The 72,089-nt window shown below is 50.8% G+C and overlaps 1 protein-coding gene across 1 annotated transcript; it reads right to left on the minus strand.

The window, feature by feature from the left end:
* Positions 1-7,265: 7,265 nt before the first annotated feature.
* On the minus strand, positions 7,266-53,798 carry LOC119964253 (E3 ubiquitin/ISG15 ligase TRIM25-like). The gene is made up of 8 exons (XM_038793531.1): positions 53,505-53,798; positions 45,343-45,459; positions 42,797-43,303; positions 31,650-31,745; positions 12,549-12,779; positions 12,172-12,194; positions 10,428-10,561; positions 7,266-7,900 (listed from the first exon to the last, which is right to left on the minus strand). Exons 1-8 carry the CDS (start codon positions 53,796-53,798, stop codon positions 7,386-7,388), a joined length of 1,917 nt encoding a protein of 638 aa, XP_038649459.1. The 3' UTR covers positions 7,266-7,385.
* Between the last annotated feature and the right edge of the window lie 18,291 nt (positions 53,799-72,089).

Below are 72,089 nucleotides of genomic sequence, written 5' to 3' on the forward strand. Positions count from 1 at the left end.
TTGAAAGATATTTATTGGCTTTCAGAGAAATTGTGAAACTAAAAATAGTCACAATTCACAACTAAACATATTACCAATAACCAATTGTATTAATGTACAATTAACTATTAATAATCACCTCAATGGAAGGGATGAAGGCCAAATGGGAGGAGGAGCTGGGGCCTATATTGGAGAAGGTGTGGAGTGAGGCTCTTTGCAGGGTGAATGCCACATCATCATGTGCAAGGCCAAGTCTGATACGCCTCACTAAAGCCAGAATGAGTCACTTCTTTGCGGGAGATGAGGAGAGCTGCGAGCATTGTTTGAGGGGGCCCGCTAATCATACATACATGTTCTCTTCCTGTCCCAAGCTTGTGGGCTTTTGAGTCTCTTTTTTAGCACCAGGTCGGTGATCTTGAACCCTGGGGCTGGAGCCCGGTCCTTTAGCTACTATATTTCGGGTCTCGGATGTGCCAGAGCTGAGGACAGGTGTGAGGTCAGATGTCCTTGCCTTTGCCTTGTTGGTTCCTCGGAGGGGAGTCCTGACGAGTGGGAGGTTGGCGACGCCACCTAATGCCTCGGCATGAAAAGGGTCTTCATGGGGCTTTTGCACCTCGAGAAGGTCAAATATACCACAAAGGGATCAATTAAAGGGTTCTAATGAAGATGGCAACCATTTATATTGTATTTCAAGGAATTGTTCACTGTTAGCTACTGGAGGGGAGTGGCGAGAGGGAGCAAATGGGGGCGACTTGTTTTGAGAGGGGGAGAAGCATAGATTAGATTATTGTTTTTTTTTAGTTTACCGTTTGTATTTTTGCATAGAATTGCAAAAATTTCACATATATAATTTAACAGCTATTAATAATCACAAATGACTACTTATATGATTAACACAATTTCTGTTTATTATTAATTACATATGTTCAATAATTATTACAGATAATTATCCATATTTTTGAGACACTCAGGGCGCAATTCTCCGCCCCCCACGACGGGTCGGAGAATAGCGGGAGGGCCTTCCCGACATTTTTCCCGCCCTCCCGCTATTCTCCCCCCCCCTCCCCGCCCAACTCCCGACACGAATCGCTGCCGCCGTTTTTTTACGGTCGGCAGCGATTCACAGCTGATAGATGGGCCGAAGTCCCAGCCCTTTACGCTGTTTTTACGAACGGCAAACACACCTGGTCTGGCCGTTCGTAAAAACGGCGGGAACAACTCGCTTTTTATAACCATGGCACCGATTGGCACGGCAGTACCACGGCCGTGCCAAGGGTGCCATGGGCCCGCGATCGGTGGGCACCGATCGCGGGCAGCGGGCCCGATGCCCGCGCACTATTTCTCCTTCCGCCGGCCCGCAGTATCCATTCGCAGGGCGGCAGAGGGGCATCCCGGCCCGCGCATGCGCGGGTTTCGCACAAATACGCGATGACGTCATCCGCGCATTGGAGTCTTCCAATCCGCGCATGCGCGGCTGACGTCATATGACGCGTCAGCCGGCGCTAACTCCGGCAAGCGGGCTTAACGAAATTCGTTAAGCCCGTGATGCCGGAGCTTGCGGCGTCGGGCTGCTAGCCCCGACCGGGGACCAGAATCGGTTCCCGGTCGGGAAGGGGCGCGCTGGCGTCAAACCCGCCCGGGTTTGACGCCAGCCTTACGATTTCTCCCGTTTTGGGAGAATCGCGCCCTCAGTACTAGACTAGAGAATTCACTGAATCACAGGTTGAGTCTGAAGGGATCAATTGGCCAAACCATGTTGAATTCTGAAGTCTCTATTCTAATAGCCTCTTTTTACACCTGTCTTTCACTTTGTAAGGATTCACGTGTTTCAATGGATTACCTGATCCAATTCGCCGCAATAACTCCGATTTAAACGGGAATAACTCCCCGTATCCAAGTCGCATATTGGGACTTGATGGCCACAGAAGGTATGTTCATCAAATGGCAAAATATGTTGATTATCATCAGCCTGTAAATCCATCCAAAATGCCTGAATGTAGTCCAAGTATAATCATGGACCAATCAAATGGAAGTACATGCGGCGGAATACTCCGTTTCAGAAACTAAGTGTTGACACCGGGACTGAATCGATGGTCTTCTTATGAAGGCAAAAGTGGTGTCACTCCTGGAGCAATTCATCAACCGTTAATGAGCTGGCGCAGACAGCAGGTGGAACATGATCGATTCCAATGGAAAACGGTGTCTGATTCGCTGGAGTCGGGATTGACACTCGAGAGGTTGACAAGCTGCACCCACATATAAGCACTCCACTCCACACACACACTCATCCCAGCCGACAATATGACAGCAAAGAGAACGGCAGTCCGGGGTGGGGAGATTTCTAACCACTGCTATGCACCGGGCCTGGGCGCAGTTGGGAGATACCGTGGGCAACACAGCCAAGATTGGTCAGCAGTGCCGCAAAAAACTGCACAACCTCCTCAGGGCAGCCAGCGTGGGTAGGCAGCACTGTATCCCTGGCACTAACCCCCGCAACCCACCCATCACCTCCCCCCATCTGCAGGGCGACCGATCATCCAACTTGCACCACATGCCAGCACCCATACCGGCCGCCAAGGCTGGGTATCCTGGCCATGAAAGTCTCCAGCTACCCACCACCTGTGCTGCATACGTCCGATTGTCTAACGTGGTGCGTTTTCTGTCTCCTGCCCCCTGGACAAGTCGGCGCACAACCGCGCTGGACCTCATTGGTGGGCCCGGGGAGAGGTCGGCATTGGGTGAGACCTGCTGAGTTGCGGATCCCCAAGACACGGGTGCCAGCACCCCCACAACCATCCCTCCTGCACAGCACCCCTCCCATCAACTCGCAGTTAAATCATATGTCTTGTGCCTTGCAGGATCACCTGCCGATGATGCGGGCCCTTCTGGTGTCCCCCCGATTCCAACCCCAATCACAAGAGAGCAGAGGAGGAGGAGAAAACGGACAGCAATGGAGCCTTTGACCCGCCGCCTGCAACACCCCGGAACATCAGTCCAGGGACGACAATGACTTCACAACAATGTCCACCATCCCAGCCACAAACCTCGGTTAGGCTTATTGTGAAGAGGCTCCTGGGGCACTATCTGGTGCACACCACACGTGCTGTGGTATAGCAAGTGGAGGTAGGAGCACCCGAGGGGGTGGATGGTCAGAGGGTGACCCGACTCCAGGGACTAGCTGCCGAACAGACGGGTTTCGGGCTTCTGGAAAGGGCGGTCCCATCTATAGTGGAGATGCAGTCGCAGAGCCAGGGACTGCATGAGGGAAACCATCCGGTGTTGCAAGTTTTTTTTCAAGTGCATTTAGAGGAATCAAACTGCCTGCAGGAGCAGGAGGTGGTGCCGATCATGTGTGCGACCCATATGGAGACCTTGTAGGCAAAGGTTTCAGCCATGGGTCAGCCTCTGTGCGGGTGGTGACCGAGGTCCAGGACAGGGATGCGTATCACAGGCAGCTATATAGCAGGGCCACCTGAACATTGCAGCGGCACTCCAGAGCGTGGCCCACCCACAGCAGACCATGGCTGAGGAAGTCAGCGGCATTACCTAGGTGCTGGCTGATGTGGCACAGACACATAGGGAAGTGGCACAGTCACTGGCTGACGTGGCACAGACTCAGAATGTGGTAACACAGTTGCAGCATGATGTGGCAGTCCCAGAGGGATGTGGTCCACTCCCCATGCTCCATGGCCGTGCATAACGAGGCCCTGGTCGGGATGGGCATTGTGCATACTGCCCGAGCATCGGGAGCAGACGCATGATGTGCATGAAGGTCAGCTGCACGTTCATCGAGTGGAACCCTTTCGGCTTATGAAGACCGGCCTGTCATGGGCTGGTGCTCATAGGGCGATATGCATCCCATCAGTCACGCCTTGGACACGGGTGTCTCGACAATGACGGCGAACCCCACTGCGTGGGCATTCTGGTGGGTTCGGTCCACACTGAATTTGAAGTATTGTGCCAAACAGGTATATATGTCTTCTGTGTTGCGTGGATTCACACTTGTACTGAGAACTGTGAGATCCCAGACAAGTCCCACTCGGCTCCTGGAAGGACCCTGTGGTTTTAAGGTTCAGGGCAACCATTGCCATGATGGCCAATGGGAACCCTCCCCCATACCTGCGTGGTGCCAGGTGCATCATGATCTGGCAGATATGTTGCACTGACCCGTTGCTCAGCCGGAGTGGTTGACGGCATGCCCAGTCTGACAGGCCCTTGAATGACAGGTGCTGCCGGTACACATGAGGTCTCATGCAGCACCTCCTTCCCACCTCCTCCTCCTCGGCTTTTTGGGCAGCCACATCTCCATCCTCATTGGCAGCTTCCTGTTCCTTTGGGCCAGGCTCTGCTGCTGCAGCGTTCTCCTCCAGCAGCTCCAGTTCGTACTTGGAAATGCATAACATAATAGGACTGACTCAGCACGGCTTTGTCAAAGGGAGATCACGTCTGACAAATCTAGTAGAATTCCTTGAGAAGGTAACAAGGCAGTCCAATGAAGGAGAACCAGTGTATGTTATCTATTTAGATTTTCAGAAGGCCTTTGACAAGGTGCTGTATAGGAGGCTATTAAATAAATTTTGAGCCCATGGTGTTATGGGTAAGATACTGGCATGGATAGCGGATTGCCTGACTGACAGAAGGCAGACAGTGGGGATAAAGGGGTCTTTTTCAGGGTGGCAGCTGGTGACTAGTGATGTCATTCAGTGGTCGGTGTTGGAATCACAACTTTTCACAATATGCATAAACGATCTGGAAGAAGGAACTGAGGGCACTGTTGCTAAATTTGCATATGATACAAAGATATGCAGAGGGACAGGTAGTATTGAGGAATCAGGGTGGGCTGCAGAAGGACATGGTCAGGCTAGGAGAGTGGGCAAAGAAGTGGCAGATGTAATGCAATGTGGACAAGTGTGAGGTTGTGCACTTTGGTAGGAAGAATGGAGGCACAGGCTGTTTTCTAAATGAGCAAAGGCTTAGGAAATCAGAAACACAAAGGTACTTTGGAGCCTTAGTTCAAGACTCTCTTCAGGGGTTAACGTGCATGTTTAATCGGCAGTTAGGAAGGCAATGTTAGCATTCATGGCGAGAGGACTAGGATACAAGAGCAGGGATGTACTTCTGAAGCTTTATGAGGCTCTGGTCAGAACCAATTTGGAGTATTGTGAGCAGTTTGGGCCCTGTGCCTAAGGAAGAATTTGCTAGCCTTGGAAAGGGTCCAGAGGAGGTTCACAAGAGAATAATCTCTGGAATGAAGAGCTTGGCATATGAGGCACGGTTGAGGACTCTGGGTCTGTATTCGTTGGGAGTTTAGAAGGATGGCTGGGGGGGTGGGGGGGGGATCTTATTGAAACCTACAGGATACTGAGAGGCCTGGATAGAGTGGACATTTGAGAGGATGTTCCCACTAATAGGAAAAACTACAACCCGAGGGCACAGCCTCAGACTGAAGGAAAGATCCATTAAAACAGAGATGAGGAGGAATTTCTTCAGCCAGAGGGTGGTGAATCTGTGGAACTCTGCCACAGAAGGCTGTGGAGGCCCAATCACTGAATGTCTTTAAGACAGAGATCAATAGGTTCTTGATTAATAAAGGGATCGGGGTTATGGAGAGAAGACAGGAGAACGGGGATGAGAAACTTATCAGCCTTGATTGATGGCAGACACGATGGGCCGTATGGCCTAATTCTACTCCAATGTCTTGTGGTCTTACGCCACAGCCTCAGTGCATCCCCCAGGGCTGCAGCCACTAGGATGAAGGCCACTATTCCTGGTTGAATTCCAAACTCCATTGTCTGCAGGAGGTGAAAGACAGACATGTTAGCATGGTGAATGCCCCCGTGACCAACCAGGTCCACAGGGCTACACAGTGGCCTCGGTATGCACTGCAGACCCTGCCCCAGCATGTTCCCCATCCTCCCCCATCCCCAGCTGTTCCCCCTGGCACTCTGCCCACCACACCCCTGGCCCTGTCAGTACCTGGCAATGTGGGGGCCTCTGGCCCTCATCCCTGCTGCCAGGGGTACCGGTGGTTGATGCTACTTATGCCAGTGGTACAGTCCGTAGCACCCGTCCGGCGCCTTCCTGCAAGGGCTACTATGGGCATTTCCCTTGGGTGACCGCGTGCTGCCCTGCCGGTAGGTGGCGGACAGTTGGGACGGGGCTGGGGTGAAGGCACCTATATGGTCTGTGACACTCTGCGCAACTAGAGGGCACAGAGGGTGGTCAGTGGAGTGCGCAGCAAGATGGCTGCCTTGCAAGTCACAGCAATGGTGATCCATGCCCAGAAAGCCCGGTCCCGTGGGGCATCGCCTCAACCCCATAGCTGATCCCCTGGTTCCCCCCCCCCCCACCGCTTTTCTCCACCACCCGCCTGGTGGAGGGACCCCACTGCCAGCCCTGCCAGTGGCTTGTCTGGCAGCCCACAGCTGTGCCTCTGCGTGTCCTACCTCCTCTCCCTTCCTCATCGGCTACAGGGCCTGTTTCCCAATTTTTAAAACCACAAATGACACTTGCCGTCGGTAATCCCCCCCCCCCCCCCCGGCGGAGGCAGAACATCACAGAAGCCCCAGAGAATACTGGGTCAGGCCCACGAATGATCAAATAGCGTTTACTGTACGTGTAGAGTAGAACACATTGACTCTGCTGTCAAGGCACCAGGGCATGGCATTCTGGTGTGTGCCCGGCATCCGCCACGATTTTGGATTTATGACCGACTCTCCGCCCAATTGCGTTTTGGAAGTCAGCCGACAGGGAATCCCACTCATGGTCTCCAACACATAGGACCCATAGTGGGCAGCACGGTAGCAAAGTGGGAAGCACAATTGCTTCACAGCTCCAGCATCCCAGGTTCAATTCCCGGCTGGGTCACTGTTTATTCAGAGTCTGCACGTTCTCCCCGTGTCTGCGTGGGTTTCCTCCCACAGCCCAAAGATGTGCGGATTAGGTGGGTTGGCCGTGCTAAATTGCCCTTCCGTGTCCAAAAAAAAGGTTCAGTGGGGGTTACTGGGTTACAGGAATAGAGTAGATAGGTGGGCTTAAGTAGGGTGCTCATTGTAAGGGCCGGTGCAGACTCGATGGGCCAAATGGCCTCATTATGCATTGTAATTTCTATGAGGAGGAGGAATTCCCAGTAACTTGACTAAATTTCAATATCCATGCAGGTATCTTTTCCAAAAGTTGTCAGAGACAGTTTTGTGACTTCTCAGTGAAAACACTGTTGACTGGAATTGCTGTTACTAACTGAACATTGCTAACTGAAACTCAATTAAAAGAATAAAATTAATATGAACAATTGAACCATAATTAATGCAAGCATGCTTCAGAGAACACAAGCCACTCCGGAAGTGATGTTTCTGAAGCCCATACACCCAAAACAGGAGGTAATGTCAGGAGCATGAATATTAGGATTAATTCACTAGTTTTAGGGATTTGTTCCGACAATAAAATGCAGGAAACACGGGTTCAGTGAAAGTGGTTTGAAATGTGTGTAAATGTATCAGTGAGTCAGTGACCTGGTAAAATAACAAAGTCCCGGCCTCATAGTCCAACTGGACTCGGATTCTGGGGTTAAGGATTGATGGGAGGGAAGCAAACCTGGAATTGTGCCCGGCGCTGAGACTATCAACGTAAAAATCTAAACACCAGGACTTACTGCTGTTTCCAAATTCAGATTTCTCCCCCTCCCTCTCCACACTCTCATACACAATCCCTATTGCCCAGTTATTTCCATCAGTCTCCACATCCCAGGAATGGGATCCTGAGGAGAAGCTTTGGGAGCAGAGAACTTGGAAATTGTTCTTAAACCTCTCTGGGTGAGGTGGGTACGGCTGTTCTTGTTCAGTCCATGTTACTGATCTCAGATCATCAGACAAAACCAAGTTGCAGTTTGCTGTTTTTGGATCCAGGCTCAATGAGCTTCTCCCTAGAGAGGAGAGAAGAGATTGGTCAGGCAGGGTTATTCCACTCAGATCAATGATTGACAGCTGCAGGGTGGGAGAGTCAGTATTTCCCAGACACTGTTAGCCCCATATTACCTGTTAGACTGTAATCTTCCCAGGTTAAATAAATGACCTTCAATCAGAATTCCTGTTAAAAGCAGTACCTGGCTCCCAGTGCTGCACACTCAATGAAAGCACTACAGTGTGTCATGGGACTGTACCTTTAAGAAATTAGTGTTTATCAAATAGCTGCAGTGATGTCATTGTGTAGGTGGAGCTGGGTTGTGTTTCTGGTTTTTACTTTCGTTTTGAGCTGGAAGCTGTTTTTGTGGCTCTTTGAGTTTTTGGTTTCATTTTCAGTTGGAAGCTGGATTCAGACAAGAGAAGTCTTGTGTGTGTGTGTGTGTGTGTGTGTCTCTCTCTGCATGCTGAAGAGTGTCTCCAGATCTCTTGATAACTTCAAAGTAATATCTGTTTTCTGTAAGGAATTCAAACCTACTGTTTTGTGGGTAAAGGGTTTTTTGTCTGGTCTATGGATGTTGTTACGTGAGTGAAAAAGTAAAGGAAAGTTATTAAGGGTTGTACAAATATAGAGTACTAAAGACTGTGTGGGGAATTTATATTTGTGTTGGTAGTTGCTAAGATGTTTACTGCGTGTTCATAAAATTTTAACTGGATTCATACAATAAACATTATTTCATTAAAAATACTTTAGTACTCTGTTGCATAACACCTGGAAAGTAGGTCCTTGTGCTCCTCATAACCAAATCTATAAACAGTTGAAGGTCAGGTGAACTCCATGATATACTTTGGTGTTCTTTAAACCCTGGCCCATAACAAGTGAGACACACAGTAACAGTCAGTTTGATCATACAAACCCCTGGCACCAGGAACACGTTCTCCCAGACACAATGGAAGGGATTCACCGACACACAACACATCCCACAGCCTCACACTTACAGCCCCACAATCTCAGCACTGGCTGTAAAGGAAATACATAGCTCACAGGAGTGTGGCCTGGGCTCTACCCCCTATTACTGTCCCATCCTGAATACAGGAGTGTGTCCTGGACTCTCCCTCCTGTTACTGTCCATCAACAGCATGCGGTCAATCTCCTGCGCCACTACCCTCGCCACCCTATTTCGCTCCCAGAACAAGGATAGAGTCCCCCTCGTTCTCACATTACACCCCACAAAGCATAATCCTCCGTCATTTTCGTCAACTCCAGCATGATGCCACCACCAAATACATCTTCCGTTCACTCCCTCTGTCAACATTCTGCAGAGACCGTTCCCTCCAGGATAATCTAGTACACTCCTCCACCATACCCAGCACCTCTCCCATCACCCATGGCACCTTCCCATGCAATCACAGATTTGGTCTATTGCATTCGCTGTTCTCAATGTGGTTTCCTCTATATCGGAGAGATCAAACTTAAGACTACGTGATCGCTTTGCTGAACACCTTCAGTCTGTGTGCATTCAGGACCCTGACCTTCCCGTTGCTTGCCATTTTAACACAAGACCCTGCTCCCATGCGCACATGTCAGTCCTTGGCCTGCTGCAATGTTCCAGTGAAGCTCAATGCAAACTGGAGGAACAGCATCTCATCTTCAGGTTAGGCACAACCTTCCGCTCAACATCGAATTCAACAACTTCAGATGATTAGCTCTACCCCACCTGGACCCCTTTGTTTTAATTCCATTTCATTTTAATTGTCTTTTACTTTTTCTTTCTTTCTTGTCTTTCTTTATATATATTTTCCCCCTATTTGATTCCCCCCATTCCTTACCTTTTCTCCCCTACCTCTGAGCCAGAAGCTCAGGGTTCAAGTGCCACTCCAGGATTTGATGGTCAAGGAAGATGCCTTCATAACACAGCTAAACAAGCTGAATATCAACCTGTCAATGCTTCCAATATAGGCCAGTGTCAGGGGGTCAGCACTGGCTCAGTTGGTTGGATGACCAGTGTGGATCAGGTTGGTGCCAAAGCAAAAGGTTTGCACCCTATTTTGGTTGGGGTGGATTGTAGGCCTGCCTCCTCACCTTTCCTGTAGGGGGTTTGTGGCACTGTGGGTCAGACTGGCCTTCAGGTAAAGAATTCAGTAAGATTTATTCCTACACCACATTTGACTACATGTCAAAAATAGAACTTCAGTGCACTTTGGGATGTCCTGAGGATGAGAAGGGTGCTATAAAAATGCAAGGCTTCCTTTATTTAATTTTACTCTTTAAACATACTGACAGGCCTGTGAGGGGCAGTGTCGCTATAAGAGACATGCTGATTGTCAGTGTGTAAACTGACCTTACTTGACCCATGCTGGGTGAAGCTCTAGTCCATTAGTGAGGAATGTTAACAAAGTGTCATTGGGCACTGAGGATGAATCTCAGGCTCCTGATCCATGGACACAGGGAGCTAATGTTAAAGTTCAGGGATATTTCCAGCTGTCTGGACACAACTAACCCAACCTGTTTTCATTCCCTGATATTGGAGAAAAGCGGTATGTTCTTACTGATGATTCCCGTTATGTCTGAGTATAATTTTTTCCATCCATTCAGCCTCTTCTGGATAAGTTGAGATATATTGTACAGGTTCAGGGTGAGCGCTGGAACATCTGGATCTGTTCCTCTCTGAGTCTCAGTCACTCTATAATGAAAGAGGAGAGAATGTTTTTATCAGTGGGGAGATTTCAGATCATAAAACCAAAGGGATCAGTGTAACAACCTGCACCCCTTCGAATGTTCATACTGACCCCCCGCAGTAACCCATCCTGAAAATGACAGTATCCCAGGATTTACAGTCTCCCTGTATTCCCACTGATGTCCACACATGGAATGGGATCCTGGTTTGCTGCCACTTCAGTTCAGTTTGTGACTTTCAAATCCGTCTGTGTTCAGTCCAGTTTCTCTGTACTAGAGTCTCATCTTTCCATTATTTATAATGACTATTATCCCGATGTATTCTCGTCTGTGTTCCACCCTCTCTGCAAAAACACATTCACATCGATCATGTGAACGGAGGAGAGAAGGAACGTCCTGCCAGGAACCTGTGATCAGTGAGGTTCCCTCACAAACGTCTCCATTGTAGCCCCTGATGGGAGGGAGAGGATTGTGGGTTAAAACATTGGGATTGAGCAGCGCAACCTCAACCTGATCCCATTCCAATCCATTTAAATATTAACAAACACACATCAGGCCTTTGATGAGGCTCCTGTGAAAGGCTGTTGGCGATGTAATTAAGATTTGAAAGATACAGCATGATGATATAATCGGGAGTGACTGAAATGTTAAGAGAAGGCTACACTGTTGGCTGCCCGGCAACAGGTCATATGATGAAGGAGACAAGTGGCCTAAGTTTTAGCTAAAAATCTGCTCCTTTTAGCGCATCATGTTGCTTACGAGGAACGAGAGGCCCACCAGACCTCACAAGGAAGAAGCACTTGGACTCTCTCATACCTAATTATTTCAACCTTTCCTTCCAACTCGCAATCCAACTTGGGCCTCAGATTTCCTGCTGATCTGATTGATGGGGTCACTCCTTTAGGTACCCAACTGCATTCTTGTGCCTCTTAGTTTGCACACGTCAGGCCGTCAGTTACTAACGGTCAGGTGGAAAGCTGTAGAAGATTATTTAAGTGAAGTTTTTCCATTAAGATCAACAGGCATCTACGTCCATGGCATGTCCATGATCGCCCCACAGCCTCAGAGAGTGGCCTCTGAGAGGGATGGAATCAGTGACTTGGGAATGGAGTTTGTGGTAGGGATGGAAAATAATGCCATTGATCCTCTCAGCGTTTAATTGGAGGAAACTTTAGCTGAGCCAATGCTGGATGTCAAACAAGGAGAGTAACAAATCAGGGGCAGTGGAAGGATGGAGAGAAATAGCGATGAGGTAGAGCTGGGTGTTGTCAATGTATAATCTAGACTCCCATTTCCCACAGAGTCTGAGCTAATAATCTCAGAAACATCATTCAATGTTATCACCATTTGAAAGCACCTTAATGAAAATGAAATGAAAATCGCTTAATGTCACAAGTAGGCTTCAAATGAAGTTACTGTGAAAAGCCCCATTCAGGCGCCTGCTCGGGGAGGCTGGTACGGGAATTGAACCGCACTGCTGGCCTGCCTTGGTCTGCTTTCAAAGCCAGCGATTTAGCCCAGTGTGCTAAACCAGCCCCTAACTAGGAAGGTTTCCAAGTTGTGATTCTACTTTAACTCTTCTTTATCAGCAGCAGGTTCTGAATGATAGGAACTTACCTGGAAAGCAGCTGTTTTGAGTTCTGTGAATAAAGAGAGGAGATTAAATCAGTCAACGAACAAACCAACTCCCAGTGGAACCAAACAGTGAATTTGGGATTAAGAGGAAAGAGTTCAGTATGGAACAGTAGGTGGAGCCAGTCACAGGAATGGGGAATAATCCCACATTTCATTGCACTCCATCCTGGGGAAGAACCAACACTCCAAGGGCAGGACTGAGGGGGCAGCACCAACACTCCGAGGGGAGGGCTGAGGGGGCAGCACCGACACTCCGAGGGGAGGGCTGAGGGGGCTGCGTCAATTTTGGGCCCCAACAATCCAGCCTCACAGAAACACCCCATTCCCCAGCCATGACCCTGTTTATATTGAAGATGTACCTGAATAAAGGAGAGATGGTCCCTCTGTACCAGACTTTGGGTTTCTTCATTTATTAATGTAATCTGTTTCATCCTCTTGTTTAATGCTTCAGAACAGCTTCTAATCTGTGAGAGAGCTCGGAGCCCCTCCTCATCAATCAGTTTCAGTATGGATTCTTCATCTTCTTCCATCTTTCTTCTCCATTCAGAGAAGCTGTTCGAGAACTTTCTTTTCAGCTCATTGACTTGTTTCTGAAACCCAAACCAACTCTCATTACAAACAGCCTTACCACACAGCTGTTATCCTGAGCACACAGAACATTCCAGAGACAGGACAGTTTGTTTAGATCATTACTCCAACAGCAGTGTTCCAGCCACGTGAGGGGGTAAAAATCATTATACCACTTCATAAACAAGGCAATGATGCAGCGGTATTGTCATAGGATTAGTAATCCTGAGACCCAGGGTAATTCTCTGGAGACTTGGGTTCAATTTTTTTTTAAATTCTATTTACGGGATGTGGGCTTTGCTAGTTGATCTTCAGACGATGGCGGTGAGCGGTCTTCTTGCACCACTGCAGCCCTTGAGGTGTAGGTATACCCATTGTGTTATTAGGGAGGGAGTTCCAGGATTTTGACTCAGGGATAGTGAAGGAACGGCGATATATTTCCAAGTCAGAATGGTGAGTGACTTGGAGAACCTCCAGGTGGTGGTGTTCCCATGCATCTGCTACTCTTGTCCTTCTAGATGGCAGTGGTCGATGGTTTGGAAGGTGCTGCCGAAGGAACCTTGGTGAGTTCCTTTAGTGCATCTTGTAGATGCCACACACTGCTGCCACTGTTCGTTGGTGTTGGAAGGATTGAATTTTTCTGTAAGTGGTAGCAATCAAGTGGGCTGCTTTGCCCTGGATGGTGTCAAGCTTCTGAGTTTTGTTGCGCTCATTCAGGCAAGGGGAGAGTATTCCGTCACCCTCCAGACTTGTGGACAGGCTTTGGGGAGTCAGGAGGTGAGTTACCCACTGTAGGATTCTGAGCGTCTGATCTACTCTGGTAGTCACAGTATTTATATGGCAAGTCCAGTTATGTTTCTGGTGAATGATAACCCCAGGATATTGATAGTGAAGGAGTCAGCAATGTTAATGGAAATTAATGTCAAGGGGCATTAGACAGACTCTCTCTTGTTGGAGATAGCCATTGCCTGGCACTTGTCTGGTGTGAATGTTACTTGTCATTTGTCAGCCAAGCCTGGATATTGTGTAGGTCTTGCTGCATTTGGGCATGAATAGCTTCAGTGTCTGAGGATTTTGCGAATGTCACAGGATTTACAGTGCAGAAGGAGGCCATTCAGCCCATCGAATCTGTGGCCCTTGGAAAGAGCACCCCACCTAAGCCCACACTATCCCCACACTTTCGCCCTATCCCCGTCACCCCACCTTACCGTCCCTTTTTTGGACACAAAGGTAATCTCTACCTTAAAAATACTCACTGACTGACTTTCCACAGCCCTCGGGGGTAGAGAATTTCAAAGTTTCACCACCCTCTGTATAAAGAAATTCTCCTCATCTCACTGACTTCTTCTTTAATTTGAAAACGTGTTACCTGGTTCTAGACTCTCCACCAAGGAAAGCATCTTACCTGCATCTATCCTGTCTATTCCTTTAAGTATTTTGTAAATTTCAATTAGATAATCTGTTTCTTTGAAACTCCAGAGAATAGAGGCCCAGTCTCTCTTCATAAGACAGCCCCACCATCCCAGAAACAAGTCTGACAAATCTTCTGTGCATTCTCTCTGTGGCAACAATGTCCTTTCTGAGGTAAGGGGGGGAGAATTACACACAGTTTAACTTACATGTGCAGTTTAACCAAGCTCCTTACAGAATTGAAACAAGACTTCACTAATCCTGCACTTAAATCCTCTTGCAATAAATGCTAACATTCTATTGGCCTTCCTAATCGCTTGCTGCACCTGCATGTGAGCCTTCGCTGACTTATGGACAAGGACACCCTTTGTACATCTGCACTTTAATTTCTTACCATTTAGAAAATACTCTGCATATCTGTCCTTCTATCAAAATAGATTACCTCACATTTTTCACATTATATTCCATATGCCCCACTCTTGCCAGATCATGACGCACCTGGCACTGTGGGGAATGGGGACGGACACCCACTCCTGGTGGCCGTCAAGGTGACGGTCGACCTGACCTTCTACGCCATGGGTTCCTTCCAGGCATCGAGTGGGGACCTGTCCGGAATCTCACAGAGCCCGGTGCACAGGTGCATCCGCACCATCACAAAGGACCTTTATGCCAAGTTGGCACAAAACATCCATTTCAATGTGGACCGAGCCCACCAGGATGCCTGGGCAACGGGTTTGCCGCTATAGCTGAGATGTCCCAGGTCCAGGGGCTGATTGACAAGATGCATGCGCCGTACGGACATCTGCAGATGACAAGCCGATCTTCACAAACCAAAAGGGGTTCCACTCGTTGAACGTGCAGCTGGTGGGAGACCAGCAGATGTGAATCAAGCACATCTTGATCAAGCAGTGTGCACAATGACTTCATCCTGGCACACTCGAAGGTTCCTGGCCTCTTCGAGGTGCACCCCTAGTTGGGAGGCTGGCTCCTCGGAGACAGGGGTTATTCGCTGCGGTCGTGGCTGACACCTATCCGGAGGCCACAGATCGACAGGGAGGCCTACTACAACGTCGTCCATGCAGCAATCAGGGCGTGATCGAACAGTGCTTCAGCCTCCTCAAGATGCGGTTCGGGTTCCTGGACCACTGTACAGGAGCCCTCCAGTATATCCCTGGGAGGATCGCCCATAAGCTGATGGCCTGCTACGTCCGCCATAACATTGCATAACAAAAGACGCAATGTGCTGGAGGAGGAGGATTAATGAGGAGGATGAACAAGGAGGATGCAGGGGAGGGCAAGGATGGCCAGGATATGGAGCCCAGGCAGGCACGGGGAAGCTGCACATGTGCGCTAGGGCCAATGCGCATGGGACACTCTGATCGCCTTCAGGTTCATCCAGCGGCCCAGACACTACGTCCCACCCAACCGCCACTAGACCCAATCCCCAACCTCTTCTGTGCCGTGATACATACTGTGGTGATAACCACTGTAGATATGCATACTTGCAGTAGGGGGATGTATGGTTGTACCTGTAATACAGGTTCCTCCGGTAAGCCCCTGCCGGATAGCTCCGCCCACAGGGAGCTTGTGTATAAATATGCGTGTGAGTCACTCAGACCCTAGTCTTCAGTTGCAGCTGGACGAATAGCATCACACAGCAATAAAGCCACGATTGAACTTGTCTCTCGTCTTTGGCTATAATTGTTAGCACCACAATTTATTGCTGTGTGATTTTCCATACACCATGGACATCAGAATCAAGCCTGACCGTCTGCAGCTGGATCTGCAGTCGCCTCACGCCAGGAAAGACTTTGTTCACTGGCTTGCCTTTGTTCGAGGCCTACATCTCTTCAGCGGACCCTCCCCCGACAGAGGCTCAGAAAAAGAAACTCCTGTACTCGAGACTTAGTTCCAGTGCTTTCCGCTAATTCGAGATGCGACTGACTACACCAGAGCTATGGAACTGCTCAAGGAGAACTATGCACAGTCGACGAACACCCTGTTTGTGAGGGATCAACTCTCTACTCACGTCCAGCAGCCAGGTGAGTCGATTGAGGACTTCTGGAGGGCCCTTATACCTCTGGTACGAGACTGCGATTCCCGGGCCCTCACCGCCACGGAACACTGACTTACTCATGCGCGATGCCTTTGTCACAGGCATTATATCGGACCCCATCTGGCAACGACTGCTGGAAGGGGCCGCCCTCGACCTCGCGGCCACAAAGACTCTGGCGCTTTCTATGATGGCCGCCTCCCGTAGTGCGCGAACTTACTCCGCTAGCCACTCGGCCCACCCATCCTACCCCCCGTGGACCCCGCAAACGGCCCCCCAGGCCCACCCGTCCTACCCCTCGTGGACCCCACTTTGCAGCGGTGTGTCAGTCCCGGACGGTTGCCGCTATCGCGCCCCCGTTCCCCTCGTCTCAGCCAATCGCACAATGGGCCCTGCCGTCCGCCTCCTCCGACCCCACGTGCAATCAGTGGGCGCCGCCATCTTTCGCCGCACCCGCCACGTGCACTCCATGGGCGCCGCCACCTTCATTCCCCACCGCCATGTGCGCTCCATGGGCGCCGCCATTTTGTCCGCCACCATCTTCTCCCACACAGGTACTCCAGACGCCGCCATTTTGTCCTCCCCGGCACGGGGCCACGGGACACGGGTCGCTACCGCTCCTCATCGGACTCATCTGACTCGACTGCCGATCGCCCGCTACTCGCCTCCGTTACACTCGACCAGTCGCGTCCTCGCAACCTGGCACCCTCTTCCATATCAGTGCTGGTCAACGGCCACGTGACCTCCTGCCTCATCGACTCCGGGAGCACTGAGAGCTTCGTCCACCCGGACACGATAAGGCGCTATTCCCTTGCGATCCATCCCGCCAACCGGCAGATCTCTCTCGCCTCTGTCCCGATCCAGGGTTTCTGCCTGGTTAAACTTACTGTACAGGGCGTGGAATTCGACCGTTTCCGTCTGTACATTCTCCCCAACCTCTGCGTGTCACTCTTACTAGGCCTGGATTTCCAGTGCAATCTCCAGAGCTTCACCCTCAAATTCGACCCTACCTCCCCTCACCGTTTGCGGCCTCGCGACCCTCAAGGTCGAGCCTCCCTCACTCTTTGCCAATCTGACCGCAATTGCAAACCCGTCGCCACCAGGAGCAGACGGTACAGCACCCAGGACAAGGCCTTCATCAGGTCCGAAGTCCAGCGGCTGCTTCGGGAGGGTATCATCGAGGCCAGCAACAGCCCTTGGAGAGCCCAGGTGGTAGTGGTTAAGACCGGGGAGAAGCACAGGATGGTCGTGGACTACAGCCAGACCATCAACCAGTACACACAGCTCGACGCGTACCCCCTCCCCCGCATTTCTGATATGGTCAATCAGATTGCACAGTACCGAGTCTTCTCTACTATTGACCTGAAATCCGCCTACCACCAGCTCCCCATCCGTGAATCGGACCGTCCCTACACTGCCTTCGAGGCAGACGGTCGTCTGTACCAATTTCTTAGGCTTCCCTTCGGCGTCACCAATGGAGTCTCGGTATTTCAACGAGAAATGGACCAAATGGTTGACCGGTACGGACTGCGGGCCACCTTCCCGTACCTCGACAATGTCACCATTTGCGGCCATGACCAGCAGGACCATGACGCCAACCTTTCTAAATTCCTCCACACCGCATCTCTCCTTAATCTCACGTACAACAAGGAGAAGTGCGTGTTCCGCACAGACCGCTTAGCCATCCTCGGCTACGTAGTCCAAAACGGACTTCTGGGGCCCGACCCCGACCGCATGCGCTTCCACTCCCCCACTGCCCCAAGGCCCTCAAACGCTGCCTGGGGTTGTTTTCTTATTACGCCCAGTGGACCCCACAATACGCGGACAAGGCCCGCCCACTTATCCAGTCCACACATTTTCCCCTCTCGGCCGAGGCACAACAGGCCTTCGCCCGCATTCAATCTGACATAGCCAAGGCCGGGCTGCGCGCAGTAGGCGAGACACTGCCTTTCCAAGTAGAAAGCGACGCTTCAGATGTCGCACTTGCCGCCACACTGAATCAGGCAGGCAGACCCGTGGCATTCTTTTCACGCACCCTCCACGCCTCCGAAATTCAACATTCCTCTGTTGAAAAGGAGGTCCAGGCAATCGTTGAAGTGGTACGGCACTGAAGGCATTACCTGGCCGGCAGGAGATTCACTCTCCTCACTGACCAACGGTCGGTAGCCTTCATGTTCAACAACACGCAGCGGGGCAAGATCAAGAATGACAAAACCTTGCGGTGGAGAATCGAGCTCTCCACCTTTAACTACGAGATCTTGTATCGCCCCGGCAAGCTCAACAAGCCCCCAGACGCCCTCTCCCGAGGTACATGTGCCAGCGCACAAGTGAACCAGCTCCGTGCCTTGCACGAGAGCCTTTGTCATCCGGGGGTCAATCTCTTGTACCATCTAATCAAAGCCCGCAATCTGCCCTACTCCGTCGAGGAAGTACGGGCAGTCACCAGAGACTGCAAGGTCTGTGCCGAGTGCAAGCCGCACTTCTACCGGCCAGGTCGCGCGCGCCTGGTGAAAGCGTCCCGCCCCTTTGAACGCCTCAGCGTGGACTTCAAAGGGCCCCTCCCCTCCACCGACCGCAACACCTACATCCTTAGTGTGGTCGATAAATTTCCTAGGTTCCCTTTCGCCATCTCATGCCCGGATATGACGTCTGCCAACGTCATCAAGGCCCTGGATTCCATTTTCGCCCTGTCCGGTTTCCCCGACTACATCCACAGTGACAGGGGATCCTCGTTCATTAGTGATGAGGTGCGTCATTTCCTGCTCAGCAGGGGTATCGCCTCCAGCAGGACGACCAGCTACAACCCCCGGGGAAACGGGCAGGTAGAGAGGGAGAACGGGACGGTATGGAGGGCCGTCCAGCTGGCCCTACGGTCCAGGAACCTCCCAGCCGCTCGCTGGCACCAGGTCGTCCCTGACGCGCTCCATTCCATTCAGTCACTACTGTGCACCGCAACTAACAGTACACCCCATGAACGTGTTTTTGCCTTCCCTAGGAAGTCTACATCCGGGGTGTCGCTCCCGACGTGGCTCACGACTCCGGGCCTGTCCTTCTCCGTAGGCATGTCCGGCACCACAAGGCGGAACCCTGGTGGGCAAAGTACGCCTTCTCCACGCCAACCCTCAGTTTGCCTACGTGGAGTTCCCCAACGGCCGCCAGGACACAGTCTCGCTCCGGGACCTGGCTCCCTCAGGTGCCAATCCCATCCCCACGCCCCTTTTTCCCCACGCGCCACCCTCCTTTTCCCCAGCGCCCCCCCCCCTATTCGTCCCCACCAGGTCCATCCCGCGTCCCCCTGCCCACACTGCGAGATTTCGGCTCGCTCTCTGAGTCATCCCGCCAGCAGCCAGCACCAACACTGCCAGCACCTGCACCGACGTCGCCACCACAGCTACGCCGATCACAGCTGAACATTCGACTGCCGGTTGGCTCAACCTGTAACCTGCTGACCGGATGGACTCTTGTTTTCTTTGTTTGGACCCTTTTGTAAATATGTCATCCTTTGTATCATAGTTACACGTCACCCCCGCCGGTCTCATTTTTTACAGGGGGTGAATGTGGTGATAACCACTGTAGATATGCATACTTGCAGGAGGGGGATGTATGGCTATACCTGTAATACAGTTCCTCCGGTAAGCCCCTCCCGGCTAGCTCCGCCCACAGGGAGCTTGTGTATAAATATACATGAGTCACTCAGGCCCTAGTCTTCAGTTGCAGCCGGAAGAATAGCATCACACAGCAATAAAGCCTCGAATGAACTTGTCTCTCATCTTTGAGTGCAATTGTTAGCACCACACATACCTGCTGCACTACAGGGTGAAGGCCCTGGGTTGGCAGTAATAGAGGGTATGGCTCATGGGATGGACGATGATGACAACCCACTTTATAATGAGCACTGGTGCTCTGCATCGTTTGACAACGTCTGACTCCTAACCACAGTAGCACTTCCCACCGTCCACCTGGGTGATCCGTGCATGCAAGCTTGCCATTCCATCACACGGTCCCACTGAATCCCTGGGGAGGGGATGGTGGAGGGGTGGGGGCTGGGACACTGGATCGATGAGCGCTGGCTGAACTGTGATCCCTTAGCCAAGCCCATTCCCAAAGTTGGGTTGGTAGAGTGGTGGGGGCTGGGACACCGGAGCGATGAGCGCTGGCTGAACTGCGGTCCGAGCCAAGCCCATTCCCAACGTCCATCTGTTCTGCCCCACTCCCGCATACAGCTTCGTGCCTTAGCCCCTGTCGCTAAACTGTGCCCTGCACATATGCCGACTTAACTTGTGTCTACATTTCTGGCTTTACGGGCCCAAATGCTATGTCTAGATGGACCCCCAGACAGTGGGCGCGATTCTCCGACCCCCACGCCGGGTGGGAGAATCGCGGGAGCGCCGGTCGATTCACGCCATGCCGCCCTGGCACCCGCACGCGATTCTCCCACCCCCCTCCCCAAAACGGCGTGTCGCGTTTTACGACAGCCCGCTCGGAGAATCGCCGCTCGCCGTTTCTAACGGTCGAGCGCTGATTCGCCGGCCCAGATGGGCCGAGCAGCCTGCCCAATACGACCGGTTCACGCCGGCACCAACCACACCTGGTAGTTGCCGGCGTGAACAGCGCGCGAACACTGCGTGTGGGACCTGTTGGGAGGGGGGGGTGGGGGAGGATCGAGCACCAGGGGTGAGGAGGGCTGCTCAGGAGGGGTCTGGCCCACGATCGGTGCCCACCAATCGTCGGGCCGGCGTCTCTAAAAGACGCACTCTTTTCCCTCCGCCACCCTACAAGATCAATCCTCATGCCTGCGGGGAGGATGGCAACCGCGTATGCGCGGGTTTGCGCCGGCCAATCTGAGCATGCGCGGGTGACGTCATTTAAGCGCCGCCGGCCGCGTCATTTACGCGACGCCGCTTTGAGGCGGGCGCCAAGGCCCGGCGCGCATAATTGACGCGGCGCAGCTCCTAGCCCCCTGGGGGTGGGAGAATAGGGGGCGAGAAGCGGCCTCCGATGCCGGAGTGAAACACTCCGGTTTTCACTCCGGCGTCGGCACTTTGTCTCCCTTTGGGAGAATTGCGCCCAGTACATCAGGGGCGGGATTCTCCCCTACCCGGCGTGATGGGGGGTCCCGGCGTAGGGGAGTGGCGCCAGCCACTCCAGGGTCGGGCCTCCCCAAAGGTGGGGAATTCTCCGCACCTTTGGGGGCTAGCCCCGCGCCGGAGCGGTTGGCACCAGAAGACTGGCGCAAAAAACCGGCGCCCCCGGCAGCGGGACTGTCCGAAAGGCTTTCGCCGGTCGGCGCATGCTGCCGCTGACGTCACCACCGGCGCATGCACGATGTGGGTTTCTCTTCCGTTTCCGCCATGGCGGAGGCCGTGGCGGCATGGAAGGAGAAAGAGTGCACCCAGGGCACTGGCCCGGAGTCTGAGCGGGGTACCCCAATCGTGGGTCTGGCCACCGTGGGGGCACCCCCCGGGCTCCGATCGCCCCCCGCCCCGCCCAGGACCCCGGGGGCCCGCTCGCGCCGCTGATCCCGTCGCCACCAAAGGTGGTTCAAACCTCGGCGGCGGGAGAGGCCTCCCAGCGGCGGGACTTCGGCCCATCGCGGGCCGGAGAATCGCCGCAGGGGCCTCGCCGATTGGAGTGGCGTGATTCCCGCCACCGCCACTTCCCGGGTGGCGGAGAATCACTGCCACGGCGGGGGCGGGATTATCGGCAAACCCAGGCGATTCTCCGACCCTGCTGGGGTTCGGAGAATTTCGCTCCAGGAGTGGAGCTGACCTGCTGTGATTCCTCACCCTGCGACCTGGGTTCCCTTTGGCGGGCATCTTCTGGGACAGAGCAGGGCAGGGGGGCAAATCCCCTGCGTGAGTCACTGGCACGGGCCCCATTACTCCTTCTCCCTTGGGGTATCTGATGGCCCCCAGACTACACCATGGGACAGGGATGCAAGCGGAGCTAACCCCTGAGGCTCCCCCACTACATGGTGTTGCCAGTGCTGGAGTCCCGCTGCCATCTCGACCAGGGTCTGCAGGCTCACGGTCATGGAGCGCAGGGAGTGGACCATCTCCGTCTGGGACTGCACCGCATCCCCCATTGACTGTGCCACCACCTTCTGGGTTTGTGTCATATCAGCCAGTGACTGCACCATCTCCCGCTGGAACTGGGCCACCTCCCTCTGTGCCTGTGCCACATCAGTCAGCGCCTGGGCAATGCCACTCACGCTCTCACCCATGGCCTGCTGTGACTTGGCCATTCTGGAGCACCACTGCAATGTCCAGGTGGCTCAGGCACATGGCTGCCTGTGATAGGACCTCGGCCTCGTCCTGCACAGAGTGCCCCAGGTCTTCGACATGCTGATCTATAAGCGAAACCTTCGCCTCCAAGGCCTCCACTGCGGACGCCAAACATGCGGCGTTGGTAGTGTGACACGCGCTTTCGGCACCACCTCCTGCTCCTAAACGTGGTTGGACCTTTGTGCCTCCAGCCACTGGATGTTTGCCGACAACCCCTCTTATAGTCCCTGGCTCTGCAGCTTCATCTCCACGATCGATGGGACTGTCTGTTCCAGAAGCCCAAAACCCATCTGGAGGGCTAGTCCCTGGGGTCAGCCTGCCCTCCGACCGTCCGCCCCCTCGCGTGTTCCCACCTCCACCTAATGTACTGGAGTATGTGTGTGGTGCGCACCAGAGAGTGCCGCATGAGCCTCTTCACTGAAGTGCCCAACCAAGGTGATTGTCTCCGGGATGGTGTTGGAGATAGCTGTGGTGGGACTTCCGGTTGCGGTGATGCGGAGCTAAGCCGCACGTTCGGTAGCTCGCGCTATTTTTGGTCTTTTGGGCTCGTTTAAGGGCCCGCAGCAGTGCTGGTTGGACTTTTCCCCGTGTGGGAACACTTCCTCTAAGATTCTCCGCCGGTGGATGGCCTGGACCAGGAGCGGTCAAAAAATCGGCTTTGGAGCAGAGAAAGGTGCGAGGCAGGAAAAGCAAGATGGCGGCGGGCAGGGAATCGGCAGCGTGGCAGCAGTGGGCGCAGGAGCTGCTTCAGCGCTCCTTCAGGGAGCTGAAGGCAGAGATCCTGGAACCGCTTAAGGCCTCCCTGGACAAGCTTATGGCGACCCAGACGGCTCAGGGTGCGGAGATCCGAGAGCTTCGGCAAAAGGCCTCAGAGAGCGAGGACGAACTCCTGGGCCTGGCAGTGAAGGTGGAGTCGCACGAGGCGCTCCACAAGAAGTGGGCAGCGAGGATGGAGGAGATGGAGAATCGCACCCGTCAGAAGAACCTGCAGATTCTAGGCCTCCCAGAGGGGCTGGAAGGTTCGGATGTGGGGGCCTATGTGACTATGATGCTGAACTCGCTAATGGGCGTGGGGTCGTTCCAGGGACCATTGGAGCTGGAGGGTTCCCATCAGGTGCTGATGAGGAAACCCAAGCCAAATGAGCCGCCTCGGGCGGTGCTGGTCCGTTTTCACCGCTTCGTCAACCATGAGTGTGTGCTGAGATGGGCGAAGAAGGAGAGGAGTAGTAAGTGGGAGAATGCGGAGATCAGGATCTACCAGGACTGGAGTGTGGGGGTGGCAAAGAGAAGGGCTGGTTTTAATCGGACGAAGGCAGTGCTCCACAGGAAGGGGGTCAAGTTTGGCCTGTTACAGCCGGCACGCCTCAGGGTCACTTAAAAAGACCACCAGCTCTACTTTGACTCTCCGGTGGAGGCCTAGGCTTTTGTCCAGGCAGAGAAGCTGGACTCGAACTGAGGACTGGGGGACGTAGTACACAGCCCGGAGGCTGTGTCCTCCTTGGTATCCTTTCGCTTTTATCGGTTCTATTTAATGATGTCTTTTGCTGTTCTGCTTTTTCGCTTTTTGGGACTGTTATCTGTTTACTTGGGAGTTTTGTCATGTCTGTTTTTTTTCCACGGGTGAGAGTTTGGGAGTGGTTCGCGGTCCTGTTGGGTCATGTGCCCGTCTTTTCCCGCGTGTTGGGTTGGGGGGGGGGCTCGGGTTGGAAACGCGGGCTCCTCTCCCGCGCTGGAGGAGCAGTGGGCGAGGCCGGCACTGGAGGCGGGGGGGGGGGGGGGGGTCATTGGGGTGGCGGGAGCAGCCGGGGTCAGCAGCAGTCGGCTGACTTACGGAAGTACAATCGAAGGGGTTACGCAGCTAGGGGGTCCCGAGCTTGGGGGAGGGTGGGGAGCCTTGGGAGGTGGGGGGGGGGGGGGGGGGGGGGGGTACTGGGTTGCTGCTGGAATGGCCAAGAAGGAGCTGGAGCATGTAGAGGGGGTCGGGATGGGGGTCTGTCGCCGTGGGGAACGGGCTGAGCGGGGTGCGCGGGGACGTGGCGGACTGAGGAAGGGTAATGGCTAGTCGACGGGGGAGGGGGGCAGGTAGCCCACTGATCCGGCTGATAACCTGGAATGTGAGGGGGCTGAATGGGCCGGTCAAACGGGCCCGCGTGTTTGCGCACCTGAAGGGGCTGAAGGCGGATGTGGCCATGCTTCAGGAGACACACCTGAAGGTGGCGGATCAGGTTAGATTGAGGAAGGGATGGGTATGCCAGGTGTTTCATTCAGGGCTGGATGCAAAAAATAGGGGGATGGCGATCCTGGTGGGGAAGAGGGTGTCGTTTAAGGCGTCAAATGTGGTGGCAGACAGCGGCGGGAGGTATGTGATGGTAAGCGGCAAGCTGCAGGGGGAGCGGGTGGTGCTGGTCAATGTATACGCCCCGAATTGGAACGATGCGGGTTTCATGCGGCGCATATTGGGCCGGATTCCAGATTTGGAGGCAGGGGGCCTGATAATGGGGGGGGGATTTCAACACAGTGCTGGATCCACCACTGGATCGATCCAGATCCAGGACGGGTAGAAGGCCAGCGGCGGCTAAGGTGTTGAGGGGGTTTATGGACCAGATGGGAGGGGTGGATCCATGGAGGTTTGCGAGGCCGAGGGCCAGGGAATTTTCATACTTCTCCCATGTGCATAAGGCCTATTCCCAGATTGATTTTTTCATTATGAGTAGGGCGCTGATTGCGAGGGTGGAGGATGCTGAGTATTCGGCGATAGCCATTTCTGACCGTGCTGGGTGGACCTCGGGGTGGGGGAGGAGAGAGAGACCAGCGCCCGCTTTGGCGCTTGGAGGTGGGGCTGCTGGCAGACGAGGAGGTGCGCGGGCGGGTTCGAGGGTGTATCGAGAGGTACCTGGAGGCCAATGACAATGGGGAGGTCCGAGTGGGGACGATCTGGGAGGCGCTGAAGGCGGTGGTTAGGGGGGAGTTGATCTCCATTTGAGCCCACAGGGAGAGGAGAGAGCAGAGGGAGAGGGAGAGACTGGTGGGGGAGATGGTGAGGGTGGACATGAGATACGCGGAGGCTTCGGAGGAGGGATTGCTGAGGGAGTGGCGTAGTCTCCGGGCTGAGTTCGATTTGCTGACTACCAGAAAGGCGGAAGCTCAGTGGAGGAAGGCACAGGGAGTTGTGTATGAATATGGGGAGAAGGCGAGCAGGATGCTGCCGCACCAGCTTTGTAAGCGGGATGCGACCAGGGAGATTGGTGGATTTAAGGATAGGGGAGGAAACGTGGTGCGAAGTGGGGTAGACATTAATGGGGTCTTCAGGGACTTTTATGAGGAACTGTATCGGTCCGAACCCCCAGCGGAGGAGTGGAGGAGGGACAGGTGGAGGGACTGGGGGCGCCGGTTGAGCTGGAGGAGCTGGTCAAAGGGATAGGGAGCATGCAGTCGGGGAAGGCGCCGGGGCTGGATGGGTTCCCGGTCGAATTCTATAAGATGTATGCAGACCTGTTGGGCCCCCTGTTGGTTAGGACCTTCAACGAGGCAAGGGAAGGGGGGGCTCTGCCTACGACGATGTCTCGGGCGCTGATTTCGTTGATCCTTAAGCAGGACAAGGATCCCCTGCAGTGTGGGTCATACAGGCCGATCTCACTCTTAAATGTAGACACCAATCTGTTGGCGAAGATTTTAGCTACGAGGATAGAGGACCGTGTGCCGCAGGTTATCCACGAGGATCAAACAGGGTTCATGAAGGGGAGGCAGCTGAACACTAACATACGGAGGCTCTTGAATGTTATAATGACGCCGGCGGTAGAAGGGGAAGCGGAGATAGTAGCAAAGACGGTGTTGAGGGTGGTAGGATCCAGGGTCAATCCGGGCTGGGGGTTCGCAATATTTGGGGTTGCAGAAGGGCCAGGAGTGCAGGAGGCGAAAGAGGCCGGCATTCTGGCCTTTGCGTCCCTAGTAGCCCGGCGGAGGATTCTTCTTCAGTGGAAGGACGCAAAGCCCCCAAGTGTGGAGGCCTGGGTCAACGATATGGCGGGATTTATTAAATTGGAGAGGGTGAAATTTGCCCTAAGGGGATCAGTGTAGGGGTTTTTCAGGAGGCGGCAACCATTCCTAGATTTCCTGGCAGAACGGTAGAGAAAGGCCAACAGCGGCAGCAACCCGGGGGGAGGGGGTGTCGTCTCTCTGTTTTGGGCTGAAGTGACGTGTATATTTGTTCCTTGCTAATGACGGCCGTTAATTTATTTCTTCTTTGTATAAACGGGGGGGGGGGGGGGGGGGGGGGGGGGGGGTCCAGCGGTCCCCCTCCACTCTACTTGTGCTCCTGGCAGTTATGGATGGCATTCTCCGGGGGGGAAGGAGAAAACACACAGTGTTAGACAGTCCAACGTTTGCAGCCCAGGGGGTGGGTAGCTGGTGGCTTCGGTGGCCAGGTCACCTGGCCATGGTGACCAGTATGGGTGGCAGCATGTGATGCAGGGTGGGGGACCGGGAGTGGTGCAATGGCCAGCGCTCAGAAAGATGTACCTGTGCAGAAAGCCTCCTCCATTCAGACCCAGTCCACCTCCAGTTCCTTTAGCCACCGCTACCCTCTCTCTGCGTTTGCTGTCCAGTGGTAGAATAGGAAGTTTGGTAGGGCTAGGCCTCCTAGATGTTGCGCCCCCCCGTCCCCGAAGAAGGCCAGGATTAACTTGTCGACCCTGGTGAAGAAGGATTTGGGGATGAAGATCGGGAGTGATCAGAATACAAAGAGGAACCTGGACAGCACATTCATTTTGACGAAGGGTGGGGTTATGGGTATGTGGCACGGCAAGCGAAAGAAGGTGCGAATCCCTTCTTTGCAGCTCCCTCTTCACCTCCTCCACCAGGCTGGAGAGGTTCCATTTATGGGACACTTGGATCCCCAGGTACCTGAACTCGGTTTGGATCACATTAAAAGGTGGTTCTTCTAGCTCTGTTCCTCCCTCTCAGGGGTTCACCGGGAAGATTTTGCTCTTTCCCAGGTTGAGTTTGTAACCCAAGAAAGCACGGAACTCCCTAACAGTCCTGTTATCTTTCCCATGTTGGCTAGGGGGTTCGACACATAGAGGACCAGGTCATTCGCATAGAGCGAGACTCTATCCTCCTGTGCCCCCTCTCCGAATGTCCGTCCATAACTTTGCCAATCTGAGGGTGGTGGCCAGTGGTTCGATAGCCAGTGCGAACAGGAGCAGGGATAACGGGCACCCCTGCCTTGTTCCCCTGTGCAGCCAGAAGTATTCAGAGCTGGATCAGAAAGGTTACAGCACAGGAGGAGGCCATTCGGCCCATTTTGTCCATGTCAGACCGAGGACACCCAGGTGCCCTTTCTGGTTAGGCATTTCAGAAGGTGTTTGACAAAGTCCCACATAAGAGATTATTGTGTAAAATTAAAGCACATGGGATCGGGGAAGTGTATTGAGGTGGATAGAAAACTGGTTGGCAGAGAGGAAATAAAGAGTAAGAATTAATGGGTCCTTTTCAAATTGGCAGGCAGTAACCAGTGGGGTACCACAGGGATCAGTGCTGGGACCCCACTTATTCACAATATGTATTAATGATTTGGATGAGGGAACAAAATGTAACATCTCAAAGTTTGCAGATGATACCAAGTTGGGTGGGAGGGTGAACTGTGACGAGGATGCAGGGATCCTACAGCAAGATCTGGACAGGTTGGGTGAGTGGGCAAATCAATGGCTGATGCAGTATAATTTGGATAAGTGAAGCAACAACAGGAAGGCAGATTACTACCTGAACGGTTGTAAATTGGGAGAGGGGAGTTTGCAGCGGAATCTGGGTGTTCTTGTGCACCAGTCACTGCATGCAGGTGCAGAAGATGGTAAAGAAGGCTAATGGTATGTTGGCTTTCATTGAGAGGGGTTTCGAATACAGGAGCCGGGATGTGTTGTTGCAATTATACAGTGCCTTGGTTAGGCCACACCTGGAATATTGTGTGCAGTTTTGAGGAAGTTTCCTCCTTTCTGAGGAAGGATGTTCTTGCCCTCGAGGGAGTGCAGCGAAGGTTTACCGGACTGATTCCAGGGATGGCGGAACTGTCATATGAGGAGAGATTGACTAGGTTAGGATTGTTCTCGCTGGAGTTCAGAAGAATGAGGGGGGATCTCATAGAGACTTATAAAATTCTAACAGGAATAGACAGGGGAGATGCAGAGATGGTGGGTGTGTCCAGAACTAGGAGTCACAGTCTGAGGATTCAGGGTCAGACAGAGAGAGAGAGGTTCCACAAATAACCCCATCCTCAATGTTGGGGGTGCCTAGCACATCAGTCAAAAATATAGGCTAGTGCCAAATGTATGTATTTACTTGTTTTTTAAAAAGCACATCCCCATAACACCTGTTTAAGAAAGACAAGCAGTGGGGAATGTCTGCTGGGTTAGAAAATAGAGTTTAACCAGTATTGTCTTGAAGATCAATAACAAGAGGGCACAGATTTAAAGTGATTTGCAAAGGAAGCAAATGCGATGTGAGAACATGGGGCGCGATTCTCCCAGACAGGGAGAAATCGAATTTCGTTAAGCCCGCTTGCCAGAGTTTGCGCCGGCTGACGCGTCACATGACGTCAGCCGCGCATGCGCGGATTGGAAGACTCCAACCAGCGCATGCGCGGATGACGTCATCGCGCATTTGCGCGAAACCCGCGCATGCGCGGGCCGGGATGCCCCTCAGCCGCCCCGCGAAGTGATACAGCGGGGCGGCGGAAGGACAAAGAGTGCGCGGGAATCGGACCCGCTGCCCGCGATCGGTGCCCACCGATCGCGGGCCCATGGCACCCTTGGCACGGCCGTGGTACTGCTGTGCCAATCGGTGCCATGGTTGCCAAGATCGGGACTTTACGGCCGTTTGTACGAACGGCCAGACCAGGTGTGTTTGCCGTTCGTAAAAACGGCCGTAAAGGGCTTGGAATTCGGCCCATCTGCCAGCTGAGAATCGCTGCTGGCCGTAAAAAAACGGCGGCAGCGATTCGTGTCGGGAGTTGGGCGTGGGGGGGGAAATAGCGGGAGGGTGTCGGACTAGCGTGGCCGTAAAAATTTACGACCCCCGCTATTCTCCGCACCGTCGTGAGTGCGGAGAATTGCGCCCATTGTTTTTCATACGTTGAGTGTTGAATCTGGAATGCACTGCCTGGAAGTGTGGTGGGAGCAGGTTTCATTCAGACATTCAAGAGGGCATTAGATGATTCTTCAAATAGAAAAAATGTGCAGGGTTAGGGGAAAAAGGCAGGAAAATGGAACTAAGTTGTCATACTTATTCGGAGAGCCAGTGCAGACACAATGGGCCGAACGGCCTCCTTCTGCACTGTAACAATTCTGTTATTCTGAGGTTTATTTTTAAAGAGCAGTGTATTTAGACTGGGTATGGCACTGCCACCTGTTCCATCCACACTTGGAGTGATGATTCTAGTTTTAGTGCCACAGTTGGTGAAGGAGGTGGAGATTCTCAAGGACGGTGACCAGAGGGGATGGATTCTTCAGTCCCCCAGCCTCTTGTTTTTTGGCACCGCGACATTTGCTGAAGGCAGGATTCTATCTTCCCGCTGCTTGTCAAAGGGATTTACTTTGAAACCACCCCACACTGCCGAGAAACCCGTGGGCAGGGGTGTACTGCCGGCGGGAAAAATTGAATATCGGCAGCTGGTGAATTCTGGCCCGAGTCTGACGGACTTTGCTACAGAGGATCAGTTCCAAGAGTTTGGGTGATTTAGAGAAAGGCAGGCTGAGAGGGTCATGCATCATGGAGGTTTTTATAATGATGGAGGGATTATTGGACTCACTCATTGGGTGAGTACTTGAGATGGTTCAGGATGGTGGGACTAGACACCAGAGTCCTCGATCTCTGGAACAGACTCCCTGAACATTTTGTGGGTATGGAGTCACTACCACCCTTTAAAAGAGAGCTGGAGAGGAATTTCCCCCAGTTTGTCCTGAATTGTCTGCAGGTATTTATTCTCTCTTCTGTTTGTCTCTCCCAGGTGATTACAAGGTTCAGGGTGGATCAGTGGGGTGTGTGAGATTGAACCCTGACTGCATGGGGCAGCCTTACTGGGACTAATGGACTTCTCTTCCTCTCTGTGTTCATAATGATACAGGCGTCAGGACAAGTCTTCAACTGTCAGCCTCTGGCTGTGTCTGTTTCAGTAAACCAGTGTCCAAATGATGGAATAATATTTCTCAGGAGGTACAGATAGAGTTAAGCAGATGGCAGATTCCCTCACATTAAACACACGGCTGAAATGCTCCAGCCGTTCCTGCTGATAAGATGTACCAGCCCCGCCAACACCCCACAGCAGGATCACCGACAGCAGAGGGTGTAAGCAACAAGAAAACATGCTGACAGCGGCAGGACCCTAGTCAATGTCAGTCTGCTTCCTCAAAACACACCGTGGGGATGAGTGGAAAATCCGGCCATGGGAACTCAATGTAATCAGTGATTCGGCCCCAACAGAACCAACCTGTTTGGAAGGTCCATTTCTGATGTGCTCATTTTGGGGATATACTGGCATAGTGATATTGTCACTGGACTAGTAAACCAGAAACCCAGGGTAATGCTCTGGAAACCCGAGTTCGACTGATGATGAAATTTGAATTCAATAAAAATCTGGAATTAAAAGTCTAATGATGGCCAATGAAACCATTGTCGATTGTCGTAAAAACCTATCTGGTTGGCAGCACGGTGGTCCAGTGGTGAGCACTCCTGCCTTACGGCGCCAAGGTCCCAGGTTGGCTCTCGGCTCTGGGTCACTGTCCGTGTGGAGTTTGCACATTCTTCCCATGTTTGCGTGGATTTCGCCCCCACAACCCAAAGATGTGCAGGGTGGGTGGATTGGCTACACTAAATTGCCCCTTAATTGAAAAAAATGAATTGGGTACACTAAATTTATTTTTAAAAACCCATCTGGTTCACTAATGTTCTTTAGAGAAGGAAATTTGCCATCCTTACCTGGTCTGGCCTACATGTGACTCCAGACCCACAGCAATGTGGTTGACTCTTAATTGCCCCCTCAAGGGCAATTAGGGATGGGCAATAAGCCAGTAACACCCACGTCCCATGACCAAATTTTTGTTAAAAAATCAATGAGGAGAGAAACCCTTTCGCAATCCAGTTCCACTTCTCCCTACCTTTATTTCAGCTTCTGATTTTTCCAAGTCTCGCTGTTTGCTGGAACAATTCTGCTGAACTCTGTGAAATGTCTTGATTTTTCTCATCAATTCTTCCTATAAAGTGTTTGAAATAAAAACCTGCTTTATAAAGCATTTATAACATAGTAAAACATCCCAAACCTTCACAGGAGCGAAATCAGTCAAAAATTCATGTTGAATCAGAAGAGGAGATACTAGGACAGTTGAAAAAATGCTTGATTAAAGAGGTTGGTTTTAAGGAGCCTCTGAAAGGATGAGAGAAAGAGGTGGAGAGAGAAAGAGGTTTGGGGAGGGAATTCTCGAGCTGAAGGTCAGGACTACTGAAGGCCTGAACACCAATGGCGTGACAAAGTAAGCTGGATATGTACACAAAGCCAGAACTGGAGGAACTTAACATTCTCAGACTGTTGCATGGCTGGAGGGAGTTACAGAGATAAAGAGGACTATGGTTATGGGGGAACAAGGATAAGAATTTTAAATCAAGATGTTGAGTCCAGGAGCCAAAATGGGTCAGCAAGAACAGGGGTAAATGCCAATCAGGATTTTGTGCAACTTAGGAAAAAGACAGCTGTGTTTCTGATGAGCTCATGTTACATGGTGAGTGCAAGGTAAGGAGGTTTATCAGGAAAGTATTGGAATAGTCAAGTCTGGAGGTATCAAAAGCAGGAACGAGGATTTAATTAGCCGACAGGCTGAGGAATGGCCTCCATCTACTTCTATTTTCTATTTATGTTTCTATGTATGTATGTTCCCCATTCTACCATTATCATCGACCTTGGTTCATGAAGACTGCAGGAGTGGGTACCTGGGGCAGCATCAGGCACACCTAAAAATTAGGTGCAAACCTGGTGAAGCATCAACACAGGAATACTTGTGACAGCATAAGCAGCATGTGACAGACAGGGCAGAGTGATCTCACAACCAACTTAGATCAGACCCAAATTCTGAAGTCCTGAATGATGGTGGGAATTAAACAATTAACATAGAGGAGGTTGCTCCACAAATATCCCCATCCTCAATTAAGGAGGAGCCTAGAATATCAGAACAAAAGACAAGGCTTAACTATTTGCAGCCAAAAGTGCTGAATGGATGATCTTTCTCAGTCTCCTCCTGAGGTCGCCAGCAACAATGACAGTCTTTAGCTAATTCGATTCACTCCACGCGATATCAAGAAACAGCTGAAGGCACTGGGCACTGCAAAGACTATGGACTGTGACAATATTCTGGCAATAGTATGGGAGACTTGTCCTCCAGAACTAACAACGTCCCTAACTAACCTGTTCCAGTAGTTACATTGACACCTACCCGACAATATGCAAAATTGCAGATATGTCCTGTCCACAATAAGCAGGATGAATCCAACTCGAGCAATTACCAGTTTACTTTCCATCATCAGCAAGGTGATAGGTGTCATGAATAGTGCTATCAAGCAGCACTTACTCAACAATAACCTGCTCACTGACGCACAGTTTGGTTTCCACTCAGTTCCTGATCTCATTTCAGCCTTGGTTCAAACATTGACAAAAGAGCTGAACTCCAGGGGTGAGGTGAGAGTGACTGCCCTTGACATCAAGGCAGCATTTGATCGAGCATGACATCAAGGGGCCCCAGCAAAATATGGGAATCAGAGGAAAACTCTACACTGGTTGGAGTCATACCTGACACAAAGGAAAATGGTTTTGTTGTTGGAGGTCAATCATCTCAGTTCCAGGACATTATTGCAGTTGCTCCTCAGTTGTCCTAGGCCCATCTTCAGCTGTTTCTTCAATGACATTCCCTCAATCAACAGGTGAGAAGTAGGAATATTCACTAATGACTGCACAATGTTCAGCACCATTTGAGCCTCCTCAGATACTGATGCAGTCCATGTCCAAATGCAACAAGACCTGGGCAATATCCAGGCCTGGGCTGATAAGAGACAAGTAACATAAATGCCACCCAAGAACCATTTCTAACAAGGGATCATTTCTATCAACGTCCTGGGGGTTACCATGAACTAGAAACTGAACTGGGCCCACCATTTAACTACTGTGGCTCCAAGATCTGTTCAGTGGCTGGGATTCTGCAAGAATAGCTCACCTCTTGACTACCCAAAAGCCATTCACCATCCACAAGGTACAAGTCAGGAGTGTGATGGAATACTCTCCAGTTGCATGGATGAGTGCAGCTCCAAATACTCAAGAAGCTCAATACCATCCAAGGCAATGCAACCTGCTTGACTGGCACTCCATTCACCACGTTATACACACATTCCCTCAACCACTGATACACAGTAGCAGCAATGTACCATCTACATAATGCAATGCAACAACTCACCAAGACTCCTTTGACAGCACCCTCCAAACCAACAACCTCTATCGCCTAGAAGGACAAAGGTAGCAGGTCCATGGGAAAACCACCACCTCCAAGGACCCCTCCAAGTCACACACCATCCTGATTTGGAATTATATCACTGTTCCGTCACTGTCACTTGGCCAAAGTCCTAGATCTACCTTCCTAACTGCACTGGATGTAGCTACACAAGAAGACAGCCAACCACAACCAAATCAAAGGCACCCCATGAATGAATTTATGTAAAGGTCCATTTTCTCATCAAGACATCATTTTTACGGGTAATACTCCAGTATACACTCAGATTACACTTCTGTGTAAGCTTTCTGATACATCCGTTTTATTTCTATATCTTTCAGTTGTAACTCCGCCAATTTTTCTGAACTAAAAATATACCTCATCCTCCACCTGCTCTTGTTCTTTTCCAACCATCTGATCAAAAACGGTTTCTGATAATTGCACTTCAACTTCATTTTCACTCTTTGATTTATCCTCTTGTCCTAACCTGTGACTTTGCAACCTTGTTACTACACAATCAGGAAAAATCCCAGGAATTCGCCCTTCAACACTTCAGTTGTCTGATTTTCCACTGGCTTATCAACCACAGTAGGCATCACTCCCACCTGTGATTCAGCTATATCATTACCCAAGATAAACTGTATTCCTGGACAAGATAATTCCTCTATTACGCCTACTACTAGTTCACCACTCTTGACTGGACTTTCCAACCTTACCTTATATAATGGAACACTACTCCTCTCACCCCGAGTTCCGCATAATACCACCTTTTCTGGCAACATTCTTCCCAAACTACATAACTCCTCATCTCTTACCATTAAAGATTGACTCGCTCCCATATCTCTTAAAATTGTGACTTCTTTACCTGCTCCTCCTGATACACGAGTAAACTTTACCGCCACAAGTAAATTCTTTAAAGAAATCGGGCACCTTCTTATCAATCACCTCTTGATCAGGCTGTACAATCTTTTGCACCTCCTTCGCTTCACTTGGGCTTTCCTTTACCACTTTAATAAACCCCACTGTCTTATCCTGTTTGCCACATCAGTCTTCCCAGTGCTTTTCTTCAACCACCAACACTGTGACTTTCCATGGCCCAGTTTATTAGGATTGGATTTGTTTATTGTCACGTGTACCGAGGTACAGTGAAAAGTATTTTTCAACAGATCATTAAGTACATGGGAAGAAAAGGGAATAAAAGAAAATACATAATCGGGCAACACAAGATATACAATGTAACTACATAAGCATTGGCATCGGATGAAGCATACAGGGTGTAGTGTTAATGAGGTCAGTCAATAAGAGGGTCATTTAGGAGTCTGGTGACAGTGGGGAAGAAGCTGTTTTTGAGTCTGTTCGTGCGTGTTCTCAGACTTCTGTATCTCCTGCCCGACGGAAGAAGTTGGAAGAGTGAGTAAGCCGGGTGGGAGGGATCTTTGATTATGCTGCCCGCTTTCCGCAGGCAGCGTGAGGTGTAGATAGAGTCAATGGATGGGAGGCAGGTTCGTGTGATGGACTGGGCGGTATTCACGACTCTCTGAAATTCCTTGCGGTCCTGGGCCGAGCAGTTGCCATACCAGGCTGTGATGCAGCCCGATAGGATGCTTTCTATAGTGCATCTGTAAAAGTTGGTAAGGGTTAATGTGGACATGCCGAATTTCCTTAGTTACCTGAGGAAGTATAGGCGCTGTTGTGCTTTCTTGGTGATAGCGTCGACGTGAGTGGACCAGGGCAGATTTTTGGAGATGTGCACCCCTAGGAATTTGAAACTGCTAACCATCTCTACCTCGGCCCCGTTGAGGCTGACAGGGGTGTGTACAGTACTTTGCTTCCTGAAGTCAATGACCAGCTCTTCAGTTTTGCCGGCATTGAGGGAGAGATTGTTGTCGTTACACCACTCCACTAGGTTCTCTATCTCCCTCCTGTATTCTGACTCGTCGTTATTCGAGATCCGGCCCACTATGGTTGTACCGTCAGCAACATTGTAGATGGAGTTGGAACCACGTTTTGCCATGCAGTCATGTGTGTACAGGGAGTAGAGTACACAGCCTTGCGGGGCCCCGGTATTGAGGACTATTGTGGAGGAGGTGTTGGTGTTCATTCGACTGAAGTCAGGGCCACCGGGCGGTAGTCATTGAGGCACGTTGCCTGGTTCTTCTTTGGTACCGGTATGATGGTGGTCTTCTTGAAGCAGGTTGGGACCTCGGAGTGGAGTAGGGACAGGCTAAAGATGTCTGTGAATACCTCTGCCAGCTGGTCCGCGCAGGCTCTGAGTGCACGACCAGGGATCCCGTCCGAGCCCGTCGCCTTCCGCGGGTTCACTTTCAGGAAGGCCGATCTGACTTCGGAAGCTGTGAAGGTGGGTATGGGTGAATTATGGGCTGCTGGGGCACTCGACAGCGGATTGTTGGTTACCTGCTCGAACCGAGCATAGAATGCATTACAGTGAAAACATTTGAAACTTTTCATTTCTTTTCCACCCTCCTGGATGTCTTTTCTTTTTATAAATTTAGTGTACCCAATCATTTTTCCAATTAAGGGGCAATTTAGTGTGGCCAATCCACCTAGCTTGCACATTTTTGGGTTGTGGGGGAGAAACCCACGCAGACACGGGGAGAATGTGCAAACTCCACACGGACAGTGACCCAGAGCCGGGATCGAACCTGGGACCTCAGCGCCATGAGGCAGTTGTGCTAACCACTAGGCCACCGTGCTGCCCTTTGGATGTCTTTTTTAATCTGAGGTACACTCTCCTTATTATCTCACATCAGATCACCTTAACTTTACCACTTGACTATTTCTCATGTCCCCAGTTTCTATCCCTCACAGCCTGAAACTGATGTCGGAAACCAAACTTTGATTTATGAACTAATTCATAATCATCTGCCATTTTTGTTGCTAACCTCGCAGTTTTAACCCTCTGCTCTTCCACATGAGTTCTCACTACATCAGGAATTGAATTTTTAAACTCCTCCAAAAGTATAATTTCTCTGAGAGCTTCATATGTTTGGTCTATTTTCAAAGCCCTTATCCAGCTTATCAAAATTACTCTGTTTGATCCTTTCAAACTCCATGTATGTTTGACCAGGTTCATCCTTAAATTTCTAAACCTTTGTCTGTAGGCTTCAGGCACTAGTTCATATGTCCCTAAGATGGATTTTTTCACCTCCTCATACAACTCAGATACCTCCTCAGGTAGTGATGCAAACACTTCACTCGCCCTACCTACCAGCTTTGTTTGAACCAGTAATACCCACATGTCCTGTGGCCATTTCATTTGTTTAGCTACCTTCTCAAATGAAATGAAAAAGTCATCTCCTCCTTCTCATCAAACCGTGGCAATGCTTGGACATATTAAAATAGAACCCCATCAAGCCTTCAACTGTGACGCTCTTTCTCACTTTCCTCATCACTATCATCCAACTGTACGTTTCCCTTTACACCTGCCAATTTTTAATTTTTTTTTAATAATTTGTATTCAAATTTTCAATAAATTTTAAAGTCTAGAAACGGCTGCCACCACCGGAAGAACCCTTGCACCGACCCGCCTTAGGGCAAACTTGTCCCTCTCTAGTTTGATAAACCCAGCCATATCGTTGATCCAGGATTCCGCGCTCGGGGGCCTCGCATCCTTCCACTGCAAAAGAATCCTGCGCCGGGCTACCAGGGACGCAAAGGCCAGAATACCGGCCTCTTTCGCCTCCTACACTCCCAACTCCAATGCTACCCCAAAAATTGCGAGCCCCCAGCCCGGCTCCACCCTGGAACCAACAACCCTTGACAACATCTCCGCAACACCCCTCCAAAAGCCCTCCAACGCAGGGCACGCCCAAAACATGTGGGTGTGGTTTGCTGGGCTCCCCGAACACCTGACACATCTGTCCTCTCCCCCAGAGAACCGTCTCAGCCTTGTCCCAGTCACATGCGCCCTATGCAGCACCTTTAGTTGGATTAAACTAAACCTCGCGCAGGAGGAGGAATTCACCCTCCCCAGAGCATCCGCCCACATCCCCTTATTGATCTCCTCTCCCAGCTCCTCCTCCCACTTATCTTTCAGCTCTTCCACCGAGGCCTCCTCCCCCTCGTGCATCACTTGGTAGATTGCCGAGATCCTCCCCTCACCGACCCACGTCCCCGAGAGCACCCTGGCCTGAACCCCCCTTGGCGGCAACAGTGGAAACACTGCCACCTGCTGCCTAACAAACGCCCTAATCTGCATATATCTGTAGGTATTCCCTGGGGGGAGACCCCGCCTCCCCTCCAACTCCTCTAAGGTCGCAAACACCCCGTCAAGGAAGAGGTCCCCCATCCGCCTAATACCTGCCCTGTGCCAGCTCAAAAACCCTCCGTCCATCCTTCCTGGTATAAACCGGTGGTTCCCCCGTATCGGGGACCAGACTGAAGCCTTCACCTCCCCCCTATGCCGCCTCCACTGCCCCCAAATTTTAAGGGTAGCCACCACCACCGGACTCGTAGTATATCTTGCTGGGGGGAGCGGCAACGGTGCCATCACCAGCGCCTCTAGGCTCGTGCCCACACAGGACGCCGCCTCCATCCTCTTCCATGCAGCCCCCTCCCCCTCCATTACCCACGTACGTATCATTGCCACGTTCGCAGCCCAGTAGTACCCACACAGGCTGGGCAACCCCCCCCCCCACTTCCCTACCCCGCTCCAGGAACACCCTCCTCACCCTCGGGTTCCTCTGCGACCACACAAAACCCATAATACTCCTATTGACCCTCCTGAAAAAAGCCTTCGGAATCATGATAGGTAGACACTGGAAGAGGAACGAAAACCTTGGGAGCACCGTCATTTTGACCGACTGGACCCTGCCCGCTAGGGAAAGTGGCAGCACATCCCACCTCCTAAACTCCTCCTGCATCTGCTCCACCAGCTTCATAAAGTTGAGCCTGTGCTGCCCCCCCCCCCCCCCCAGCTCCTGGCTATCTGGACCCCCAGGTATCTGAAACTCTCTCCGCCCTTTTCAGCGGAAGCTCCCCAATCCCTCTCCTGGTCCCCAGGATGCACCATGAACAGCTCACTCTTCCCCAAGTTGAGCTTATACCTGGAGAAGTCCCCGTACTCCCCAAGAATCCTCATCACCTCCGGCATCCCCCCCCCCACCGGGTCTGCCACGTACAGCAATAAATCATCCGCGTACAATGACAGCCGATGTTCCTCTCCCCCCCCCCCCCCCCCCCGCACTATCCCCCTCCAGTTCCTCGACTCCCTCAGCGCCATGGCCAGAGGTTCGATCGCCAGCGCAAACAGCAGTGGAGACAGGGGGCACCCCTGCCTCGTTCCCCGGTACAGTCTAAAGTTCTCCGACCTCCTCCCATTCATAACCACACTTGCCACCGGGGCATCATACAGCAGCCTCACCCACCTAATAAATCCCTCACCAAACCCGAATCTCTTCAAAACCTCCCAAAGATATCCCCACTCCACCCTGTCAAAGGCCTTCTCCGCGTCCATCGACGCCACTATCTCCACCTCCCAATCCCCCGCCGGCATCATTATGACATTGAGAAACCTCCGTACATTAACGTTCAACTGCCTCCCCTTCACAAAACCGTTTGATCCTCGTGTATGTCCTGCGGCACCACGTCCTCCAACCTCCTGGCCAATATCTTGGCCAGCAGTTTCGCATCCACATTGAGGAGCAAAATCAGTCTATATATGATCCACACTGAAGGGGGTTCTTATCCCGCTTCAGAATCAGTGAGATCAACGCCCTGGACATCATCGGGGGCAAAGCCCCCCCCCTCCCTCGCCTCATTAAAGGTCCTCACAAGCAGCGGGCCCAGCAGGTCTGAAAACTTCTTATAAAATTCAACCGGGAACCCATCGGGTCCCGGTGCCTTCCCTGACTGCGTGCTCCCAATCGCATTAACCAGCTCCTCCAGCCCAACTGGTGCCCCCAACCCCTCCACCTGCTCCTCCCCCACTCTCGGGAACCTTAGCTTGCCCAGAAAGTGGTCCATTCCTCCCTCCTCCACTGGGGGCACTGACCGATATAGCTCCTCATAGAAGGTCCTGAACACTCCGCACCAGACTCCCTCCTCCATCCTTAACCCCCCCCCCCTTATCTCCCTAGCCGCCTCCCGCTTCCAAAGCATCCGACTCGCCTTTTCCCCGTATTCGTATATCGCCCCCTGCGCCCTCCTCCACTGCGCCTCTACCTTCCTGGTGATCAATATATCAAACTCCGCTTGGAGACTACGACGCTTCCTCAACAGCCTTCTTCCGGGACCTCCACGTACCTCCTGTCCACCCTCACCATTTCTTCCATCAGCCTCTCCCTATGCGCCCTGATGGAAATCAGCTCCCCACTAACCACCGCCTTCAGCGCCTCCCAGACAACCCCCAAATCCCCATTATCATTCATTTCTAGATACCCCTCTATACACCTCCGGACCCGCCCGCATACCTCCTCGTCCAACAGCAGCCCCACCTCTAACCTCCACATCGGCCGCTGGTCCCTCCCCTCCCCCAGCTCTAGATCCACCCAATGCGGGGCGTGATCTGAAATGGCTATCGCCAAATATTCCGCACCTTCCACCCTCGGAATCAACGCCCTGCTCAAAACAAAAAAGTAAATCCGGGAGTAAGCCTTGTGGACATGGGAGAACAAAAAATCCCTAGCCCCTGGCCTCATGAACCTCCAAGGATCCACCCCTCCCATCTGGTCCATGAACCCCCTCAGCACTTTGGCCGCCGCCGGCCTCTTACCCGTCCTGGACCTAGAGCGATCCAGTGCTGGGTCCAGAACTGTATTAAAACCCCATCCATTATTAAACCCCCCATCTCAAGGTCTGGAATCCGGCCCAGCATTAGCCGCATAAAGTCTGCATCGTCCCAATTTGGGGCGTACACATTAACCAGCACCACCCGCTCCCCCTGGAGCTTACCATCACATATCCGCCACAGCTATCCGCCACCACACTCGATGCCACAAACGACACTCTCTTCCCCACCAAAACCGCCACCCCCCCCGGCTCTTCGCGTCTAACCCCAAATAGAACACTTGCCCAACCCACCCCTTTCTCAACCTTACCTGATCCACCACCCTAAGGTGCGTCTCCTGCAGCATGGCCACATCCGCCCTCAGGCCCATCAGATGCGCGACCACCCGGGCCCGCTTGACCAGCCCATTCAGACCCCTTACATTCCAGGTGACCAGCCGAATCGGGGAGCTATTCCCCCCCACCCCCGTCAATCAGCCATAACTCTTCCTCGGCCAGCCATGTGCCCGCAGTCTTCCAGCAGCAACCCGGTACCCCCCCTAGCTAGGCCCCCCCCCCCCCCCCCCCCAGCTGCGTTGCCCCTCTCGTTGTACTCCCGTAAGTCAGCTGACTCCTGCTGACCCCGGCTGCTCCCGCCACCCCCAACGACCCCCCCCCCCCCCCCCCCCCCCCCCCCGGTGTAATACTACTCCTCCCCACCCTACCCACCGACTGGCACAGTTCCCTCCCGTTCCGGCTCCAGCGCGGGAAAAAAGCCCGCGCCTTCAACTTAAGCCCCACCCCTCAACCCAAAGCACGGGAAAAAAAAGCCCGTGCCACCCGCTCGGCCGACCCCACCCCCTCTGGCACAGCTCCCCAGGCCCAAATTCCCCCACCACGACCCGAGCCACCCTTCCCTCCCCCAAGGCCCCGTCAACCTTCCCCAACCTTCAACCCCTCCCAACCCAACAACTTCCCCCGTTTCCCGGAGCCCGTCCAACGGTCCTACGAAACGCCTGCCAATTTTAACTGACTGTCATGTTTCATGGCCATTTTCCAAAGTTCAAACTCTCTTTATCTTTTTCCCTGATCTGTATCTCCCTTTCTTTTTCTTCTCTATCTCTTTCATATTCAGGCTGCTTTAAGTCTTTCTCATGTTTCATTTGTTTAAGTTGTAACTGAATTTTTGCCATTTCCACTGAGTCAAACTGTATGTCAGGCAACTTTAAATGCTTAGCCACGTCCCAGGTTCGATTACTGTCTGTGTGGAGTCTGCACGTTCTCCCAGTGTCTGCGTGGGTTTCCTCCCACTAGTCCTGAAAGACTAGTTGGGTAATTTGAACATTCTGAATTCTCCCTCTGCGTATCCGAACAGACGTCGGAATGTGGCGACTAGGGGCTTTTCACAGCAACTTCATTGCAGTGTTAATGTAAGCCTACTTGTGACAATAAAGATTATTATTATTTTCAGTCACACATCATGTGCTGCATTTTTACCTGCCATTTCCATTTCCAGGAATCAGCTGAGGGGAAAGGGAGACGGACTCTGCCACATTTGTCAAACAGCAATTCCCTCTTGTGAGAAACTGTTTTTCCACCCTGTCCCTGTCTTTCCCCTGCTGGTCTCCCTCAGTGCTCTTACCGGTGACAATCCTCACCCTGCTGTTCAGAGAGCAAAATACCCCACTGTTACACAGTGCTATAACATGCTCTGTTCCACAGCCCTATGCCATAGAGTGCCGGTTCTTACAAGTGCCCACACAGTGAATTACTGAGCTCTACAGGGCCCACCCCAGGAGGCACTGAGAATGAGTAAGAGCAGTCACCCTGGGTCACTGGCACACCCCTTAGAATGCTCACCTTGTTCTCTCAGGCAGACTACAAGTGAAAGGGGAGGGAGAAAATCTGACTGACAAAATATTATTTCCAATAGACCTAACCTGAGGAATCACTGGAATAAATCAGCACTGTCTTCAATCAATTCCAATTAGCGTTGGTCATCAACAGTATTTAATATCACTGTTTTTAATATCAGGAATTGTGTCACTCACCTTAATTGCAGATTGTGCCTCATCCAGGCTCAGCAATGTGTGGGATTTATGTTTTCCTATTATCGCACAGGGAACACACACACACTCGGCATCATCTTTACAATAGAACTTTAGGACTTCCTTATGATCAGGACACTGTCTGTCTGTAAGGTCAGTCACCGGCTCAATGAGGGTGTGTCCACTGAAAACCTTGTTGCGTAAATGTGGTTTTAAATGAAGGGAACAAAGAGATATTTCACACTTCAGACACGTCTTCACAGCTGGGGTTGGATTCTCATCACAATAATCACACACGACATGAGCTGAATCAACAGGAGGCTGAGAGTTGTATTTTTCCACAATATTACACAGAGTGAAGTTTCTTTCCAGACTGGGCGTGGGGTTAAATTTCCGGCGACACTGAGGGCATTCAAATCTTCCTGGACCTGCTGTCTGGGTCCAAACTCCCTCAATACATTTCAAACAGAAACTATGCTGACAGGGTAATGTCACAGGGTCCTGGTACACCTGGAGACACACAGCACAGGTTAATTCATCCTCTAAAACTGCAGGATTCATTGTTACAGCAGCAAATTTCATACAGCAGCAAATTTCATACAGCACCGAGGAACCAGAACAGGAAGCAATATTCTTATAAACACTTGGTGCAGGGAATGAGAATGTTAGTTTCACTTTCATGAGATTCACTCTGGCTAAAAACCCCTTCAGGTCTGAAGTAGTAGTTCAGAGTCAAAATCAGAGAAACAAGATTGAAATTTTACAGTGTGGAGCCAGAAGACAGCACGCTGGGATTAGTAAACACAAATCCAAAACTAATCAGCTGAGACCAGACCCAAGATAGTTTACCAAATTAAAATGGATATGAAATGGAAAAATAATTTTTGCAAATCCTGCAAAGGAGAAGGAGCTCTCTGGGAGGAATGGAAAAATATACAGAAAAAGTATTAACCTCTCACAAAGCTCAATGAACCACATGAACATGTCACATGTTTGTTGTTGTGATATTATAGATTTTATTTTTTAAAAAGCTAATCTTCCTTTTAAATATGATGTGGAGATGCCGGCGTTGGACTGGGGCAGGGGTGGGCAAACTTTTCCGTGCAAGGGCCACATTCAGAAATTCACAATTCACAAAGGGCCGCATAGTATATTAAGTAAAATTATTACTTCACCCGGTTATGATTCTGGGCGCCTCATATAGAACATAGAACAGTACAGCACAGAACAGGCCCTTCGGCCCTCGACGTTGTGCTGAGCAATGATCACCCTACTCAAGTCAACGTATCCACCCTATACCAGTAAGTAACCCAACAGCCCCCCCCCCATTAACCTTAAAAAAAAATTTAAAAAAAAAAAAAAAAAATTTTTTTTTAATTTTTTTTTAAAAATGATTTGGTGGGCTGCAGAAATACCTTTGGCGGGCCGCATGCGGCCCGCGGGCCGTAGTTTGCCCACCCCTGGACTGGGGTGAGCACAGTAAGAAGTCTTACAACACCAGGTTAAAGTCCAACAGGTTTGTTTCAAACACGAGCTTTCGGAGCACGGCTCCTTCTTCAGGTGAAGAAGGAGCCGTGCTCCGAAAGCTCGTGTTTGAAACAAACCTGTTGGACTTTAACCTGGTGTTGTAAGACTTCTTACTGTCCTTTTAAATAGACACAGGAAGCCTCTAAGATGGTTGCCAAAAGTCACCAGATCTTTTACATCTGCAATGTGGTCACGTTTCTAGAATACATCACGTTGATTGTAAGTAGACGAAATCCAGACACGTGAAAACATTTGACACTCAATGTACATTTCCACAAGGGTAAATAGAAACGCATTGACAATGTCTTCCCTGGAGGTGTGAATAGCCCTTTCCTATTTCACCAAACCTAGAGAATGGGAGCCATTCAAGCAATGGCCAAGACAAAAAGGTTTAATTATCTTGGCTAAAAGACAACCCCAGATAAGAAATAACCAAATAGCTAATATGGAAATCTGATTTGATGATTTGGGATAGCAGCCATTTTGAGCTTTGGGCAGGAGAAAGGCTGGCTGAGAACAATTATTTTTGGACTAGAACACAGAAGACCATGGGAGGTCAGCTCCAGCTCAACCCTCAGCTGAACTCTCTGAACAGTATAAGAGAGCTGGGCTTCTCATAGCCACTAGGAGTCACTAAAGTTGTCCAGAAATCGTGACTGTTCTGCTGAAAAAGGAATCCAAGCAGTCTTCAAGTATTGTGCAAAAAAAAAGTCAAGACAGGGGACCTTCATTCACTCCCCAAAGCTGCTCTACCTGCTAAGTCCACCTGAAAAGGCAAACATCAAATAATTGATTACAGAAGCCACCACAGTTACTGAAAACAACCTTTCACTCCAGATAACCAACATCAACTACAAGCTACCGGCCTGCAACAATATCTGAAAGGACTGAACTGAATTTCATGCTGATAAGTACTTTTTTTTATCCTGACCGACATTTGAATCTTTGCACCTGTATTTTAATTAATAATTATATCACTTTTACTTGAGTTACTTTCAGCAGTAGTTTTGTAGGACACTAACCGTTATCTTGTTTAAGAATAAGCTTGACTGGACTTCTGGTGGCGGCTGTGAAGGAGTAAGTCGCACATTTGGTGGCTCCCGCTCTGGTCGGACTTTTGGACCTTTTCCCTCGATTTTCTAACGGACTTGAATTGTAAAACAGATGTTAGTGGCAATTCTCTACTGAATTCCTACTTTGGTGCATGGAGAAAAGGACTTGAAGTTTTTGTAAGGGCAGAAACAAAAAGATAGAGAAGACTTGGGCTGTAGTTGCAAAAGGAGACAGCATGGTGGAGGGTCGGACCTCTGGCTTGTTGACCCAGCAGTCTATGGAGCAGCTGGTGCAAATCATTCAGGAAGGCTTTGCTACGCAGAAATGGGACTGCTTGGACCCGATAAGAGTCGATTGAGGTGTGCTTGTTTTGATATTGGTGTTTTTCTGTTGGGCAATTGTTTGGTTTTGGAGGACCCCACAGGTAAGTTTTAATTTATTTTTGTGAGGATCTGGTGTCAGTCATATTAAATTCACTATCCTCAGAACCATGAGACAGACACATAAAAATTAAGAGAGATGGTATAAAAATCATGAGTTTATATTTTGTTCAAACAATAACTAAAATATAATGACAGTTTACAAATCTCATTAATTTATTTGAGCTCTTCATACTAAAACTATATGACTGCATCTGAAAAGTTTTTTAAAAAATTAAAATACTACCTGTTATCCCCGCACATGTTAAAAATGGCTGACTTCCACCAACCGGGCAGGAGATTCAGAAGTCTGAGAACACGGACGAACAGACTCAAAAACAGCTTCTTCCCCACTGTCACCAGACTCCTAAACGACCCTTTTATGGACTGTCCTCATTAATACTGCACCCTGTCTGCTTCATCCGATGCCAATGCTTATGTAGTTACATTGTATATATTGTGTAGCCCTATTATGTATTCTCATGTACTTTCTTGAATTCTGTTCAATTCCCTTTCTTCCAATGTACTGAATGATCTGTTGAGCTGCTTGCAGAAAAATACTTTTCACTGTACCTCGGTACACGTGACAATAAACAAATCCAATCCAATCCAATCCAACCAGGCTGTTGGCTATTGGTTGAAACAACTGTCTCTTTTTCAGCTGGTATGGATACAATGGACTAAATGGCCTCCTGCTGTTTTTCTATAAATAAACTAGCAGAATTCAACAAGGAATTCTAAAAGTATGATCTGTCTCTAATGTCAGGGTTATGTGTGAGTATGTACTACTGGGAGATTTCACTCCCTGTTATACAGCAGAGGAGCCTGCACAGTGTGAAGATCAATCAATACTTACAATGGCACAACAAAATACTTTACTTACAATATTTAAACCACCACATTTACATGTTATAGAAGCAAATGTTTAATTCAAAGAACAAAAGGTGGAGGACTGTGCGTTTTGGCTTCAGTCTGATTATGACAGCAGCAGTTAAGTAAACAGCTCATCCACAAGGTGAACCTCAAAGTGGGTCAGACAGCTTGTTCTGACTGTTGAGAAAGTAAACATGAAAAGATGACTGCATGTGCTCAGGGCTACTCGTGTGGGTTATGCAACAAGAGTCTATAGATGATACAAGAACTGATTTTGTCAGGGCAACCTGAAATGTTGTCTTGTGAAGTCTGTGTAGCTCCAGATGGCTCCCATAGATGTTTCACAATCAAAAAGGATGTTTCAGAGCTACAAGAGCTGATGGTATCCTCACTGTTTCAATCCAAAGCCAATAAACAAACCAGGTTGGAATGGACCTGTAGGCAGAAGCGGATCTGGAATCTGTTTCCACGCTTGCTGCTTTCTCCAATCTGCTTATTCTTTCAGCTGCACATCATCAGTCTTGATCTCAATGTGTGATCAATTCCTGGTGAAAATTTTGTTCAGAAATGTTAGGATCGTGTTTTATCTGAACAGGTTGAAGTGTTCAGACGAGCATGAAAACATATTAAACATTGGCACCTCATTGTTATTCTCCTTCCTCCTGATCTGACCGATTATTGTACACAGCACTTTGCAAAAATGTCTTATTTTTTGCCATGGACTGCAATTATAATCCTGCCCAGCCTCCAGAGAGTAACTGGACAACTGCATAAGAATAAATCTGTTCACCAGTGTGTCATGAAGTCAGTGAAGATTTTAACAGCTCTCCAAAGGCGGCACAAAAACAGAAAATGCTGGGCAATCTCAGCAGGTCTGACAGCATCTATGGAGAGAAAAGGGAGCTAACGTTTTGAGTCTGGATGACTCTTTGTCAAAGACTCATAACGTTAGCTCCATTTTCTCTTCACAGATGCCGTTAGACCTGTTGAGATTGCCCAGCATTTTCTGATTTTTGTTTCAGATTCCAGCATCCGCAGTAATTTGCTTTTATCCAAAGAAGTCCTGATTGTCTGATAGTCCTGCAGAGTAAAATTCCCAGCTGCAGGCTCTTCCATAATCATCAGACACGGGTCAGCATATTTCACCATTATTCTGACCAACATCATGGATGTCAGAAGCTCCCTTATTCTGTTAAAGTTGTTGCAAACTGGTGAATTAAACATAAGGATCTGGCCATTAGTAATAGTGTTTTATGTCATGATAACAACATCCAGTAGGCATGGTCAAAGGACATCCTCCATCTTAACTGAAGTTGTGATCATCAATATCACTGTTTCACACACTGGAATTAAATCTTCACCTGTTACCTAGTCTGTCTGAAGATTGGATGGTACCAGGGTCCCTAAAATAACAAATACAACGCACTATTAGATTAAGAATTGCAGGGACATGGTGGCATACAGTTCACAATTATTTAGGAATCTAGAAGTCTGGAAGACCTGGAGACAGGCTTTCAAATCCCATTACAGCACCTAGGGAATAGAGTTAATTAATTCAATAAATCTGGAATAAAAACTAGTATTTCTAACTGTGACCATCAAACTGCTGAATTGTCATAAAAACCCATCTGCATGGTCATATTCTTCAGATAAGAGAAATCTCCTGACCTATTGGTGAATTCAGACCCAAAGCTATGTGACTGGTTCTTAACTGCCTTCAGAAATGGCATAACTCAGTTATGCAATTTAGGATGGACGATAAATGTTTGCTTTGCAGCGAAGCCCACGTCCTGTGAATGAATTTTAAAAAGGAATTTCACCACTGCCTTGCCTTTTTTGGCTCAAAGTAACCTTGCTGAGTCAGGGTACACAGTGGGGAGACCAACTAACTTGAGATGACTGTGTAGGGCCAGAAATGTGAAAGAGCAAAGGATCAAATTGTGTTCCTTCACAGCAAGAGAAATTATTGAAGAGTGAAATGAGATGATAGAGCCTAAAGCTTCCACTATTGGGAGTCTCACTTCAGAGGAGTCATTCTCAATAAAAACGTTTCGGAACCGACTATAGATGTTTATTACAAATTAGAAAAACTCTTTAGTCACTGTTGTATTGATGGTTTTCTCCACTGTTCCCCAATGGTGACGTGAATACAACCTTCTGTAATTTAATCTCTTCTGCATTCCACCCTATCACAGACCTTCTCACCTGAGGAAGGAGCAGTCCTCCGAAAGCTAGTGATTCGAAACAAACCTGTTGGACTTTAACCTGGTATTGTAAGACTTCTTAGTTTATTTTCTAGTCTCAAGCTACTACTTGCCAGCAATAAATCTCTATGTTCAGTTAAGAACATAGGAGTAGACTAGTCAAGTATAGTCCATAATTCAATACGATTATGGCTGACCTTCTGCCAACTCCACTTTTCCTGTCAGCTCCCCGTATCCCTCGAGTCCTTGAGGTCAGAAATCTTGACTAAACATACTCAATGAAGCATATACAATTAAGGTTAGAATTAGAGAATTCTAAAGATTCCTAAACTTCTGAGTACAGAAATTTCCTCTCACCTCAGTCCTAATCTCCTTATCCTGAGACTGTCCCCTTGTTTGAGATTTTCCAGCTAGTGGGAAACAGTTTGTCTTGTCAAGCAACCTTTTGAAACTTGTTTGCGGTCCGGGTGACAAGAGCTGGGGACTGACTGGTCTAGGTGGTGGTGGAGCTGACCAGTCTGGGTGCAGATGAAGCTGGGGACAGACCAGTCTGGGTGCAGGTGAAGCTGGAGACAGAGCAGTCTTGGTGCTGGTGAAGCTGGGGGCTGACCAGTCCGGGTGGATATGGAGCTGGGGGCTGACCAGTCCGGGTGGAGATGGAGCTGGGGACAGACCAGTCCGGGTGACAATGGAGCTGGGGACAGACCAGTCCGGGTGACAATGGAGCTGGGGACAGACCAGTCCGGGTGGAGTTAGAACTTGGTACTGACCAGTCCGGGTGGAGATGGAGCAGGGGGCTGACCAGTCCAGGTGACAATGGAGCTGGGGACAGACCAGTCCAGGTGACAATGGAGCAGGGGACAGACCAGTCCGGGTGACAATGGAGCTGGGGACAGACCAGACCGGGTGACAATGGAGCTGGGGACAGACCAGTCCGGGTGTAGCCATCTAAGATGGACACTGGGCTACAAAATGGAGAACTGCTAAGACTGCAGGGAAAAACAGTCTTAGTGAGGACAAACAGCTTGCAGAAGACTGTTTTGCATTTTGCACGTACAAAAACCAGTTTCTAGCCAGGTGCAGAGTTTCAGCCAAAGGTGCAAATGGGAAACAGATCTGCATAGTAATGAGGTGATCCAGATCCAGACCCCGGACAATAGAAACATTTAAGTATCGATGGATACTTTTCCATAGACGCCCAGACAGAATGGCGCCAAAGCAACCAACACAAAGAGCCGTAGGGACCGCCCCACCCATCGAGGAACGACCCTGGGATTGGGGAGTTCGAAAGATATCGATTGGGAAAGACCCAATCGATGAGGGAACCGCCCCAAGGGGGCCTGAACCTCCTGGGACCTATAAGAGTAGGTCCCGCACATGGTTCGGTCTGTTTTGCTCCGGCCCAGACCTGTTACATCGCATCCTGACTCCAGTTTCATCACCGGCCGTTGAGCATCAGCCACCGAACTGTAAGTGCCAACACAACGATCGCTACGTGATCCAGACCTTGCTAGCCCTTGACAACTTTGCGAATCAGAAAGTTACAGACCAAGAACGGGACGAAGGCCTTACTCCCTGACCTTGCCTGTTCCTGTCTAGATAAGTATTTAGTTGTTCAGTATTAGAAGTAAGTTAGTCTCTTTAGCGTATGCATGTGTATTTATTATATTTGTTATAATAAACACCAATCGTTTGGACTTACTAATCGGTGTATGGATTTATTACTTTGAACCGGACCTTGATATACTTGTGACGGTGTCTCAATACGGCACCTGGCGACTCCGAGCATAATTACACATACAGAGCCATAGTAGTGTTAGGCACACGGCCTTTAAACGGAGGCGTGTTAATCACACTCCAGTAAAACGAGCAACACGGGTGACAATGGAGCTGGGGACAGACCAGTCCGGGTGGAGTTAGAACTTGGGACTGACCAGTCCGGGTGGAGATGGAGCTGGGGGCTGACCAGTCCTGTTGGAGATGGAGCTGGGGACAGACCAGTCCGGGTGACAATGGAGCTGGGGACAGACCAGTCTGGGTGACAATGGAGCTGGGGACAGACCAGTCCGGGTGGAGTTAGAACTTGGGACTGACCAGTCCGGGTGGAGATGGAGCTGGGGGCTGACCAGTCCGGGTGGAGATGGAGCTGGGGGCTGACCAGTCCGGATGGAGATGGAGCTGGGGGCTGACCTGTCCGGGTGGAGATGGAGCTGGGGACAGACCAGTCCGGGTGACAATGGAGCTGGGGGCTGACCAGTCCGGATGGAGATGGAGCTGGGGGCTGACCAGTCCGGGTGGAGATGGAGCTGGGGGCTGACCAGTCCGGATGGAGATGGAGCTGGGGGCTGACCTGTCCGGGTGGAGATGGAGCTGGGGGCTGACCTGTCTGGGTGGAGATGGAGCTGACCAGTCCGGGTGGAGATGGAGCTGGGGTCTGACCAGTCCGGGTGGAGATGGAGCTGGGGTTTGACCAGTCCGGGTGGAGATGGAGCTGGGGGCTGACCAGTCCTGGTGGAGATGGAGCTGGGGTCTGACCAGTCCGGGTGGAGATGGAGCTGGGGGCTGACCAGTCCTGGTGGAGATGGAGCTAGGGAAAGACCAGTCCGGGTGACAATGGAGCTGGGGACAGACCAGTCCGGGTGACAATGGAGCTGGGGACAGACCAGTCCGGGTGACAATGGAGCTGGGGACAGACCAGTCCGGGTGGAGTTAGAACTTGGGACTGACCAGTCCGGGTGGAGATGGAGCTGGGGGCTGACCAGTCCGGGTGACAATGGAGCTGGGGACAGACCAGTCCGGGTGACAATGGAGCTGGGGACAGACCAGTCCGGGTGGAGTTAGAACTTGGGACTGACCAGTCCGGGTGGAGATGGAGCTGGGGGCTGACCAGTCCTGTTGGAGATGGAGCTGGGGGCTGACCAGTCCTGTTGGAGATGGAGCTGACCAGTCGAGGTGGAGATGGGGGCTGACCAGTCCGGGTGACAATGGAGCTGGGGACATAGAACATAGAACAGTACAGCACAGAACAGGCCCTTCGGCCCTCGATGTTGTGCCGAGCCATGATCACCCTACTTAAACCCACGTATCCACCCTATACCCGTAACCCAACAACCTCCCCCCTTAACCTTACTTTTTAGGACACTACGGGCAATTTAGCATGGCCAATCCACCTAACCCGCACATCTTTGGACTGTGGGAGGAAACCGGAGCACCCGGAGGAAACCCACGCACACACTCCGCACAGACAGTGACCCAGCCGGGAATCGAACCTGGGACCCTGGAGCTGTGAAGCATTTATGCTAACCACCATGCTACCGTGCTGCCCAAACGGCCAGTCCGGGTGACAATGGAGCTGCGGACAGACCAGTCCGGGTGGAGATGGTGCTGGGGGCTGACCAGTCCAGGTGGAGATGGTGCTGGGGACTGACCAGTCCGGGTGGAGATGGTGCTGGGGGCTGACCAGTCCGGGTGGAGATGGTGCTGGGGGCTGACCAGTCCGGGTGGAGATGGTGCTGGGGGCTGACCAGTCCAGGTGGAGATGGTGCTGGGGACTGACCAGTCCGGGTGGAGATGGTGCTGGGGACTGACCGGTTCAGGTTGTGAGATGTAGGTGTGCTCACAATCACTGACACCGAGGACAAAATCGTAGAAGCAAGATTCTTTATTCGTTCACGGTGCCTCCAAAAGAGAAGCACACCCTTCCGCCAAATTGCTCCATCTTTTATCCTATGCCCGTCGCATTGTTCCCCTCCCCTCTCGCCTGATTGTTTCAGGATGCTGAGGTGCACATTCTTCCCGATACGCCTACCCCATGTTCTTAAATATTCAGGTTCTCTCACTCATTTGCCATATCTTGTAATCTGCTTCTCCCTGTACCGCACATTGTTCCTCCCACCCTAATCTCATCAATCCCTCATTTCATGATTTAATCAAACTGCATTCCTCACAATACCTAATTTCATGATTTAATCAAACGGCATTTGTTCATTTCATGATTTAATCAAACGGCATTCCTCACAAGGTGTTAAGTGGTTCTCCAGAAATTTGAAAATTAAAGGCGATGTATTAATGGCGGGAAGCAGCAGTCCAGGGCAATGGGGCATGGATAATTGCAACAAGCAAATTTCCACCACCTGTATTACGGGTAAAATTGTCAATAAATGTGCTGGTTTGAGGAAATTCTAGGAGTGGGTTCAGAGAGTAAAATGTACATTGTGGGAAGATTTGAAATCAGCTGGGATTGCTTTCCTTGCCTAATTTCTCTCTCCTCCTTCGACTTGCTCTCTCTCAACTCTTTAATTGTGACTGGGGTTTAAGGATCTGCTTCCTTTCCTCTCAGCAGAATGGGGGCCATTGAGATCAATGCCTCATTTTGACAGATCACTCTATGATAGAGGCTCAGAATTCAGCCTAACACCGAGCGATTGGGCCCTGACACCAATCACCGCCTCATTGTTCCTCACACATCCACAGCAAGACGGGGAGAGGGGCCGCCACAATGCTAACTCTGATTTCCTTGCCTGATTTTTTTTTTCTCTCTCTCCCCCCCCGTCAGGACGGTGTTGCGCTCCTCCGCCCACTCGGCTCCAACCAACTGCCGGCAATAGAGAGTGCGGGCTCGCGGCTCCAACCGACCAAATTTAAACGCAGCGCGAGGTCGCCAACCGCCGCGGCCATTGGCTCAGGGTCACGTAGAACAACCGCCGCGGCCATTGTCTCAGGGTCACGTAGAACAACCGCCGCGGCCATTGGCTCAGGGTCACGTGAAGGAACCGCCGTGGGCATTGGCTCAGGGTCACGTGGAGCAACCGCCGCGGCCATTGGTTCAGGGTCACGTGGAGCAACCGCCGCGGCCATTGGTTCAAGGTAACGTGGAGAAACCGCCGCGGTCATTGGTTCAGGGTCACGTGGAGCAACCGCCGCGACCATTGGTTCATGGTCACGTTCATCAACTGAGCAGGTCAGCTAGCATTTGTCCAGGAGGAATAGAATTGAATTTCCTGCTCCAGTTCCACATAGCTTACATTTAGAGAGAAACAGAGATGATCCAATCTGCTGGGACGCAGATTTTCCACCTAGTGTACCACCTGTCACCAACTGTGAATATGGAGGAGGGAGAGACAGTGAAGAGAGTAAAGGTGAAACTGACAACAAAACGGGAGAGAAGAGCAGTGAAAAAAAAGGAGGGAGAGAGTGGGTGAGAGATGACAAAGCGGAGGGAGGTAGGTGGGTGATGAGGGTATGTACTATAGAGGAAGAAAGACGCTAAGAGGGGTTTAAAAAAAACATTGCTAAGCAAGGAAGTTAATATAAGAACAAAGACTACGGTATACCATGTTACAAATTCCCAGTGGCAGCCTGGAAGATTGGGAAACTTTCAATCATAAAAGGTTACTAAAACAAAATTAAAAATTAAATTCGACAGTGAGATGGGAAGGGATTGAAGAGGAAGAGGTGATTGGGGAGGGCCTAGGGAATGGTGAGTAAAATGGGAGGGGTTGGAAATGAAATGAAAATCACTTATTGTCAGAAGTAGGCTTCAAATGAAGTTACTGTGAAAAGCCCCTAGTCACCACATTCCAGCACCTGTTCGGGGGGGGGGGGGGGGCTGTTGTGGGAATTGAACCGTGCTGCTGGACTGCCTTGGTCTGCTTTCAAAGCCAGTGATTTAGCCCTGTGCTAAACAGCCCCAGTGTAACAGGGTTACACTGTTGAGGGGGATTGAGTAGATGAGATGGGAGGGGGATTTAATAATCTTTATTCTCACAAGTAGGCTTACATTAACACTGTAATGAAGTTACTGTGAAAATCCTCTAATCGCCACACCCCAGCATCTATTCGGGTACACTGAGGGAGAATTCACCATGTACAAATGATCTAACAGCTTGTCTTTCAGGAATTGTGGGATGGAACCGGAGCACCTGGAGGAAACCCACGCAGACATGGGGAGAACCTGCAGACTGCACAGACAGTGACCCAAGCCGGGAATCGAACCTGGGACCCTGGCGCTGTGAAGCAACAATGCTTACCATGCCACCCTGACAAGAAGGGAAGGAATACAATGGGGTATGGGAGGGGGATACAAGAGGGGAAGGAATAGAGTGAGGGAGGGTGAAGCGATGGAGAAACAGGGAGGGGGAGAGAGTGCAGGGGGTAGATGGGGTGACACTGAGATTGAATGAAGAATGGTCGGGTAAAGAGTGTTAAGGGAAGGAGAGAGGTAATAGGGTGTATAAGCACAGACAACACAGGGCCAATCATAACTGAGGACTTTTGTAACCTGATTTCACAATAAAAAACCACGATAACCTAGGGACCAAGGACAATAAACAGAAAAATGATTTTAAACTCTGCATTTGTGCATATGAGTAATGAACAGAGCCCTCAAAGACAACTGTATTCAGCAAATCCATCCAGAACCTGGAAACTCACCAGAGATCAGATTGGATGCTCCATGCAAATGAAGAGTGTTAATTATTGGATAGAACAGTCTGAGAGGAAGGGCCATCTAATCAGAGATTTGATTGCACTGAGTGAGTGAACAAAAATAGACCTTAGTTGATCGATAGTTATGAAAACTCTTTGATTTAAGTGTTTCTTCAGATTGAAAAAAATTCAGAATGAAGAACAGGATTGAGCTGAGAGTAAAAACGACAGTTTATTGGAAGGACAATGGTAATCTCAAATTCAGAAATGACGAATTCTAAACTTGACGGCTAAGTTAAAAATGTTCAAATGTACCTTGACGTGAAATTCTCAGTTGTCCTCGTGAAGGTGACGCTGAGGAAAGTTGTCAGCAGAATGCAATCTGGAATAAAGAGCTACTATCAGTATTGGTGACCAGGACACTACCTAATTGTCATTGAAAACATGTTTTACACTAAAATTCTTGAATGAAGGATATCTGCTAACACCCAGTCTGGCCTATATGTGGCACCAGACCCAAAGAAAAAAGAAGTAAGATTTAGGAGCAGAAGCAGGTCATTTGGTCCCTCGAACCTGCCGTGCTATTCAATAAGGTCATGGCTGATATTGGCCTTAACACCACTTTCCTGGCCGCCCACCACTCCACCCCTCATAACCCTTGACTCCCTTTTCAATCAAAAATCTGTCTAACTCAGCTCCTCAAAACCTAATGTTCCAATAAGATCACCTCTCACTCTTCAAAATTCCCCTTCTTGCTGGGAAATCTGGACTTTGGCAAAGCTAGATTTGTGACCATTATCACTGAGGTGGTTCAGGACCACTCGTATGTCTTTCTCATGATCATCCTGATTGATGGAGTCTATCAGAACGTCATCGACATACAGATCAGGCAGTTGCCTGAGATGATTCTGTAGGGCCATGTGGTAAACAGTTGGGCTATTGTGAAAACTTTGCGGTACTCTAGTCCATGTGTACTGTTGTTGAATAATGGTGAAAGCAAACCATGGTTGTACTTGCTTAGCTAGTGGCACTGACCAGAAACCATTTGCCATGTCAATGACTGAAAACCATCAGGTGTTAAAGAGTAAAAGATTGTAAATGGATCAGCCACTCAAGGAGCTTTTCTGACAATGAATTGACTTTCTCTTCTGTAGTCAATAGTAAGGCACCATATGCCATTGGCTTTTTTTACAGGCCATACAGGGCTGTTTGATAAGCTGTGAATGCGCACTAAGATACCCCTTTCTTCAAGTTGTTTTATTATACGTAGAATGCCTTGAATTGATGTTTTGTTAGGAGGGTATTGTATGGTTGTGGTGAATGTGATTCACACCGGATTATAATCTGTCATGTGTCTGTATTTTAAGTGCAGTTGCACTACCTGTCCTCCAGGGGGGGTAGCTCTGGGAATGTTCGAGTTGTACGGGGCTTCTCCCTTGGCTCTGCCCAGGACTCCTCCCCCAGAAGCTGCTGTATAAAGATCAGTGCCACATGGTCAGGCGGCCAGTTCATCGAAAGTTCAATGGCTAATAGGCTGGCTCGGTTGTGAGTATATTAAAACCGCTATTCTAATCCTACAAGCACGTGTCCGTAGAATTGTTGGTTCCAACAATTTAATATACTCAGGAAACAGTCGAAGAAATCATGGAAGCAGCCCTCAAGCCCGGACGCCTAGAACTCGACCCAGAGGATGCAGAGGCTAAGGAAATTTTTTCCCGCTGGCTGAGATGTTTTAAAGCCTACCTGGCAGAAGCCAGCACCGCCGGAACAACGGAGGAACAAAACTCAGCCTACTGCACGCGAGGGTAAGCCACAGAATATCCACACAGCTGAATCTGGCCGGTTCTTACACCGCAGCGCTGGCAATATTGGACAAAATGTACGTTAGGCACATTAACGAGGTTTATGCACGCCACGTGTTTACAACCCGCCGTCAGCGGCCTACAGAAACACTAGCCGAGTTTGTAAGGGAATTGAACAATCTTTCCAATGACTGTAATTATCAAGCCGTTACCGCGGCTGAACATAGGAAGCTTGCTGTGCGGGACGTTTTCGTGGCAGGCCTTAGGTCTAACTATTTGCGCCAAAGACTGCTAGAAAAGGGGGCCCAGGACTTAGGCACTACTGTGGAGGCTGCTACCACTATGGAAGTTTCCTTCCGCAGCCTCACCTCGTTTCCCGCGGACCCCGCAACCTCATCGTGGACCCCCGACCAACAGTCCCCCCAAGCCCGTGCCGCACTGCCAAAGTCAGTTACTCTGCTGCCCCAGCCAGCTACTCGGCTGCTCCAGCCTGCCATTTCTGTGGCCAAAGCCAGCACCCGCGGCAGCACTGCCCGGCCCGTAACGCAACCTGCAGCAGCTGCGGGCGAAAAGGACACTATGCCAGAGTGTGTCTGGCGAAGAAAGCCCCAGCCTCTAACCCTCCCACGGCTCAAAGCACTCGTTCCCTGAATTCACAGGCCTGCAGGCCCTGAAATGCTGCAGTCTGTATGCCGACTCCGCCCCCCCACCCGACATGTGCGACTCATGGGGGCGGCCATCTTGGCAATCCTCCTCCATGCGGCCGGCCATGTGCGACTCATGGGGGCAGCCATCTTGGCAATTCTCCTCCATGCAGCCGGCCATGTGTGACTCATGGGGGTGGCATCTTGGGATCCATCCCCTTCAAACTCTGAAACTCACCTCGACGACTACGAACTCAGAGGGCAGTCATCACGGGGCCACTCCAGCACAGCTGATCGAGCCGCCGACTACCCGCAACTCAGCGCAGTCACCCTGGATCAATCCCGCCCCAAGCACCTACGAAGTTCAGTGGCGGAGGTCCAGATCAACGGGTACAGCACGCCATGCCTCTGTGACTCCGGGAGCACCGAGAGCTTTATACATCCAGAGCTGGTAAGACGCTGTTTGCTTTTTATTTTTCTGATGAGCCAAACTATCGCCCTCGCTTCGGGCTCCCACTCAGTCCTAATCCAAGGACGCACCGTTGCTACGCTCACAATTCGAGGTTATTCTAACTTTAAACTTTATGTCCTGCCCGACCTCTGCGCGCCACTCTTACTAAGCCTGGATTTCCAGTGCAACCTCAATAGCCTCACCCTCAGCTTCGGCGGGCCCCTGCCCCCACTCACTATCTGCAGCCTAACCACGCTCCGTATCTCCCCCCCTCCGCTCTTTGCCAATCTCACTCCAGATTGCAAGCCAGTAGCTACTCGCAGCAGGCGATACAGCCTACAGGATAGGGTCTTTATCTGATTGGAGGTCTGACGGCTGCTCAGTGAGGGGATCATAGAGGCCAGTAATAGTCCCTGGAGAGCTCAGGTGGTGGTCGTCAAGACCAGGGGAAAATTTTGCATGGTCGTCGACTATAGCCAGACCATAAATCGCTTTACGCTCCTGAAAGCGTATCCCCTCCCCAGAATTGCAGACATGGTTAATCAGATCGCCCAACATCGGCTATTTTCCACGGTGGGTCTGAAGTCTGCATACCACCAGCTCCCAATCCGCCCGGAGGACCACCACTACACTGCATTCGAGGCCGATGGCCGCCTCTTCCATTTCCTCCGGGTCCCTTTCGGCGTCACTAACGGGGTTTCGGTGTTCCAACGAGCAATGGACCAAATGGTAGACCAGTACGGGCTGTGGGCCACGTTTCCGTATCTGGACAATGTTACCACCTGCGGCTATGACCAGCAGGACCACGACGCTAACCTCCACCGTTTTCTCCAAACGGCACAGAAATTAAATCTCACTTATAACAAGGAGAAATGCGTTTTCCGCACAGACTGGCCATCCTCGGCTACGTCGTGGAGAACGGAGTCCCGGGCCCAGACCCGGACCGCATGCGCCCCCTCTTAGAACTCCCCCTCCCTCATTGCCCCAAGGCCCTCAAACGGTGCTTGGGGTTCTTCTCATACTACGCCCAGTGGGTCCCTCAATATGCGGACAAAGCCCGCCCACTCTTTAAGGCCACACGATTTTCCCTGCCAGCTGAGGCGCGCCAGGCTTTCAGCTGCATCAAGTAGGACATCGCCAAAGCAGCCACACGGGCTCCCTTTCAGGTTGAGAGCGACGCCTCAGAGGTAGCTCTAGCAGCCACTTTAAATCAGGCAGGGAGGCCCGTTGCATTTTTCTCCCGTACCCTATCCGCTTCAGAACTCCGACACTCCTCAGTCGAGAAGGAAGCACAAGCCAACGTGGAGGCTGTTCGTCACCGGAGGAGGTTCACCCTCATCACCGACCAACGATCGGTTGCCTTTATGTTTGACAACTCGCAAAGGGGCAAAATAAAAAACGATAAAATCTTTCGGTGGAGGATCGAACTCTCCACCTATAGTTACGATATTAAATATCGACCGGGGAAGCTCAACGAGCCCTCGGATGCCCTATCCCGCGGGACATGCGCCAGCGCGCAGATCAGCCGTCTGAAAGCCATCCACGTTGACCTCTGCCATCCAGGGGTCACCCGGCTCGCCCACTACATCAGAGCCCGAAACCTGCCTTTCTCCAACGAGGAGGTAAAAGCGGTCACCAGGGAGTGCCTGATCTGTGCAGAGTGCAAACCGCACTTCTATAGACCAGACAGGGCCCATCTGGTCAAGGCTTCTAGGCCCTTTGAATGCCTTGCGATCGATTTCAAAGGGCCACTCCCCTCCACTAACAAGAACATTTATTTCCTCAACATCATCGACGAGTTCTCCCGATTCCCTTTTGCCATTCCATGCCCTGATATGACCTCCCACACAGTCATTAGGGCCCTGCATAGTGTCTTCACCCTGTTCGGTTTCCCCAGTTACGTGCACAGCGACCGGGGTTCGTCCTTTATGAGCGACGAGCTGCATCAGTACCTGCTCGACAAGGGCATCGCCTCGAGCAGGACTACCAGTTACAACCCCAGGGGGAACGGGCAGGTGGAGAGGGAGAACGCGACGGTCTGGAAGACCGTCCTACTGACCCTCCGGCCTAGAAAACTCCAAGTCTCCCAATGGCAAGAAGTCCTCCCAGACGCACTCCACGCAATCAGATCCCTCCTCTGTACAGCTACAAATCAAACCCCTCACGAGCGACTCTTCATTTTTTTCTAGGGGCACTACCACGGGAGTCTCACTTCCGGCGTAGCTGAGGACACCAGGTCCGGTCCTCCTGAGGAAGCACGTCAGGGGGCACAAAACTGACCCCCTTGTTGAAAAGGTGCACCTCCATTCCAACCCCCAGTACGCATTCGTGGAGTTCCCGGATGGTCGCCAGGACACAGTATCCCTTCGGGACCTGGCACCCGCTGGATCCAGCCCCCCACCCCCGCTGAGGAACCCCTTACCCCGTTCCCTATGCTGCCACCCCCTCGCGCCCCCGATTCCGCAAGCTCACCCCACCGGTTCCACGCACCAGAACCAGCCCGCCCCCAGTCTCCGGTCGAGCCAGAGGTGTATAAAGTTCGGACGCGACCCGCCCCGGAGTCTGCCATCATACCCCAGCTCTCAACACCCACACAGCCACCGCAAGAGGCTGCAACCCCGGTGCTCCGCAGATCGAAAAGAACAATTCATCCACCAGATAGACTAACTCTGTGAGCCACCACCCCCGCTGGACTCGATTTTTTTCACAGGGGGTGAATGTGGTGAATGTGTTTCACACCGGATTATAATCTGTATATACATGTGTCTGTATTGTAAGTGCAGTTGCACTACCTGTCCTCCAGGGGGAGTAACTCTGGGAATGCTCGAATTGTACGGGGCTTCTCCCTTGGCTCTGCCCCGGACTCCTCCCCCGGAAGCTGCTGTATAAAGATCAGTGCCACATGGTCAGCCGGCCAGTTCACCGAAAGTTCAATGGCTAATAGGCTGCCTCTGTTGTGAGTATATTAAAACCGCTATTCTAATCCTACAAGCACGTGTCCGTAGAATTGTTGGTTCCGACAATGGTACAAGGTGGAGCAGATCCCATGAAAGTGACTGGTTCCATTTTCAAAAGGCCACAATCATTTTTGTCTTTTGCCCAAATTGGATGATTTTGTATTTCATCTTTTTTGATGTGTCTAATGGATTAGGTGACTTTTCCATTATCGAAATTAATTGAAGAATTTAGTTGAGATAAGATGTCCGTACCTAGAAGTGCCTGTGTTACCAGACCCACCCAAATTGATGCCATCAGTTGATGTAGTCCACATTCTAAAAGCAGTGGCTCAGTTTGTCGCAGAATTAAAGAATCTCCTCCTGCAGCAAAAGCATTAATTTTTCTTGCAGTTAGGGGAAATAAAGCAGCATCGTTTTGAGTAAGCTCCATTGTCAAAAAGAAAATCAATATGAATACCTCCCACTCTTAGTGAAATATATCGTCCATCCTTTTTCTGTTTCAAAAATGCATGTAGAGAAATATGGAAAGAATCATCGAGTGGGGTTCAATAGTTTTTGAATGATCAAACATAGAACGCCTTTGAGCTGGAGTGCAGCTGTTTAACATTTCGTTCATGCCATTGTCGTAATCGCGTGCTTCCCTACGAGGGTGCGGCTTGTCCCTATGTGGGAACGGCTGAGAGGGTCCAGAATCCCTGTACGCAAGTCTGGGTGTGTCTTGTGTAACGTAACCCTAGGTGTGTCTTGTCTGTGCGTGTTACATGATTGGCCATGAGGTGGGATTGTAGGAATCATTGCATACTTCATTGTCATCTCTTGGCTGGAGCCGTTGTTTATAATAACATGATGTCATCCAATGTCCTAGTTTACCGCAGAAAAGAAATTATGGCATTTTGTGGAAAGCGCGGGCTTTTTCCCACGCTAAGGGCTGAAGGGGGCGGGGCCGGAGCTGGGAAGCGGGGGCTTTTTCCCGCTTGAGAGCGGAAGGGGGAAGAGGAAAGCCTGCTGGTGGACACTGGGGAGGAGGGGAGGTCCCACGCTGGGATGGGTCGGAGGAGTGGTGGGAGTGGCCGGGGTCAGCAGGAGTCAGCTGACTTGCGGGAGTGCAATGGAGGGAGCAACGCAGCTAGGGGGGATCCTAGCTGGGGGTGGGGGGGTGGTTCCGGGTTGCTGCTGGAATGGCCAAGAAGGAACTGGAGCATGCAGAGGGGATCGGGATGGTGGTCTGCTGCCTTGGGGAACGGGCTGAGCAGGGGGGCACGTGGCGGGCTGAGGAAGGGTAATGGCTAGTCGGCAGGGGAGGAGGGCAGGTATCCCCCAGATCCGGCTAATAACCTGGAATGTGAGGGGACTGAATGGGCCAGTCAAATGGGCCCGCGTGTTTGCGCACCTGAAGGGGCTGAAGGCGGATGTGGCCATGCTTCAGGAGACGCACCTGAAGGTGGCGGATCAGGTTAGATTGAGGAAGGGATGGGTAGGCCAGGTGTTTCATTCGGGGCTGGATGCAAAAAATGGGGGGGGGGGTGGCGATCCTGGTGGGGAAGGGGGTGTCGTTTGAGGCGTCGAATGTTGTGGCAGACAGTGGCGGGAGATATGTGATGGTAAGCGGCAAGCTGCAGGGGGAGCGGGTGGTGCTGGTCAATGTATACGCCCCGAATCGGGATGATGCGAGTTTCATGCGGCGCATGTTTGGCCGGATTCCAGATTTGGAAGCGGGGGGGGGGGGGCTGATAATGGGGGGGGGGGATTTTAACACGGTGCTGGATCTGGCACTAGATCGATCCATATCCAGGACGGGTAGGAGGCCAGGTGTTGAGGGGGTTTATGGACAAGATGGGAGGAGTGGATCCATGGAGGTTTGTGAGGCCGAGGGCCAGGGAATTTTCATACTTCTCCCATGTGCATAAAGCCTGTTCCCGGATTGATTTTTTCGTTATGAGTAGGGCGCTGATTGCAAGAGTGGAGGATGCTGAGTACTCAGTGATGGCCATTTCTGATCAAGCCCCGCACTGGGTGGACCTCGAGCTAGGGGAGGAGAGAGACCAGCGGCCGCTTTGGTGCTTAGAGGTGGGGCTGCTGGTGGACGAGGAGGTGGGCAGGCGGGTTCGAGGATGTATCGAGAGGTACCTGGAGGCCAATGACAATGGGGAGGTCCGAGTGGGGACGGTCTGGGCGACGCTGAAGGCGGTGGTTAGGGGAGAGTTGATCTCCATTCGAGCCCACAGGGAGAGGAGAGAGCAGAGAGAGAGGGAGAGACTGGTGGGGGAGATGGTGAGGGTGGACAGGAGATAGGCGGAGGCTCCGGAGGAGGGATTGCTGAGGGAGCGGCGTAGTCTCCAGGCTGAGTTCGACTTGTTGACCACCAGAAAGGCGGAGGTTCAGTGGAGGAAGGCACAGGGAGCGGTGTATGAATATGGGGAGAAGGCGAGCAGGACGCTGGCGCACCAGCTCCGTAAGCGGGATGCGTCCAGGGAGATCGGTGGAGTTAAGGATAGGGGAGGGAATGTGGTGCGAAGGGGAGTAGACATTAATGGGGTCTTCAGGAACTTTTACGAGGAACTGTATCGGTCCGAACCCCCAGCGGAGGAGGGGGGGATGGGGCGCTTTTTGGGCCGGCTGAGATTCCCGAGGGGGGAGGAGGGACTGGGGGCGCCGGTTGAGCTGGAGGAGCTGGTCAAAGGGATAGGGAGCATGCAGTCGGGGAAGGCGCCGGGCCCGGATGGGTTCCTGGTCGAATTCTATAAGATGTATGCAGAACTGTTGGGCCCCCTGTTGGTTAGGACCTTCAGCGAGGCAAGGGAAGGGGGGGGCTCTGCCTCCGACGATGTCTCGGGCGCTGATTTCCTTGATCCTTAAGCGGGACAAGGATCCCCTGCAGTGTGGGTCATACAGGCCGATCTCACTCTTAAATGTAGACACCAAGTTGTTGGCGAAGATTTTAGCCACGAGGATAGAGGACTGTGTGCCTCTAGGTTATCCACGAGGATCAAACGGGGTTCGTTTGGGGAGGCAGCTGAATACTAACATACGGAAGCTCTTGAATGTTATAATGATGCCGGCGGTAGAAGGGGATGCGGAGATCGTGATGGCGTTGGATGTGGAGAAGGCCTTTGATGGGGTTGAGTGGGGGTACTTGTAGGAAGTGCTGAAAAGGTTCGGGTTTGGGGAGGGGTTTGCCAGGTGGGTGAGGCTGTTATATGCGGCCACGATGGCGAGCGTGGCCACGATTAGGAGGAGGTCGGAGTATTTTCGGTTATACCGAGGAACGAGGCAGGGGTGTCCCTTGTCCCCCCCTGCTTTTTGCGCTGGCAATTGAACCCCTGGCCATGGCGCTGAGGGAGTCGAGGAACTGGAGGGGGGCTGGTGCGAGGTGGGGAGGAACACCGAGTGTCGCACTATGCGGATGACCTATTGTATGTGGCGGACCCGGTGGGGGGAATGCCGGAAGTGATGAGGATTCTCAGGGAATTTGGGGATTTCTCAGGGTACAAGCTCAACTTGGGGAAGAGCGAGCTGTTCGTTGTACACCCGGGGGACCAGGAGGGGGGGTTTGGTCGGCTCCCACTAAAAAGGGCGGAGAGTAGCTTCAGGTACTCCGGGGTCCAGGTGGCCAGGCGCTGGGGGGCCTTGCATAATCTTAACCTCACGAGGATGGTGGAGCAAATGGAGGAGGAGTTTAAGAGGTGGGACATGCTGCCGCTGTCTTTGGCGGATGGGGTGCAGTCAGTCAAGATGACGGTGCTCCCAAGATTTCTGTTCCTGTTCCAGTGCCTCCCCATCCTTATCCCGAAGGCCTTCAGGCGGGTTAACAGGAGCATTACGGGGTTTGTGTGGGCGCATGGGACCCCAAGGGTGAGGAGGGTGTTCCTGGAGCGGGGCAGGGATAGGGGGGGCTGGCGCTGCCCAACCTCTGTGGGTATTATTAGGCTGCCAACGCAGCAATGGTGCGTAAGTGGGTGATGGACGGGGAAGGGGCAGCATGCAAGAGGATTGAGATGGCATCCTGTGTGGGCACGAGCCTGGTGGCGCTGGTAACGGTGCCGCTGCTGCTCCCTCCAACGAGGTATACCACGAGCCCGGTGGTGGCAGCTACCCTCAAAATTTGGGAGCAATGGAGACGGCACAGGGGGGGTGGTGGGGGCCTCGATGGGGTCCCCGATAAGGGGGAACCACCGGTTTGTCCCGGGGAGAATTGGCGGCGGGTTCTTGAGTTGGCACAGGGCAGGTGTTAGGAGGTTGGGGGACCTGTTTGTAGACGGGAAGTTTGCGAGTCTGGGTGAGCTGGAGGGGAAGTTCGGGCTCCCCCCGGGGAACACCTTTAGGTATGTGCAGGTAAGGGCGTTTGTTAGGCGGCAGGTGGCGGAGTTCCCTCTGTTGCCGCCGCATGGGGTCCAGGACAGGGTGCTCTCGGGGGTGTGGGTTGGAGAGGGGAGGATCTCGGCAACGTACCAAGTGATGCAGGAGGTGGATGAGGCCTCGGTGGAGGAGCTGAAGGGTAAATGGGAGGAGGAGCTGGATGAGGAGATTGAGGAAGGGATGTGGGCGGACGCTCTAGGAAAGGTGAACTCCTCTTCTTGTGCGAGGCTCAGCCTCATACAGTTTAAGGTGCTGCATAGGGCTCACATGACAGGGACAAGGATGAGCCGGTTCTTTGGGAGCGAGGACAGGTGTATTAGGTGCTCAGGGAGCCCAGCAAACCATGCCCATATGTTCTGGGCATGCCCAGCGCTGGAGGAATTTTGGAAGGGTGTAGCAGGACGGTGTCGAGGGTAGTAGGATCCAGGGTCAAACCGGGCTGGGGGCTCGCAATATTTGGGGTTGCAGAGGAGCCGGGAGTGCAGGAGGCGAAAGAGGTCGGTGTTCTGGCCTTTGCGTCCCTGGTAGCCCGGCGGAGGATTCTTCTTCAGTGGAAGAATGCGAGACCCCCAAGCGTGGAGGCCTGGATCAACGATATGGCGGGGTTTATTAAATTGGAGAGGGTGAAATTTGCCCTAAGGGGATCAGTGCAGGGGTTCTCAGGAGGTGGCAACCATTCCTAGAGTTCCTGGCAGAACGGTAGAAAAAGGCCAGCAGCAGCAGCAACCCGGGGGGGGGGGGGGGGGGGGAGTCTCTTTGTTTTGGGTTGAAGGGATGTGCTCTCGAGGGTGTGGGTTGGAGAGGGGAGTATATTTGTTTATTGTTAATTATGGGGTTTAATTTACTTCTTTTTTGTGTACACGGTGGGGGGGGGGGGGTGTATGTTCTTTTATTAGTATTTTTTGTTATTGATATTTTGTGAAAACTTTAATAAAAATTTTTTATTTTTTTTTTAAATAGAGACATCTCCCTTGCAACCTCGCTTGGTAGTTGTGGGAAGTAGTTCTCTACCATTTGAAGGTTCTGAATCTATTTTAGGATTCATTTCCGCCATAAACTCAACCTTGCATCCAATTTTTTGGTCGTCAACTATGTGTAATCTGTGTACACTACCGCGACTATTTTTTCAGTCCCGTTTTATTTTAGTTTCAATGACCGGCACCCAATTGAATTAACAGTCTATAAAAATGTCCTTTCTCGGGGTCGAAGCACTGCTTGATGCGGCTTAAAGACTTTTAATGGGTGAAAAAGATGTTTCTTACCCCAGTCTAGCCGTTATTCTTTGGGTCTTCCATCCTTCTGGACTTCCATTAGCGATTATAATCGTTCGTCTTCCGGCGTCCTCCGATTCGCCCCGATCGTCTCCGACTCATTCCGAAACTCTCCGATTTTGTCTCAGCACTCCTCCCCTTTTGCCGTACTACGCCAGTTGTAGAGATCTACCATGCGGATCTAGTGGCATTTGCGACACTAAAACTCAGTCGAAATTTGAGTTAAAACTTCTCGGGTGCAAATAAGAATCGTTTATTGCCTCTTTTTAATTACAATTGAGAGTCACTTAAATCTTATTTTCTAATAAGTCCGGCTAGCAAAAAGGACTTAATAGAGAAGCTACTTATACACAATTTAACTTTCAAAATAATACAGAAATGGATTCTTGCTTGTGGCAAAACAGCATGCATTTGCTACAAGAGTTAGAGTGGAAAAGTGAAAGTATGAAAAATAGAGACAGCGAATAGTTTAGATCAAAGTATAGGATGATTCCGGAATAAAGATGGCCGTACGGACCCTCACAGTTATACAAAATCATATCAGTCTTTAGCCATCTATCTACACCTCTAAGTCATCCTAATTGGTTTGGGTTAGAATCAAATGAGTTTGATTTGACGGTTAGCTGTCAATCTTCAATATGCAACATTAGTTTTAAATGTTTCATGTTTGAATACTTGTGCATGTTATGGAATGCGATTCTGTGCTGTTATCGCGACTAGCTTAAACTAGTCTTCCGCTGACTTAGCTGTTATCCATATTGTGAACAATGGTGCCTTCATGTTAATATGGCATTGCTATGTCCTTGATCTGATCAATGGTACAGGACAAGTATAGTGTCAAACTGTCTTACAAATGTATTTGTTAGCTATAAAAATGCTGTTTTAATCTATAATGGAATTATGCTGTTTTGTGTCTCTGTATGTTTTGAGATGGCCTGAGGTTATGAGTGAATATAAAATGGGTATTTAAAGACTGGGGCTTAATATTTACGCTAAATAGCTATCAGGTGTACTAGAAAAGATTTCGGGTAAAAAGAGCTCTTTTCTACGCCTTCAAGCAGGAGCTACCCTGTGTGCGACCACTCATACAATGGCTGCCACCGGAAGTCCTGGTCTGTCAGTCTCTGGTTTATCTCTACAATCCTTCTTAAATAGTGGAACCATATTAGCTGTCCCACATTGCTCTGGCACCACCCCTGTGGCCAGAGAGGAATTAAAAATTTGGGTCAGAGCCTCTGCAACCTCCTCCCTCACCTCCTACAGCAGTCTGGGGCACAATTCATCAGGACCTGGAGATTTTTTCCACTTTTACATCGGAACTAGGAGCAGAAGTAGAGCAGGCAATTCAGCCCTTCAAGCCTGCTCTGCCATTCAATCAGATCATGGAGAATATTAGGGAAGTAAACACATGGCAAAATGAATGGTGCAGGAAAGAGGGGTTCCATTTCATGGGGCACTGGCATCAATATTGAGGACAGGGGTGATCTGTACCATTGGGACTGTCTCCACATGAACCGATCTGGGACCAGTGTTCCAGAGCAAAAAATAAATAGCATGGACACAAGGACTTTAAACTAGAAAATAGGGGGAAGGGTAAAACTACAAGAAGTATAATGGTTAATGCAAACCAAAGCAGCAAGCGGTCATGTGAAGAGAAGGTAGAGGTTAATAGGATGAACAAGCAGGGCCAGGCGAACGACAATGGAGGGGAAAAGAAACGTAAAAAATCAAAATGTAAGGTGGCTGTGGGAGTGAAAGTTGGGGATGAGGCTGAGTGTTATCAGAGATTAATAAAGGAGTGAATGTGTGAAAAGCATAGTGCACAAGAAAATCCTGCAAGGGAAAGACAAATCAGTAGGATATATTTAAAAACCCCTGTATGTACATGCACGCGATATTCGGAATAAAGCCAATGAGCTTATGTCACAAATAGAGACAAATGGGTATGTTTTGGTAGGGATTACTGAAACATGGTTCTTGAAGGACCGGGACTGGGAGTTGAATGTCCAGGGGTACTCAGTATTCCAAAAGGATAGACAGAATGGAACAGGAGGTGGAGTTGCTTTATTGGTTAAAGATGACATTAAAGATATATTAAGAAATAATATTAGCACTAAGGGCCAAAATGTTGAATCGATCTGGTTAGAAATAAAAAACAAGGGGAAAAAACTCCTTGGTAGGAGTAATTTACAGGCCCCCGAGCAATACTTCCAAAGTAGGGCATGGTATAAACCAAGAAATAAAGAGGGCTTGTGAGAAGGGCACAACAGTAATCTGCGTGATTTTAAACATGCATTTTGACTGGACTAATCAAATTGGCAAGGTAGCTGCGAGGGAGATTTCATAGAATGTATGAGGGATTGTTTCTTAGAGCAATATGTTATGGAGCCAACCAGGCAACAGGCTATTTTAGATTTAGTATTATGTAACAAAGAAGGGTTGATAAATAGTCTTGTCGTTAAGGATCCTCTTGAAAGGAGTGATCACAGCATGGTAGAATTTAAATTCAGATTGAGCGAGAGAAGGCAAGTGCCATACTAGAGTTTTAGTGTTGGGAAGAGATAATTATATAGGCCTGAGGAACGAGTTGACCCAAGTAGACTGGGCACAAATAATTGATGATTGGACAGTTGAGGAACAATGGCGGATGTTCAGGGAGATATTAAATACCTCTAAATTCCTGAGAGGAAGAGGAATTATAAAAGGGGGAAAAGCATTCCATGGCTAAACAAGGAAGTCAAAGAGGACATAAAGGCAAAAACTAGGGCATACCATACTGCAAAAGCTAGTGGTAAACTGGAGGATTGGGAGAACTTTAAGGTTCAGCAAAAAGCTAATAAAAATAAAACCAAAAGAGCTAAGATGAACTACAAAAGGAAACTAGCCCATTAGAGGAGGAAACTGGTGAGATCATGGGCGGGATTTTCCGACCCCCTGCCGGGTCGGTGAATCCCGCCCCTGCCGGCTGCCGAATTTTCTGGCGCCGGGGTTTTGGCGGGGGCGAGAATCGCAGCGCGCCGGTCGGCGGCTGCTGGCAGCGGTCCCCTGGTGATTCTCCGGCCCGCGATGGGCCGAGTGGCCACCCGCTTTCGCCGGGTCCTGCCAGCGTAAATCGCAACAGGTCCTTACCGGCGGGACCTGGCTCCACGGGTGGCCTGCAGAGTCCTCGGGGGGCGGGGGGGGGGGGGGAACGCAGGGGCATCTGGCCCCGGGGGGGGTCCCCCCACCATGGCCTGGCCCGCGATCGGGGCCCACCGATCCGCGGGCAGAACTGTGCCGTGGGGGCACTCTTTCCCTTTGCTCCGGCCGCTGTCAACCTCTGCCATGGCAGGTGCGGAGAAGCACCCCCCTGCGCATGCGCTGGAATGACGCCAGCACACGCTGGCGCTCCCGCGCATGCGCCAACTCGCACTGGCTGGCGGAGGCCTTCGGCGACGGTTGGCCTGGCGCCAAGCCAAACACTCCGGCGCCGGCCTAGCCCCTGAAGGTGCCGGAGGATTCTGCATCTTCAGGGAGGCCCAATGCCGGAGTGGTTCACGTCATTCCTTGGCACCGGAGTCGCCCGCCCCGCCGGTTTGCGGAGAATCCTGCCCAATAATGGGGAACACATGGATGGTGGAGGCACTGAACCAATATTTTGCCTCTGTCTTCACGGCAGAGGATAATTAAATACTTGGGTCAACTCGTTCCTCAGGCCTGTATAATTAACTCTTCCCAACACTAAAACTCTAGTATGGCACTTGCCTTCTCTCGCTCAATCTGAATTTAAACTAGTTTATTTAAATCTTCACGGCAGACGAATTTAAACTTCCAAAAACTACAGTTAATGCAGAGGAACTTGGTTCAATAACCATCAGTAGGGAGATGGTATTGAATAAACTAATGGGATTAAAGGCAGATAAGTCTCTGGGACCTGATGGCATGCACCCTAAGGCATTAAAGAGGTGGAAGCAGCGATGGTGGATGATTGGTTATGATATTTCAAAATTCCCTGGATTTGGAAAAAATCCGGTGGATTAGAATCATGCTAATGTGACGCCTCTATTCAAAAAGAGAGAGAGGCAAAAAGTAGGAAACTATAGACCGGTTAGCTTGACCTCTGTGGTGGGGAAGTTGCTGGAATCTATCATGAAGGAAGAGATGACTGGACATTTGGAAAGACAAAGCTCAATCCACCATTGTCAGCATGATTTTATGAAGGGTAAGTCATGCTTGACAAACTTGCTTGAGTTCTTGGAGGACGTAACCAGCAAGGTGGATAATGGAAACCTGTGGATGTGGTATATCTAGACTTCCAGAAGGCATTTGACAAGGTGCCGTATAAAAGACTGATCCAGAAGATGAGATTGCACGGGATTAGGAATAAAGTACTCGATTGGATTGAGGATTGGCTGACTGACAGAAAGCAGAGGGTCGGGATAAATGGGTCCTCTGGCTGGCGAACTGTAACTAGCGGGGTGCCGCAGAGCTCAGCCCTTGACTTTGATGTTTACAATCTATATAAATGATCTGCAAGCAGGGACAGAGTGTAATATAGCAGAATTTGGGAATGATACTAAAATAGGTGGGAAAGCAGGCAGTGAAGAGAAGATAAAGATTTTACAAACAGATATAAATAGTCTAGAAGAATGGGCCAAAATTTGGCAGATGGAGTTTAATGTAGATAAGTGTGAGGTTATACATTTTGGCCGACAAAATAGAAAGGCAAATTATTATCAAAATGGTAAAGGGCAGCACGGTGGCGCTGTGGTTAGCATTGCTGCCTCATGGCACCGTCCCAGGTTCGATCCTGGCTCTGGGTCACTGTCCGTGTGGAATTTGCACACTTTCCCCTGATTTGCGTGGGCCTTGCCCCACAACCCAAAGATGGGCAGGATAGGTAGATTGGCCATGCTAAATTGCCCCTTAATTGGAAAAAATAAATTGGGTATTCTAAATTTATGAAAAAAAATAAATGTTTAAAAATGGAAAGCAGATTCAAAATGCGTCTGGGGAGAGGGATCATGTATTTGTTCATGAATCACAGAAAGTCGGTATGCAGGTACAGCATGTCATAAAGGCAAATGGAACATTAATATTTATTGCGAAAGGACTGGAGTATAAAAGTAGAGAAGTGGTGTTGCAGTTGTATAGGGTGTTGGTGAGACCACATCCAAAGTATTGTGTCCAATTTTGTTCTCCTTATTTGAGGATGGATGTGGAGGCAATGGAGGCAGTTCAGAGGAGGTTCACCGGATTGATTCCAGGGATGAAAGGGTTAATGTATGAGGAGAGTTAAAACAGTTTGGGCTTATACTCACTGGAGTTTAGAAG

The sequence above is a fragment of the Scyliorhinus canicula genome, chromosome 4, assembly GCF_902713615.1.
Source record: "Scyliorhinus canicula chromosome 4, sScyCan1.1, whole genome shotgun sequence".
NCBI classification, from domain to species: domain Eukaryota; kingdom Metazoa; phylum Chordata; class Chondrichthyes; order Carcharhiniformes; family Scyliorhinidae; genus Scyliorhinus; species Scyliorhinus canicula.

Bases quoted from the DNA above. Each gene is read 5' to 3' on its own strand.
- LOC119964253 (XM_038793531.1), bottom strand. From the start codon at position 53,798: ATGGTCGCGGCGGTTGCTCCACGTGACCCTGAACCAATGACCGCGGCG. The intron at 43,304-45,342 runs GTTAGTGTCCTA...GTGTGTCTCCAG, and splicing joins TATTCTTAAACAAGATAACG to GTGTACCAGGACCCTGTGAC. The intron at 7,901-10,427 runs GTAAGAACATAC...TCTCCTCTCTAG, and splicing joins AGACATAACGGGAATCATCA to GGAGAAGCTCATTGAGCCTG.